The sequence below is a fragment of the Cetorhinus maximus genome, chromosome 4 (assembly GCF_964194155.1).
Source record: "Cetorhinus maximus chromosome 4, sCetMax3.hap1.1, whole genome shotgun sequence".
Classification (NCBI taxonomy): domain Eukaryota; kingdom Metazoa; phylum Chordata; class Chondrichthyes; order Lamniformes; family Cetorhinidae; genus Cetorhinus; species Cetorhinus maximus.
In genome coordinates, this window is record NC_135882.1 from 178,476,084 (window position 1) to 178,537,396 (window position 61,313).

At 45.3% G+C, this 61,313-nt stretch overlaps 1 protein-coding gene across 5 annotated transcripts; it reads right to left on the reverse strand.

The window, feature by feature from the left end:
- Positions 1–1,222: 1,222 nt before the first annotated feature.
- Positions 1,223–60,579, reverse strand: fastk (Fas-activated serine/threonine kinase). Of its 5 annotated transcripts, none has more exons than XM_078541217.1 (12): positions 59,916–60,579; positions 51,104–51,574; positions 49,848–49,996; positions 36,434–36,650; positions 35,303–35,462; positions 28,489–28,580; positions 11,970–12,693; positions 8,019–8,133; positions 3,021–4,368; positions 2,411–2,596; positions 2,318–2,379; positions 1,223–2,084 (listed from the first exon to the last, which is right to left on the reverse strand). In XM_078541217.1, the coding sequence occupies exons 1-9, from the start codon at positions 60,538–60,540 to the stop codon at positions 4,282–4,284; spliced, it is 2,640 nt and encodes an 879-aa protein (XP_078397343.1). In that variant the 5' UTR covers positions 60,541–60,579; the 3' UTR covers positions 1,223–2,084; positions 2,318–2,379; positions 2,411–2,596; positions 3,021–4,281. The 5 variants fall into 5 exon arrangements, with proteins under 5 accessions (XP_078397343.1, XP_078397340.1, XP_078397344.1 ...); XM_078541214.1 differs by adding an exon at positions 2,172–2,202 and having other exon boundaries at positions 2,287–2,596; XM_078541218.1 differs by lacking the exon at positions 2,318–2,379 and having other exon boundaries at positions 2,535–2,596.
- Positions 60,580–61,313: the final 734 nt, after the last annotated feature.

A 61,313-nucleotide genomic window follows, 5' to 3' on the forward strand; every position in this document is an offset into this window, starting at 1 on the left:
TTATTTTCCCATTCAACTTTAGCCAACTGTATCTTCATGCCCTTGTAATTGTTTTTATTTAAGTTTAAGGCAGTAGTTTCAGACCCAAATTTCCCACTCGCAAACTGAATGTGAAATTCTATTGTGTTATGATCATTCTTACCCAAAGGGTCCTTTATTATGAGATCATTTGAAATCCTGTCTCATTACACATCAACAGGTCTAGCATACCCTGTACCGTGGTTGGTTCCAGAACGTATTGTTCTAAGAAACCGTTCTAAATACTCTCTGAAGTTATCCTGCAAGCTACTTTTGCCAATGTGATTTATTAAATCTATATGAAGATTAAAATCTCCTATGAATATTGCAGTACTTATCTTATAAGCCCCCATTATTTCTTGAGCTGTTTATTGGTGAGCACTATTGATGACTTATGGGCTGCAGCAGTTCAAGAAGGCAGCTCATCACCACCTTCTTAAGGGCAATTAGGGATGGGTAATAAACGTTGGCCCAGCCAGCGAAGCTCACATCCCATGAACGAATAAAAAAAAATTTGGTTTCTTACTGATTGGGAGAGTGGTAATTGGTCACATTGAATTTGTCCTTTTTTCTGTGGATTGGATGTACCTGGGACAATCTTCCACCACATCAGGTAAATGCAAGAGATTTGATTGACAAGTGAGTCAAAGGGTATAGAGGACAGGCAAGAAGGTGGAGTTGAGAGCACAATCAGATCCGCCAAGATCATCTTGAATGGTGGCGCAGGCTCAAAGGGCTGAATGGTCTCCCCCTGCTCTTAATTCGTATGTTTGTGTGTAAGAGGTCGTGAGCACATTTGCTTCTGGGCAAGTTGTGGAATTGAACTGAATCAATCTGGCAATTTGTGGCAGACACCAGGTAAACAAATCACCACAAAAACTGTCAGATTCTCATAAAAACCAAACCAGGTCATTAATGTCCTTCAGGGAAGGGATCCTGCCACTCCCACCTGGTCTGGACCACATGGATCTCCAGTCCCTCTGTTGTTCATGCCCCCAGGGGAAGTGGGGATGGGAAATAAGCTCTGCCTGGCCTGTGTCACAGAGCAAAGGGTGGGAAGAGAATCTGAAGGCATCCACAGTTTGACTTGGGTACAACAGGTCTTTACAAAGCCAGTGAGAGCCGGACAATGTCCTAATTTCCAGCACTTCCAAAACTCAACTAATGTTCAGTATCTCAAATGATTTCACAAGACAAGGCAGTCTGAGGATCTCGTTTGTGTTTATTCCGGGTCTTTTATAATCCCAACAGGTCACACTGGATCGTTCCTTAGTTGTGGTTGATACAAACAACTTAAAACTAGAAAGAGGTCAGCCCACCAATGTTTCCGCTTGAGATAAACACGTCAGAAACCTTAACTCTGACCTCACAACACTCCAAACACACAGCTTACATTAAAAAATATTTGACCTCAAACACACATCATATCGATACCGATGGACTTGCTTTGTAGTTACCATTTTTTTTTGTTCTATTCACATTTCATTCACTTTTTAAACCCACCCCAAATCCACAACCAGAAGATCCTGTTAAAACCCCAAAACCCACCACCCAAAAATTCAAATTTAAAACACTGCATTTAGCTGAGCATCTTCCCCATCTCTCACCAAACTACCCCATAGACCCCATTCCCCTCGAACCCACCCACCCCCATCCCAGCTGGAATTAAAGTATACTCGCATTCAGCACACCAGTGACTACCTACATCCCACGCACTAACATACGATAACCATTTAACTACTGTAGTCCAAACTCACCCAGCAAGATTAAACCCAGATCATCGTTAGCATGGTTGGGTTTATATTTTGCGGAAGTAGCACTATGTCATGTATCAACTAACAGGAGGAAAGCAGCTCCATAGTAATTGGCTACTATGCAGAATGGAGCCAGACTTGATCATAATCCTCTACCCCTCCCACAGGGCAGTCTCCAGTCAACACCACAGCTAGTAACCCAAATTCCGCCTAACAACCACATCCGCCAATCCCCTCTCCCCTTGCAACTACCACCACCAACGTCCTCTCCCCTAGAAATCACTGCCACCAACCAGCCTTCACATAGCAATCCTCCACCAACACCCTCTCCACTAGCAACCACCTCCAACACCCTCTCCACTGGCAACCACCTCCAACACCCTCTCCACTGGCAACCACCTCCACCAACACCCTCTCCCCTAGCAACCACCTCCAACACCCTCTCCCCTAACAACCACCTCCAACACCCTCTTCCCTAGCAACCACCTCCGCCAACACCCTCTCCACTAGCAACCACCTCCAACACCCTCTCCACTAGCAACCACCTCCGCCAACACCCTCTCCACTAGCAACCACCTCTGCCAACACCCTCTCCCCTAGCAACCACCTCCACCAACACCCTCTCCACTAGCAACCACCTCCGCCAACACCCTCTCCCCTAGCAACCACCTCCACCAACACCCTCTCCACTAGCAACCACCTCCGCCAACACCCTCTCCACTAGCAACCACCTCCGCCATCATCCTCTCCCCTAGTAACCACCTCCGCCAACACCCTCTCCCCTAGCAACCACCTCCACCAACACCCTCTCCCCTAGCAACCACCTCCGCCAACACCCTCTCCCCTCGCAACTACCACCATCCTCTCCCCTAGAAATCACTTCCACCAACCAGCCTTCAACTAGCAGTCCTCCACCAACACCCTCTCCACTAGCAACCATTGCCATCAACCCCATCCTCCTGAACAATCACTTCTACCAATCCCCCTCCCCTAGCAACCACCTCCGCCAACACCCTCTTCCCCCAGCAACCATCTCCACCAATCCCCTTTTCCCAGCAACCACTTCCACCAACCTCCCCTACCCTAGCAACCACCTCCCCCAATCCCCTCTCCCCAGCAACCACCTCCACCAACGCCCTCTCCCCTAGCAACCATCTCCACCAACACCCTCTCCCCTAGCAACCACCTCCGCCAACACCCTCTCCCCGAGCAACCATCTCCGCCAACACCCTCTCCCCTAGCAATCACCTCTGCCAACACCCTCTCTCCTAGCAACCACACCACCAATCCTCTCTCCCCTAGCAACCACCTCTGCCAACACCTTCTCCCCTAGCAACCACCTCCATGCTCTGCCCTAGCAACCACCATCTCCACCAATATCCACCCTGGCCAGCACTCCCACACTGAGTAGACCAGGATATGAAAAGTGCTCCCTGATTTCAGTCCAAGTTCTCCAACAATCAAATGAAATTGACCTCATTTGTAGTTCAAGGATCTGGTGTTGGTTGAAGTGGAATAAAGGTCAGGCTCATAATAAAAAGCGAAACACAGTATTTTGTGCTCCAGGTTAATGCCTCCACAAATTGCCTGGGTGAGTGCAGCTCCAACAACACTCAAAAGGTTTGACACAGCCCAGGACAAACTAGCCTACGCCACTGGCACCCCATCCATCTCTGACCCACAGTGACAGCAGTGTGTACCATCTACAAGAAACGCTGCTGCAACTCACCACGGCTGTTTTGACAGCACCTGCCACACCTGCGACCTCTACCACCCAGAAGAACGTGGCCAGCAGATGCATCGGAAGAGCACCACCTTCAAGTTCTGTCAACGTTCTTACAACGGCTCAAAGGGTTCACACAACTGGTTCAGAAAGATCCCCTTCAGGCAGTGTGCCAATGAGAGGGTGTTGGAGTAATTCAGCACACTGCAGAATTTGGGATCTTACCCCAAGGTTTACCAACTTCTGCCTTCTCTCCTCCTCAGTCGGGGGATTGGGATTGAAGATGGGAGGCAACTCCGTGTTGGGGGCCACTTGGGACCTGATTTCCACTGTTTGAACCGTACAACATCTCTCTTGCTATTGAAAAAGGTTGCAAGGCGATGACAGGTAACAATAGGATGGAAGACAATCACAAGTCAGGAGAGGGCCAGTGAACACTCAATTTTTAAAAAAAAAACCTCTTTCATGAAACCTCCACAAATTCTCAACTAACAAAAACTTCACTCACACTCCGAGATTCTTTGTTTAAAAGCCTGTCATCTCCGAGGATGGTACAAAACATCTGGCAGTAGTTAGCATGTGAACACACAAAAGCAAAAAAAAAGGGAAAGATTCTTGCCCCACTCTGAAAAACAGAGGAGAAATAAAAAGATTGAGTAGCCCCAGGATTTCGATCAGTATCGGTGCTACAATCTCCAGGAGTTCGGACTGCTGAGAGGGAGGTGACATCACTTTCTCCAAAATATAAACAGGAGCAGGGTACAAAAAAAGGCTAGTCTTTCATCGTCATAACTGCACATCCAGGAGTCTTTTCCGTAAATAATGTTTAACTTCCTCGATCCCGTTTAGCTTTTCCAGCTCGTGGTAAGGCAGCTGTAGGGGAGAGCAAAGGACAAAGGAACACAGATTAGGTGGAACCATTGTGCTGTTGGCATTCAGTACATGCAAGACGATGTCTTCAGCCCAAGGGGTTTTATGACACACACACCCCCTCCCTGCACCCAGGCTAAGGTCAGCTAGCACAACACTGATTCTCGATCAGATGCCTAATGACCCCAGAGCAGGTGATGGGAGGAAATTAAAACTCTTCTTGGAATGTGGGTGATGCTTTTCAGGCAGTGGATTCACTGAATCCTTGTCTCAGATGAGTGGTCACTTCAGAGGACATTAAAAGACAACGACACAGTGAGACCAGAGTTACGTATAGGCTCAGACTGGCTGACAGTGTCAGGTTCCCTTCCCTAAAGGACATGAGTGGCCCAGTTGGGTTGCTATGACAATCCAGCAGTTTTCATGGTAATTTCTTTCCCCCAGACTGATTCAATTTCACAATGCCCTAGCGGGATTTGAACTCTCAACCCCTGGCTTTGTCGTCCAGGGTCAGAACCACTGGGCTACTTTACTGCTTCTGTCGCCACGTCCTACAGAGGCAATCTTGAATTCCTGACACAAGTCGCATCATGCCAGTACTGTCGACACACCTTAAACCAACGTGACTGGACTGTACCAGGGTACGGTAGTGAACTGACGTCAGTAGGCAGGTAATGCTAGACTAACAATCCTGAGGACACGCGTTCAGATCTCACTGTGGCAGTTTGAGAATTTGAATTTATTCAAAAATGTGGAAATAAAAACTAGTATAGGTAAAACTGATCTTGAAGCTGTAGGGTTGCTGTAAAACCCAACAGGTTCAGGAAACAAACACTGCACTAAAGGAATACAACAGAGATGACGTGATTCATAGAACAATCGAACGGCGACATGGAAAAACCTTTTCATGCAATGAGTACTTAGCATGTGAAGTGCACTCTCTGCTTGGTTGGTGGATACAGGTTCAATAGTAAATTTCAAAAGGCAACTGGAAATATAATTGAAGGAGGTTAAAAACTGCAGGGAAGCAGGACTAACCCATTGCTCTTTGAAAGAGCCAGTACAGAATGGCCTCCTGTGCTGAACTGTTCATTGATCCTATTATATTATTCCAAGAATTTGCTTGAAAAGCAAAGAGAAGACGTGGTTTATCTAAAGAGCCATGTATTCTTGACGTAGTTGAAATGAAAAGCCTGTTGGACACGAGGAAAAACCTTTGGCAACTTCAGAACAACGTCTTAGATGAGTTCAGAGGTTAAATTGTTTTGTAGCACATACAGTAAAAGGGACTGAAGTTCAATCCATGTCCTGCTGGATCCTAACCAGGTTGGAATGAAGTCAGCCTGACTCAGCTGGTAGCACTCTGAACTCTGAACTATAAGCTCTTATGTTCAAAGAAGCAATATGAACATACATACATACAAACTTACGTACAAATGAATTAGGAGCAAGAGTAGGCCATTCGTACGAACGTATATACGAAATAGGAGCAGGGGTAAGTCATTCGGGTCCCCGAGCCTCCGCCATTCAATAAGATCATGGCTGATCTGTTTCTATTTCTAACTCCCCATTCCCCCGATGACCTTTGATTCTGTGCCTAATAAGAATCTATCTACCTCTGTCTTAAAAATACTCAATGACCCCGTCTCCACCATCTTCTGAGGCAGAGAGTTCCAAAGTCGCACAACCCTCAGAGAAAAAATGTCTCCTCATCTCTGTCCTAAAAGGGTGACCCCTAATTTTGGACTCATCCACAAGAGGAAACATCCTTTCCACGTCCACCTTGTCAAGGCCGTCCAGGATCTTGTATACTTAAGAACATAAGAACCAGGAGCAGGAGTAGGCAATTCAACCCCTCGAGCCTGCCCCGCCATTCAATACAATCATGGCTGATCTCATTTTGGCCTCAACTCCAATTTCCCGCCCTCTCCCCATAACCTTTCAACCCATTACCAATTAAAAATCTGTCTGTCTCCTCCTTAAATTTATTCAGCGTCCCGGCATCCACTGCACTCTGAGGTAGTGAATTCCACAGATTCACGACCCTTTGAGAAAAGTAATTCCTCCTCATCTCTGATTTAAATCTACCACCCCTTAGCCTAAAACTATGGCCTCTCGTTCTAGAATGACCCACAAGGGGAAACATCCGCTCCACGTCTACTTTGTCTATCCCTTTAGCATCTTATATACCTCAATTAGATCTCCTCTCATCCTTCTACACTCTAGCGAGTATAGGCCTAAGCTGCTCAATCTCTCCTCATAAGACAAGCCCCGCATCTCTGGAATCAATCTAGTGAACCTCCTCTGAACCACCTCCAATACAACTATATCCTTCCTCAAGTAAGGGGACCAAAACTGTGCACAGTACTCCAGGTGCGGTCTCACCAATGCCTTATACAGCTGCAACAACACTTCCCTATTTTTATACTCTATTCCTTTAGCAATAAATGCCAAAATTCCATTTGCCTTCCTTATTACCTGGTGTACCTGCATACTAGCTTTCAGCGATTCATGCATGAGGCATTATGAAGTTTCTCTCCATTTAAATAATAAGTTGCCTTTTTATTCTTCCGACCAAAATGGATAACCTCACACTTATCCACGTTAAACTCCATCTGCCAATTTTGGCCCATTCACCTAACCTGTCCATATCCATTTGTAAATTTCTTATTTCTTCATTGCAACTTACTTTCCCACCTATTTTGGTGTCATCTGCAAATTTAGCTATAGTACCTTCTATCCCTGAATCCAAGTCATTAATATCGAAGGTAATTAGTTGGGGCCCAAGGACCAAGGCACTCCACTAGTTACAGCTTGCCATCCAGAAAAAGACCCATTTATCCCGACTCCCTGCTTTCTGTTGGTTAGCCAATCCTCTATTCAAGCTAATATATTAGCCCTAACTCCGTGGGATCTTATCTTGTGTATTAAGAAGGACGTGAGAGTCCTTGAGAGGGTGCAGAGGAGATTTACCAGAATGGTTTCAGGGATGAGGGGATTTTAGCTGCAAGGTTAGGTTGGGGAAGCTGGGGTTGTTCACCTTGGAGTGAAGGAGATTGAGGGGAGATTTGATAGAGGGGGACAAGATTATGACAGGGTTAGATAAGGCTGACAAAGAAAATTTGTTCCCATTGGCCGATGGTACAAGGGATTGGGGGACATGGATTTAAAATTCTGGGAAAGATCCAGCAGGGATGTGAGCAAGAACTTACTTACGCTGCGGGTGGTAATGACCTGGAACTTGCTGTCTATGGAGTTGATGGAAACAGTAAAAATTAAAGATTTCAAAAGGAAATTGGACAGGTATTTGAGGGAAATAAACTTAAAGGGCTATGCGGAGAGATTGAGGCAGTGGGATTAGTTTGGGGATTAACACAGGTCTATGGGGTAAAAGTGAGGCAATGGGATTAATTTGGGATTGATACAGGTCTACGGGGAAAGAGTGGGGCAGTGGGATTAGTTTGGAATTGATACAGGGTTATGGGGAGAGAGCAGGGCAGTGCAATAATACAGGGCTATATGGAGAGTGGGGCAGTGAGATTAGTTTGGGATTGTTTGAGCAAAGAGCTGGCACAGACATGAGAGGCAGAATGGCCTCCTCCTGTGATTTAATCCTCTAGAGTTCAATGATTTCATGAAGTGAAGCATTGTACCTGCAGAATGGTGTATCCTAGTAGTCGCAGGTGTCGATCCCGCATCGCTCGAGACCCCACCAACACATCCGAATTGTGGCAGTAATGCCATTTGTCATTCACCGACATCACAATCCTGTGGGAGTTGGGAAGAAGGGTGTGTTACAGATGAATCTCAACAGTCAGACTGGGCAAGTAGTTCAGATCTAACACCACACTTGTGCAGGATTTACAGACCAAAGCCATCACAAGTCTCACAGCTTCTAACATTCAACACTTTGCTCAACATCTGTTGTTGGGAAAATGTTAAAGTCTATTATAAAGGATGTAATAGCAGAGCATTTAGAAATGCATAATCTAATCAAGCAGAGTTAGCATGGCCTCATGAAGGGAAATCATGCCTGACAAACTTATTAGAATTCTTTGAGGAGGTAACAAGCAGGATAGAGAAAGGGGAACCAGTAGATGTCATATATTTGGATTTCCAAAAGGTGTACGATAAGGTACCGCACATAAGGCTACTTAATAAGATAAGAGCCCATGGTGTTGGGGGTAGTATATTAGAAGGAAAGAGGATTGGCTAACTAATAGAAGACAGAGTTGGCAACCTGTAACTAGTGGAGTGCCACAGGGGTCAGTGCTGGGGCCACAATTATTTACAATATATATTAATGACTTAGATGAGGGAAGTGAATGTACTATTGCCAAGTATGCAGATGACACAAAAATTGGTGGGAAGGCAAGTGGTGAGGATGACACAACGAGTCTACAGAGGGATATAGACAGGTTACCCAGGGGACCTGGGTTCAAATCCTGCCGTGGCAGATGGTGGTATTTAAATTCAATTAAAATCTGGAATTAAAAAATCTAATGATGACCATGAAACCATTGTCGATTATTCTAAAAACCCATCTGGTTCACTAATGTCCTTTAGAGAAGGAAATCTGCCGTCCTTACCTGGTCTGTCCTACATGTAACGCCAGACCCTCAGCAATGTGGTTGACTCTTAAATGTCCTCTGAACTAGGGATGGGTAATAAATGGTGGCCTTGTCAGCGATGCCCACATCCCATGAATGAATATAAAAATGAAAGCTACAGCACAGAGGGATTTGGGGGTCCTTGTGCATGAATCCCAAAAAACTAACATACAAGTACAACAGGTAATAAGAAGGCAAATGGAACATTGGCCTTTATTTCAAAGGGAATGGAGTATAAAAATAGGGAAGTCTTGCTAAAACTATACAAGGCACCAGTTGGACCATACCGAGAATACTGTGAACAGATTCTAATAGAACAGATAAGGGAGAACCAGTGGATGTGGTTTATTTGGATTTCAAGAAGGCCTTTGATAAGGTCCCACAAATAATGGCTAGTGGGCAAAATTAAAGCACATGGGATGGGAGGAAATATTCTAGCATGGATAGAGAAGTGGTTGACAGACCGGAAACAGTGTGGGGGAATAAATGAATATTGAGTTCAACAATTTTAGATCATGAACTCACTCCTCCATCCCCACCCCCTTTCCGATCCCCCCCCTTTTTTCCAATAATTTATATAGATTTTTCTTTTCCCACTTATTTCCATTATTTTTAAATGTATTTCCATCCATTGTTTTATCTCTACCTTTTAGCCTTTTTCGATTCCTTCCCCCACCCCACCCCCACTAGGGCTATCTGTACCTTGCTTGTCCTGCTTTCTACCCTTAATTAGCACATTCCTTAGATAATATCACCACCTTCAACACCTCTTTGTCCTTTTGTCTATGACATCTTTTGGTTATCTCCACCTATCACTGGCCCTCTATCCAGCTCTACCTGTCCCCCCCACCCCCCCTTAAACCAGTTTATATTTCACCTCTTTTCTATTTTTACTTAGTTCTGTTGAAGAGTCATACGGACTCGAAACGTTAACTGTGTTCCCCTCCGCAGATGCTGCCAGACTTGCTGAGTTTTTCCAGGTATTTTTATTTTTGTTTTGGATTTCCAGCATCCAGTTTTTTGCTTTTATCTGTGGGAATAAATGGATCTTTTTCTGGGTAGCAGGCGGTGACTAGTAATGTACCGCAGGGATCAGTGCTTGGGTCCCAACTATTCACAATATATATAAATGACTTGGATGAGGAAACCAAATGCAATGTTTCCAAATTTGCTGATGACACAAAATGGGGCGAGGTTGTGAGGAGGATGCAAGGAGGCTTCAGGGCGATTTAGACAAATTGTGTGCGTGGGCAAACACATGGCAAATGCAGTATAAGTGGATAAATGTGAAGTTATACGCTCCAGTGTGAAAAACAGAAAGGCAGAGTATTATTTAAATGGTGATATATTGGGAAATGTGGATGTACAATGGGATCTGGGTGTCCTTGTACACCAGTCAATGGAAGTAAACGGGCAGGTGCAACAAGCAATTAGGAAGGTAAATGGTATGTTGGCCTTCATTGCAAGAGGATTTGAGTTCAGAAGTAGGGATGTCTTACTGCAGTTATACAGGGCCTTGGTGAGACCACACCTGGAGTATTGTGTGCAGTTTTGGTCTCCCTACCTAAGAAAGGACATACTTGCCATAGTGGGAGTGCAGTGAAGGTTCACTGGGCTGATACCAGGGAAGGTAGGACTGTCGTATGGTTCAACTGGTCCTGTATTCACTAGAGTTTAGAAGAATGAGAGGGGATCCGATAGAAACATATAAAATTCTAACAGGGCTAGACAGACTGGATGCAGGGAGGATGTTTTCTCTGGCTGGGGTGTCGCGAACCAGGGGCCACAGTCTCAGGATACAGGGCAGGCCATTTAGGACTGAGATAAGGAAAAATTTCTTCACTCAGAGGGTGGTCAACCTGTGGAATTCTCTACCACAGAAAGCTGTGGAGGCTGGGTCACTGAGTATACTCAAGAAAGAAATTGATAAATTTTTGGACATTAGGGGCATCAATGAGTATGGAGAGAAAACAGGAATATGGCATTGAGATAGAGGTTCAGCCATGATCATACTGAATGACGGAGCAGGTTCGAAGGGCCAAATGGCCTACTCCTGCTCCTACTTTTTATGTAATCTAAGGAAAGATATACTGGCATTGGAGACAGTCCAGAGAAGGCTCACACAGTTGATCCTAGGTATGGAGGGATTTTCTTATGAGGAGAGGTTGAGTAGGTTGGGCCTGTACTCATTGTTCAGAAGAATGAGAGGCAACCTTATTGAAAGATATAAGATTCTTAGGGGGCTTGACAGGGTAGATGCTGAGAGGTTGTTTCCCCTTGTGGGAGAGTCTAGGACCAGAGGGCACAATCTCAGAGTGAGGGGTCACCTATTTAAAACAGAGATTAGGAGGAATTTCTTCTCCCAGAGGGTTGTGAATCTGTGGAATTCTTTACCGCAGAGAGCTGTAGAGGCTGGGTCTTTAAGTATATTCAAGGCTGAGATAGACAGATTTTTAATCAGTGAGGGGAATCAAGGGTAAAAGCAAAACAATGTGGATGCTGGAAATCTGAAACAAAAACAGGAAATACTGGAAAAACTCTGCAGGTCTGGCAGCGTCTGTGGAGAGAAAGACAGAGTTAACGTTTCGAGTCCATATGACTTCTTCAGAGCTCTGAAGAAGTCATACGGACTCGAAACGTTAACAGGGAATCAAGGGTGATGGGGAAAAGGCAGGAAAATGGAGTTGAAGATTATCAGATCAGCCATGATCTCATTGAATGGCCAAGCAGATTTGATGGGCCGAATGGCCTACTCCTGCTCCTACGTCTTATGGTCTCACTGTTTGGATATTGAAATTGCAAGGTTGTAAAAAAAGGTTGCTCTTTGCTCCCTATAGCACACAATGTTATTCACCCTATCATTCTCTGGAGGACAGAAAACAACCACAGACAGTTGTTAAACAGTTGTTTAAACAGCTGGGCAAGGTAAGGATCAAATTCAGGCCAAGTTCATGCCTATCGAGTAACCAGCCAGGTGAATCCCCTTGTGTTTACCTGTTTACTTGCTCCGTGTCCGGATGTCTCTCTTTCTCGATCAGCGACGATCGGTTGGAGATCTGCAGAGGTGGTGGCACCGGGGTGACCATGTCCATCTGCCCAACGCTGCCCTGGGTCTCAGTGTAGTGGGGGCTGTCATAAAAACCCGGAGCAGATTGTTCAGGTCTGAAGAGATTGTGCTCTTGGTTCTGGGGGGCTGCCTCCGTTTCCTCGTCTAGGATCTTTCCGATGGGGAATTGAAAGAGGGAACTGGAGCCCATGACCGGTGAGCAGCTCGTGTTGTTGGGGACCTGGTTCAAACAGTCAGACGGACTGCTAAGCGTGGAGCTCTCCTGACTCTCCAGCGACTGCTCCTTGGTGAGGCTGGCGTAGTAGTTCGAAGGAGGATAATAAGTGTTGTACTCGATGGTTGAACTGGTCAAGATAGAGGCTGTGCTAGATCGCCCACTGCTGCCTGGGGGCTGGATGCGTGTGAGGTAATCCACATCAGCTGTGAGATCGCCATCTCTCTTCTCTTTCACTGCCACCTCTTCAAGCCCAAAGGGTGAGAATTTCTGGAAATCAGAGGTGAGGGAGGGGATGTCAGGTTGGACATGGAGGGAAGCAGAGTTCTCTGTGGGTTTTGAATTGGAGCCAGAGGGGCACAGAGGAGTGCCAGCACTGTGAATGGTCCCGTTAATATGAAGAACAGTGCCAGAACCATTTATCCACAGTAAGAAATCTGCAACAAAGCAACAAAGAACAAGTAAACATCGCTCATTCGGGTCGACACCATTATCCCCACCATGAACACTGAACTAGTGAGGTACAGAAGAGGAAGGGAATGGCACAATATATTATCGAATATCTAACTTTCAGTCCCAATACAGGTGGCCTCTCCTTTTCTACAAACATGATTCATGCTGTGTGGATCAGTGTGCTGATACATGTTAAGGGTACAGTGCATGGGGAGATGGTGATGTGGTGATAATGTCACTGGACTAGTAATTCAAAGGCCCAGGCTATTGATCTGGGGACATGTGTTCAAATCTCACCATGATGGAATTTAAATTTAATTAATAAAATCTGGAATATAAAGCTAGTCTCAATTGTTGTAAAAACCCATTTGATTCACTAATGCCCTTTAGGGAAGGAAATCTGCCGTCCTTACCTGGCCTGGCCTACATGTGACTCCAGACCCACAGCAATGTGATCGACTCTTAACTGCCCTCTGAAATGGCCAAGCAACAAATGCTGGCTTTGCCAGCGACGCCCACATCCCATGAAAGAATTTAAAAAAGAGCAGTTTTGCTTCTAGACCGAGAACCCAAGAGTCATGAGTTCAAATCTATTAAGAAAATCTTAACAATACACTTAGAAAATCAGAGTATGATCAAAGTCAATGTGGTTTTAAGAGAGAGAACTTCTGCTTGATTTCTAAAAGGCATTCGATAATGTGCCACACAAAAGATAGGGCTTGTGGAGTTGGGGGGTGAGTTATTATCATGGGTAGAGGATTGGCTAAAAGGCAGAAAGCGGAGAGTAGGGATAAATAGGGCATTTACAAGTTGGCAGGCTGCGACTAGTGTGCCAGTGCTGGGGCCTCAGCTATTCACAATCTATTTTAGTAACTCAGATGGAGGGACAGAGAATAATGTATCAAAGTTCCTTGACGATGCAAAGCTAGGTGGGTTTGTAAGCTGTGAGGAAGACACAGGGAGGCTTCAAAGAGATTGTCCCAGCCAGAAGACAGAAAGGAAAATATATATATCTACGTCAACCTAGCTACTTTATAAAATTATTTTTATTTTTAAAATGGACAAGACTTTACCCCGACTAGCCATGACTCATACCAGAGGGATTTCTAACCTTCAGAAACCAGCAGGGACCTTGTTATCTTTAAAGAGCTGCTAATGGCCTCTGTGACTGCCGACAATCAACTTCCAAAGAAATACACCAACAACCTTTCACATTTCTAAGGCAGAGCTCCAGCCAACGGAGGCGGTATGTCTGCCAAGGACAAAAGGCCCCGACTCCTCTATTAAACACCTCAAGATCCCAGACCTGGGAAAATAAATCCTTTGTCCAACACCTAGGAGAAGTGGTAGGTATGTCACATGACCTCGCCAAGCTGCTAGAACCTGTAATATTGCCATGTGGAACTGAACCATTACCATCACGCCTGGCCTTCATCTACCCTGGGTATTACTGGAACATCAGACCTCCTGTATCTGTGCTTATAAGACTCATTCATCTCTATGTGCCTTCTTCCATCATGGAAATCCTAGCTTCTGAAAGATGAATCACCTGCAACAATTTCAGCCTGCTAACCTCTGAAGGAATATGCCATTGGACTTTTGATTCTGGACTCATGGTTTCACATGAAACCATAACTCTTATTTTTATCATGGTCTTGCCCTGTACCCCTTATCCTTCTTGTATGAGTGCAAAAAGGGGCGGACGTTGCAAAACCCCTTCCTACATTTTGTGTGTCTGCAAAATAAACCAACCATCTTGTTTTACCTTATCTCAAGTTTACTGTGGGGTTATTTATAGATGATTGGATCACTCCAAACTGAAGGGTTGGGGAAAACACTTACAAACTTATAAAGGGGGGAAATCAGGAATCTAAAACACCTTTCTGTTTATGGATGGGTAATGAGAGGAGAAATCAGGGCTGTTTAAATTAATCCCCCTCCTGTTCGTAACAAGATATAAACAGGTTAACTGAGTGGACAACAAGGTGGCAGATGGAGTATAATGTGGAGAAGTGTGAGGTTATTCACTTTAGTCGTAAGAATAGAAACGCAGAATTTTTTTTATTTTTTTCAAAGGCTTAGAATTTGTAAATGTTGTTCAGAGACTTGGGTGTACTTGTAGAAGGAACACAAAAAGTTAGCATGCAGTGCAACAAGCAATGAGAAAGGCAAATGGCATATTAGTCTTTATTGCAAAGGGATTGGAGTAAAAGAATAAAGAAATCTTGCTACAATTGTATGGGACTTTGATGAGACCAAACCTGGAATATTGTGTGTAATTTTGGTCTCCATATTTAAGGAGGGATATACTTGCATTGGAGGCGGTACAGTATAGCTTGACCAGATTGGTCTGGGATAAGGGGGTTGTTCTATGATGAACTCCCTCCCTAACAGCACTGTGGGTGTACCTACACCACATGGGCTGCAGCGGTTCAAGAAGACAGCTCACCACCACCTTCTCAAGGGCAACTAGGGATGGGCAATAAAGGTTGGCCCAGCCAGCGACACCCACAGCCCGTGAATGAATAAAAAAAAAGGTTGAGTAAATTGGGCTTATATTCTCTGGAGTTTAGAATAATGAGAGGTGATCTCATTGAAACATTCAGGGTTATGAAGCGGGTTGGACAGGGTAGACACTGAGACATTGGACTGGATTTTAAACTTCCCTGCCGGCTGTTTAAAGGCGGAGACACTCAATATCCAGCATGTGGCCTTGCCACTGCCATTCACCCACCCCAACCCACCCTGTCGGAAATTTTACAGAGGATGCTAAAGGCAGCCCACCCATCCTTGGGCCTATTAATGGTCACTTAAGGGCCTCAAATCACCCCTGCTGCTATTTTACCTGCGGCAAAGGGAGGTCCATGCTAAATGGGTAGCCTGGCAGCTGTGTGGGCTGGTGTTGGGCAAGGGTACCTTCTTTGGGGACCCCTGTACCCATGTGAGGAAACCTTCCCACGCCCTAGGTCAGAGCCCCCCCAGCTTAAACCCAGCTTCCTGCCCCCTCGCCAGGGCCTGACAGTCTGACCCTGGTAAAACTCCACCCCCGCTTACCGATGATCACCACTGGGGGCTGCCTGTAGGCCCAGCAGTGACCACCGCAGCCGCCTGGCACTGCTGGGACTTCAGAGCTACCAGCCATCCAATTGACTGGCAGCTCTGTGAGGCAGGACTTTCTGTCCCTGAGGGGCAGAACTTCCATCTCCTGCCGATTAACTACCAATTAGCTGTTGAATGACAGCAGGGCAGCTGTTCTTTCTCTGGGTGGGCTCCTCACTGGGAGCTTCTGGGGGGGAGGGGGGGGGAGGGGGCAGCAATCAAGGTGCCCCAAAAAATCCAGCTCATTGCTTCCCTTGGCTGGGGAATCTAGAACAAGGGAGCGCAGTCTCAGGATAAGGGGCTGATCACTTAGGACTGAGCTGAGGAGAAATTACTTCACTCAGAGTTATGAATCTACTCCAGAGGATTGTGGACACTCAATTGTTATATACATTTAAGGCTGGGAAAGACAGATATTTGCTCTCTCAGGGAATCAAGGGATGAGAAGAGTGGGCAGGAAAGGAGTGGAAGCCCAAGATCAGCTGTGAACACATTGAATGGTGGAGGTGGCTCGATGGGCCATAGTCTGCTCCTGTTCCTAATTTTTATGTTATTAAATCCCACCCAGGTGCGAGGGTGCGGAGGAGATTTACCAGAATGGCTCCAGGGATGAGGGATTTTAGCTACGAGGTTAGGTTGGGGAGGCTGGAGTTGTTCACCTTGGAGCAAAGGAGTTTGAGGGGAGATTTGATAGAGGGGGACAAGATTATGACAGGTTTAGATAAGGTAGACAAAGAAAAGCTGTTCCCGTTGACTGATGGCACAAGGACCGGGGGGGGGACACCGATTTAAGGTTTTGGACAAGAAATGCAGAGGGAATGGGAGGAAGAACTTTTTCATGCTGCGGGTGGTAATGGGCTGGAACACGCTGCCCAGGAGGGTGGCGGAAGCAGAAACAATCAATGGATTCAAAGGAAATTGGATAGGCACTTGAAGGAAATAAAGTTGCAGAGCTACGGGGAGTGAGGGGGGCGGAAAGGGACTGACTGGATTGCTCCATAGAAGAGCTGATATGTCGGCAAATTTCAGAGAAGTGTAAAAATAATAGGGTAGTAATAGTGGGGGATTTCAACTTCCCCAACATTAACTGGGTTAGTCATAGTGTGATAGGTTTAGAGGGAGCGGAATTCTTAAAACGCATCCAGGAGAGCTTTTTAAGCCAGTACGTAGAAGGTCCTACAAGAGAGGGGGCGGTCCTGGACTTAATTTTAGGGAATGAAGCCGGGCAAGTGGTAGACGTATCAGTGGGGGAGCATTTTGCAGATACTGATCATAACTCCGTTAGATTCAAGGTTGTTATGGAAAAGGACAAGGATGGGCCAGAAATCAGAGTTCTAAATTGGGGGAAGGCCGATTTTAATAAGATCAGATATGATTTGGCCAGTGGACTGGGAGCAGCTACTTTTAGGTAAATCTGTGTCAGAGCAGTGGGACTCATTCAAGAAGGAAATAGGGAGAGTACAGGGCCAACATATTCCAGTAAAGACAAAGGGTGGGACCAACAAATCCAGGGAACCCTGGATGTCGAGGGATATACAAGATTGGATAAAGAGAAAAAGGGAGGCTTATGGCAGATACCGAGGGCTCAAAACAGCGGAAGCCCTAGAGGAGTATAGAATGTGTAGAGGGGAAACTTAAAAAAGGAAATTAGGAGAGCAAAAGGGGGGCATGAAAAAACATTGGCAGGTAAAATAAAGGAAAATTCAATGTTATTTTACGAGTACATTAAGAGTAAGAGGATAACTAGGGAAAGAGTAGGGCCTATTATGGACCATAGTGGTAATTTGTGTGTGGAGCCGGAAGACGTAGGTAGGGTTCTAAATGAATACTTTGTGTTGGTGTTCACAAGTGAGAGGGACGACATGGGTATGGAAATCAGGCAGAAGGACTGTGATATAATTAAAGAAATTAGCATAGAAAGGGAGGAGGTTCTAAGTGGTCTGGCAGGCTTAAAAGTAGATAAATCTCCAGGCCCGGATGAAATGTATCCCAGGCTGTTGAGTGAGGCAAGGGAGGAGATAGCAGGGGAGCTGGCAATAATTTTCAATACCTCCCTGGCCACAGGAGAGGTGCCAGAAGACTGGAGGACAACCAATGTGGTACCATTATTCAAGAAGGGAGGGAGGGATAAACCAGGGAACTACAGGCCAGTCAGTCTAACCTCAGTGGTGGGGAAACTATTGGAAGCGATTCTGAGGGAAAGAATTAATCTACACTTGGAGAGGCAGGGATTAATCAAGGACAGTCAGCATGGTTTTGTTAAGGGGAGGTTATGTCTGACCAATTTGATTGAATTTTTCGAAGAGGTGACCAGGTGTGTACATGAGGGCAATGCATTTGACAGAGTTTACTTGGACTTCAGCAAGGCTTTTGATAAGGTCCCGCATGGGAGACTGATAACGAAGTTAAGAGCCCATGGGATCCAAGGCAATTTGGCAAACTGGATCCAGAATTGGCTGAGTGGCAGGAAGCAGAGGGTGATGGTCGAGGGGTGTTTTTTTGACAGGATGCCTGTGTCCAGTGAAGTTCCACAGGTGTCCCTTGCTGTTTGTGGTATGCATAAACGATTTAGACTTGAATGTAGGAGGGTTGATTAGTAAGTTCGCAGATGACATGAAAATTGGTGGGGTGGTAAATAATGAGCAGGATAGCCTTAGATTACAGGAGGATATAGGCGGGCTGATCAGTGGCAAATGGAATTTAATCCGGATAAGTGTGAGGTGATGCACTTGGGCAGGACAAACAAGGCGCGGGAATACACGATGAATGGTAGGACCCTGGGGAGTACCGAAGATCAGAGGGACCTTGGTGTGCATGTCCACCGGTCCCTTAAAGTAGTGGGACAGGTAGTTAAGGTGGTTAAGAAGGCATATGGGATACTTGCCCTTATTAGCCGAGGCATAGAATATAAGAGCACGGAGGTTATGCTGGAACTGTACAAAACGCTGGTTAGGCCACTGCTAGAGTATTGCGTGCAGTTCTGGAATCCACATTATAGGAAGGATGTGATTGCACTCGAGAGAGTGCAGAGGAGATTTACCAGGATGTTGCCTGGGCTGGAGAGTTTTAGTTATGAGGAGATTGGATAGACTGGGGTTATTTTCCCTGGAGCAGAGGAGATTCAGGGGGGACATGATTGAGGTGCATAAAATTATGAGGGGCATAGATAGGGTAGACCGGAAATAACCAGGGGGCATAGATTTAAGGTAAGGGGCAGGAGGTTCAGAGGGGATGTGAGGAAGAATTTTTTCACCCAGAGGGTGGTGGGAATCTGGAACTCACTGCCTGAAAGGGTGGTAGAGGCAGATACCCTCATAACATTTAGGAAGTATTTGGATATGCAGTTGCAATGCCATGGCATAGAAGGCTATGGGCCTTGGAATGGGAAATGGGATTAGAATAGTTAGGTACTTGTTTGACCGGCACAGACTCGATGGGCCAAAGGGCCTTTTTCTATGCAGTAGACCTCTATGACCCTAGTGCCATAAATGACTCTGGCATGTTGTGAAATTGAACAAATCAGGTAATTTGTGGTCTGACACCAGGAACAATCACCATGGAAACTGTCAGCTTGACACAAAAACCCAACAAGGTCACTGATGTTCCCGAGATGCTTTTGTGGGACAACAAATGTGACTTTGCAAGTGTCACATGCATTCCAAGAACAAATTAGCAAACAAATTAGGTTCACTCTAATTCTTATTTTCCTCCTCTGTTTGCCTAAATCTTGCTGGGGGCACAGTCCAAGGTCATTGGCTTGATTTTAGATATCCAAGTACCCACATAGGAGCCTAGGCTTTGAGTGGCCTTGAACTGTTTTGACCAGGATCTTTCTCCGACAGGATTTCCGCCTGTCTCTTCTGCCCTGCTCACCTTCATTGCTTTCCATTTCTCTACCAGCTTATATTTCACCTCTCTCCTAACTATACTCAGTTCTGCCGAAGGGTCGTGAGGACTCGAAACGTCAACTGATTTCTTCTCCACCGATGCTGCCAGACCTGCTGAGTTTTTCCAGGTAATTCTGTTTTTGTTTTGGATTTCCAGCATCCGCAGTAGCTTTTAGCTTTTTGTTTTTATCTCTGTGTTTAATTGACTGCCACCTCTCTTCAAGAAATGCCCTCTCTGAAGAAGTACTGTTCTGTTCTCCGACAGGATTTCCACCTGTCTCTTCTGCCCTGCTCACCTTCATTGCTTTCCATTTCTCTACCAGCTTATATTTCACCTCTCTCCTAACTATACTCAGTTCTGCCGAAGGGTCGTGAGGACTCGAAACGTCAACTGATTTCTTCTCCACCGATGCTGCCAGACCTGCTGAGTTTTTCCAGTCACATAAGGTCACTGTCTAGTGGGAGTCACTTGATGGTGCTCCCAAACTCAACAGGCCCTCAACTTCCTTCTATGTACAACCAGAGATTAAACCAAGAATCAACACCACCGGATACCTCAGGACTGGGCCTTGTGCAGCCTTCATGCGCAAGGCCATGGAGGGAGCAGTCAACCTTTTTTCAGATGCTTCTGCTGAACTGGAGGAATGCATTGGAATTTATGCTTTCAGTCTGAGCTGGGAGTCTCTCTGTGACCACCCTCAGTCATGCCTACGGTAGGCAGGAGCAGCATAACTTTGAAGGGCAGGACAGAGCTCCCATTGGCTCACGCTGTGGACCCAGCAGACAACCAGTCAGCACTGAATGTAGCAAGGATTGACAGAGCCCTTAAAAGGGCAGCCTACACAGAGGGAGTGCTGCACTGCCAGAGGCGCCATCTTTCTGATCAGAGTTAAACTGAGGTCCTCTCTCCTCGTTCAGATGAATGTATCAGGTCCTTTTGAAATATTTGAAAAAGTGTATGAAAATTTCTCCCAGTGTCCTGGTCAATGTTTATCCCTCAAACAGTATCATCAGAACAAAGATGAATTGGTTGCTCATCTCAGTGTTATTTGTAAATTAGCTGGCATAGAAAAAGCAAGCCAAGCACTAGATTTTATTTCCAGGTGGATAGAATTGGACACTCGGGAGTTTATTCTAAACCTGTACTGAAACTTAGACCACATTTAGAGTACCCCACGTGCAGTTCCAGTCACCATATTATAAAAAGGATATCGAGGCACTGGAGAGGGTGCAGAGAAGATTTACAAGGTTGATAGAAATGTGTGGGTTTACTTATCAGGGAAAGATGAACAGGCTGGGTCTCTTTCCTCTTGAAAAAAAGTTGAATTGAGGCCTTGAAAATTACGAAAGGTTTTGGAAGAATGAAAAGAGAGAGAATCACAGAATAACAGTATTGTTACAGGAGGGGGGCATTCGGCCTGTCGTGTCTGCGCTGTCTCTCCAAATTAGCAATTCACCACCTCCCCGTAATTCTGCTCTTTCTTCCTTTTCACATAATAATCCAATTCCCTCTTGAATGCTTTGATTGAATCTCCGTCCACCATAATCTTAGGCAGCGCATTCCAAACCCTAACCACTCGCTGTGAAAATTTCTCATATTCTCATTGCTTCTTTTGTCAATTACCTTAAATCTAGTTGCTTGGAAGTACAGAATTTGAGTATTGCTGAATAAAGAGACTTGCTGTCTTGCACTCACCAGGACAGATGCAAGAATGCCAAATTTCAAGGGAACAATTATCCATACAACATGAGAAAAGAGGTGCTGATTGGTTGGTAAGTCGGCTCTGCTTGAGCGAGATGTTGCCATGACAAATGCACCAAGGAGCTACTGGCTCCCATGCTTTTGTTTATTCAAAAAAAAAATGCAATGCCTGGACATTTTCCTTTTGCCTGCAGAGAACAAGCCTCTGATAATGAACAGATGCAGCTTTGAGCAAGTTTAAGTGAGCCACATTGCGAGCCCGACTGATAATCTTCAGTTGGTTGTTAGTGTAATGCTTAGCACACTTGGGATTGTTCAGCAAGTGCTGTCCAATCACAGAATCACATCTAACGTTAGACATTATGTTCTGAATTTTGCTGTGTACGGTCAGTACTCTGCCTGTTGCAAACAGCCAAAGGTACGTGCTGTTTGATACGATCCACTAGTCATTGGGATGTACAGTCCATATACCTGGCATCGCACCAGCACTAAATTCATAGACCACATTAATCATTTGTGCAGTAGGCAGATGTCTTTTTGGCTTCTTCTTGATGGCAGCAACCTGTTAGGAGAAACCACCACTCATGTTGCCACTGCACAGTAGCAGCGTGAAACAACTAGCTTTACCTGTTGCTCAAATGTTTGAGATACTTTACCCTTCCAGGGTAATTTGGGGTAGACTGGGCGCTTTTCAGGACCGAAAGTGGCTTAGGCCCATTTGTCAATATGTACGATAAACAGCGAACAATGATCTGGTCTGAATCACAGAATTTTAATGGCACAGGAGGCGGCCTTTCGGCCCATCACGTCTACACATCAATGTCTCCAAATGAGCATTATGACCTAGTGCCATTGCCCTGCCTTTTCCCCGTACCCTTGCACATTGTTTCTATTAAATAATCATCTAATACCCTCTTGAATGCCTCGATTGAACCTGCCTCCACCACACTTCCAGGCAGCGCATTCCAGACCCAAACCACTCGTCGTGTGAAAAAGTTTTTTCTCACGTCACACTTGCTTCTTTTGCAAGCAGTAGAGGCAGGCTTCTAATTATGATCCAAAATTCATTTTACAATGGATGATCTTGTGTAAAATTACTTTTACAGGAAAGAAGAAAAACATGCAGAAATTGCCAATAAGTGTTTTGTGGCATAGCAATGTATTCCACTTAATTACTGCATCACACAGAGTACCATGCCAATAAAGGTAATTGTTTCCCTTTGAGTTTGACAGTTCCAGTGTCAAGGGAAGGCATATGTCCTACTACAGGATAAGTTATTCTGAACTAACCAGCCTCACCCCTTTAGGTCCCTTGTACAATGTACATTGTATTGATCAAGGTGAAAGACACAATCTGTTCTAAAATTAGTGAGGCCCTGAACCACGTTCCAGGAAATACAGCAGGTCACCGTATGTTCTCTCCCAAAGGGGAAATACACCATCACCACTTGGTACTCTCTCCACCAGGCCATGTCATGGACATGAGCCCACAGTTAACTGTCTTGAGGCGCCAAATGCTGCAATGCCAGGATACTCCACAGCCAGACTGTCTGACAAAATCCATTCCCACTCCTGCTATTTTCTTATCCAAATTAAACCAGAAATTGCACTTAGTGTAGCCATTATCCTTTGACGTGCCCTATTTCAGCATCAAGCTTACAGTGAACAAATGGCTCAGATTCTATTTACAAGGTTGCCAATAAAGCCAATCGTATAGCATGTGGAACTGTAGGAATCCCAACGCATAGACTGACCAGTGAAGATAGGCTTGTGATAAACAGTATAGAGAACCCATTAGCAGATTTGTCAACCAGCATGTCGAGGAAAGGGAGTTCATTACTAGGCTGCTCCATTTCAAAAGGTGAATTTGAGTACAGGATGGAGCGCATGCATTAAGGTTTGTAAGGAAAGTCTTACATTCAGCTGAGGATTCAAATATAGCAAATGCATCATCCAGGTATCAGAAATATTCATGGGGTAGGAAGTTAGGTGTCATTCCGTCAAAAACACATTTCTCGTGGAAACCGACAGAAATGTTTGGGACAGCTGGACCTAGAGGGGATCCCTTGGCAACACCATCTAGTGTCATTAAAGCTGAATTCAACAGCACAAGTTGCTAAGTTCACAAGTTCAATGAATGCAGATTCAGAACATGGTGGCACATCTAGATCGCCATGATATAGTGACACTGCACAAATGTCCATTGCTTCCTTGAGTGGCACATTAGCGAATAGGCTTACAATATTGAATGATGATGATGCGACGGATTCCCATCTAGGCCCAGCTCTTGCTAATATTTTAGTCGGTTTCCGTGAGAAACACGTTTTTGATGGAATGACCCCCAACCTCCTACCCGTCGTATATTTCTATTACGTAGACGATAACATTTGTGATCTGCAGCTGCACGTAAGCATTTCCTCGCACACATTAATGAACTCCATCATGCACTCAAATTCACCTCCGAAATGGATCAGTCTAAAGAGTTCCCTTTCCTCGACGTACCAGCTGAGAAATCTCTAATCAGTTCTCTACTACTACTGCTGCATGCCCACCTTCATTAGTCAATATACACATTGGTATTCATACAGCTCCATACACCACAAAATTGGCCTTATTGGCAATCTCATAAATAGGGCCTGAGCCACTAGCTCACCATGCAAGCTTGATGCTAAAATAGCTCACGTCAAAGCTATCCTGATCAGATCATTGCTCACTGCATAACATATAAACTCACAAATGGGCTTAAAGCCTTCACTTTCAGTTTACAAAGGGTAAGCTTTCTCAACAATTTCAGCAACAGCAGAAGTTAGCTGTTTCAAGCTGCCACAATGCAGCGGCAACACGAGTGGTGTTTTCCACTAACAGGATGCTTCCATCAAGCCAAAAAGATGTTCTGCCTATCACACAAATGAGTAATGTGGTACATGAATTTTAGTGCTGGTGTGATGCCAGGTACGTAAGCTGTATACCCCAAAGACTGGTAGATCATATCGAATAGCACATCTCTTCGGCTGTTCGCAATAGGCAGAGTATTGACTGTACTCAACCAATCCGTGCTTGCAAAACTCAGAACATAATGTCCAACATTAGAGTGATTCCGCGATTGGACAGCACTTACTGAACAATCCCCACTGTGCAAAGCACTACACTAACAGCCAATTGAAGATTTTCAGTCGGACTTGCAATGTAGTTCACTTACACTTGCTAGAAGTTACATATATTGATATGCAGGGACCTGTTCTCTGCAGGCAAAAGGAATATGTCCAGACATTGCACCTTCTTTGAATAAACAAACATGGGGGACAATAGCTCTCTGGTGCATTCACCATGGCAACATCTCGACCAATCAGAGCCGACTAGACAATGAATCTTGTAAACTGTTGTTTCCTTTGAAATTTAGTATTCTTGTGTCGTGTCCCAATGAGTGACAGATGAAAGGCTTCAATAGCATACGTCTTTTTTCAGCAATACCTTAAATCAAAAGTTTCAGCAATATCTGGTTCTTTGCTACATAAATGTAGCTGGATACTATAATGGAAAGGATCCGATTAAACTACCTTGCCCAACATCTAGTACAGCATGGGCAGAAATTTATTTACAATATATATTAATGACTTGGATGAGGGAAGTGAATGTACTATCGTCAAGTTTGCAGATGACACAGAAATAGGTGGGAAGGCAAGTGGTGAGGGTGACACAAAGAGTCTACAGAGGGATATAGACAGGTTAAGTGAGTGGGCAAAAACTTGGCAGATGGAATATAGTATGGGAAAATGTGAGGTTATGCACTTTGGCAGGAAGAATAGAGGAGCTGAATATTATTTAAATGGAGAAAGACTGCAGAAAGCTGCAGCACAGAGGGATTTGGGGGTCCTCGTGCATGAATCCCAAAAAGCTAACATACAAGTTCAGCAGGTAATAGGGAAGGCAAATGGAATGTTGGCCTTTATTTCAAAGGGAATGGAGTATAAATATAGAGAAGTCTTGCTAAAACTATACAAGGCACTAGTTAGGCCACACCTAGAATACTGAGAGACATTTTGGTCATTTTATCGAACGAAAAATATACTGGCATGGGAGGCAGTCCAGAGAAGGTTCACTATACTGATCCCAGGTAAGGAGGGATTTTCTTATGAGGAGAGGTTGAGTAGGTTGGGCCTGTACTCATTGGAGTTTAGAAGAATGAGAGGCAACCTTATTGAAAGATATAAGATTCTTAGGGGGCTTGACAGAGTAGATGCTGAGAGGTTGTTTCCCCTTGTGGGAGAGTCTAGGACCAGAGGGCATAATCTGAGAGTAAGGGGGCGTCCACTTAAGACAGAGATGAGGAGGAATTTCTTCTCTCAGAGGGTAGTCAATCTGTGGAATTCTTTACCGCATAGGGCTGTAGAGGCTGGGTCGTTAAGTATATTCAAGGATGAAATATACAGATTTTTAATCAGTAAGAGAATCAAAGGTTATGGAGAAATGGCAGGAAAGTGGAGTTGAAGATTATCAGATCAGCCATGATCTCATTGAATGGCAGAGCAGACTCGATGGGCCAAATGGCCTGCTTCTGTTCCTACATCTTATGGTCTTAAATTTCCTTCAACTAAATGTTGGGAAGACTGAACGGCAGTCGAGTTCGGACATAAGGGCGTGGATGAGTATTTCAGCAGCAGATAAGCAGAGACAGGAGCAGTCTCAGGCGATGTTACAGAGGGAGAATTAGGAAATCTCGTGATAGCACGAATGTATGGTCAGAAGCCAGCGTATTTGTAGTGAGTCACCTATCTAAATTCCTTTTCTGTGTCACCTTAAAGAAAAATCCAAAAACAGTCAGAAAGTCATCAGTAATAGGCAGAGAAACCAGGATACAGGCTGGAAAAACATCCATTTCTCTAGCACCTTTCACAACCTCACTACAGCCCAATGTGTTTCAGAGACAATAAAGCATTTTTGAAATGCAATCACAGCTATAATGTAGGGAAGTATGACAGGTAATTTTCTCACAGCAAGCTCCCACAAACAGTAATGTAAAAATGACCAGATTATATATATTTTAAATGGTGTTGCTTGAGAGATGCACTTTGGTCATGCCAACTCTTCTGGTCTGCATCAAATAGTGCCACAGGAACCATGTCCACCAAAGAGTGAAGACGGAGAATTAGCTAATGTCTTATCTGAAGGATGGCAGCTCTGATAGTGCAGGAGACTCTCAGCACTGGCCCTCCAACAGTGCAGCACTTGCTCAGTACTAGCCCTCCAACAGTGTGGCACTCCCTCAGTACTGACCCTCCGACAGTGCAGCGTTCGCTCAGTACTGAACCACTGACAGCGGGTCTGAATAGTACTGAAGTACTGTGCTCCAGAATTTGCCGCGCCCTTAGCCAAGCTGTTCCAGTACAGCTACAACACTGGCATCTACCCGGCTATATGAAAAATTGCCCAGTTATGTCCTGTACACAAAAAGCAGGACAAATCCAACCCGGCCAATTACCGCCCATCAGTCTACTCTCGATCATCAGTAAAGTAATGGAAGGTGTCATCAACAGTGCTATCAAATGGCACTTGCTTAGCAATAACCTGCTCACTGACGCCCAGTTTGGGTTCCGCCAGGGCCACTCAGCTCCTGACCACATTACAGTCTTGGTTCAAACATGGACAAAAGAGTTGAACTCCCGAGTTGAGGTGAAGAGTGACTGCCCTTGACATCAAGGTCACATTTGACCGAGTGTGGCATCAAGGAGCCCTTGCAAAACTGGAATCAATGGGAATCAGGGGGAAACCTCTCTACTGGTTGGAGTCATGCCTAGCACAAAGGAAGAGGTTTGTGGTTGTTGGAGGTCAGTAATTTCAGCTCCAGGACATAAATACAGGAGTTCCTCAGGGTAGTGTCCTTAGCCCAACCATCTTCAGCTGCTTCATCAATGACCTTCCTTCCATCATAAGGTCAGAAGTGGGGATGTTCGCTGATGATTGCACAATGTTCAGCACCATTCGCGACTCCTCAGATACTGAAGCAGTCCATGTCCAAATGCAGCAAGACCTGGACAATATTCAGGCTTGGGCTGACAAGTGGCAAGTAACATTCACGCCACACAAGTGCAAATCAATGACCACCTCCAACAAGAGAGAATCTAACCATCGCCCCTTGACGTTCAATGGCATTACCATCACTGAATCCCCCACTATCAACATCCTGGGGGCTACCATGGACCAGAAACTGAACTGGATTAGCCATATAAATACTGTGGTTACAAAAGCAGGTCAGAGGCTAGGAATCCTGCAACAAGTAACCTACCTCCTGACTCCCCAAAGCCTGTCCACCATCTACAAGGCATAAGTCAGGAGTGTAATGGAATACTCCCCACTTGCCTGGATGAGTGCAGCTCCCACAACACTCAAGAAGCTTGACACCATCCAGGACAATGCAACCCGCTTGATTGGCACCACATCCACAAACATTCACTCCCTCCACCACCGACACACAGTAGCAGCAGTGTGTACCATCTACAAGATGCATTGTAGGAATTAACTATTCCTTAGACAGCACCTTCTAAACCCACGACCACTACCATCTAGAAGGACAAGGGCAGCAGATAGATGGGAACACCAACACCTGGAAGTTCCCCTTCAAGCCTCTCATCATCCTGACTTGGAAATATATCGCCGTTCCTTCACTGTCGCTGGGTCAAAACCCTGGAACTCCCTCCCTAACAGCACTGTGGATGTACCTACACCACATGGACTGCAGCGGTTCAAGAAGGCAGTTCACCACCACCTTCTCAAGGGCAACTAGGGATAGGCAATAAATGCTGGCCCAGCCAGCGAAGCCCGTAAATGAATAATTAAAAAAAGCGGGACCCTCCCTCGGTACCAGGTCTGGCTGATGAACCTCAGTGTTTGAGAGGAGGATTTTCAACCACAACCTTGACTGAGAGCATCCCAAAGCTGATGTCAGAGTGTCCGTATCTTTATTGAGCATTAACTTCGAGAACACACCACATTACACCCTGCACTTGAGTAGCAGAATTAACAGCCTTTTCATTTGAGTTCTGTAGAGCAACGTGACAGGAAGCCAGCTCATTGTGTTTGAAATGGGCTTTTACCTGTGTAATACCCTGGGGGGAGGATCTCATCCTGCTTGTAACATTGATCCCCAATCAGCTGTCTCAAAGCTTCAGCCACCAGCCCTTTGTAACTGGAAAACACAATAAGTGAGTTAAGCGAAAGTCATATTTCAGTGAAACATAAAAGCAACAATAACAGCTTGCATTTATATTGCAACTTTTACACAGGAAAACATCACCAGGCTCTTCACAGGGGTGCAGGAAGTAAAAACTGATGCCACAGTTTGGTCAAAATGTTAGTAGGTGACTAGGGATCAAAGAGATTGATTTAAGGAAAGACTAAGAAGAAGAGTTGAGAAGTAGAGGGGTTCAGCGAGTGAATTCCAGTGCCTGGGTTCGGGGCGGGGAGGGGGGGGGGGTGAAGAGACAGCCTCACGTAGTAGGGCAGATAGAAGGGGAATGCACAGTGGGCAGGTGCAGAGGGATGATGAACTGGAGCTAGGAGAGGTTACAGAAATAGGAAACAAAAGCAGAAATGAAAAGTGAAGAATCTGCAGAACGATGGAGAGAGAGAGCAGGAATTGGGTCTAAGTGGACAACTCTTTCAAAGAGGTGGTACAGGCACAATGGGCCAAATGGCTTCCTTTGTGCGCTGGAGTCTATGAGTAAGGAATCCATTGATATTAAGGTTAAAATCCTGCAGAACTTCACTGATACTTGCAGCCTTCAGACAGGTCATGCACAGCCTGATTTCAAGGAATAGGCAACAAATGCTGGCCTTGCCAGTGATGCCCACAGCCCATGAAAGAATAAAAACAAGCACCACTGCTGCTGAGCCCTGAAGGAGATATCAGTCAGTCTGGGCCTATGACAGGTACTGAGAGAACCAACAAGAGGGAAAATCCTACTTGACCTCAACTTACAGGGGCTCTGTCTAAGGATAAGTGTTCAATCATTCAGCTCTGGGATGAGGAGAAATTTCTTTATTCAAAGTGAATCCTTGGGATTCCCAACCCCAGAGGCTTATGGATGCACCGGAATTGAATACATTTAAGGCCAAGACAGACTCACTTCTGGCCACTCAGGAATCAAGGGATATAGGGAGCAGGCAGCAAAATAGAGTTCAGGCAGAAGACATGACCATACTGAATGACGGAGCAGGCTTGAGTGTCTATATGATCTACTCCTCCTCCTCCTCCTATTTCTTACGTTCTCAGAAGGTCAGAAGTAGGGGTGTTCCCCGATAATTGCAAAACATTCAGAACCATTCACAACTGCTCAGATACTGAAGCTGTCTGTGCCCGCATGCAGCAAGTCCTGGACAAGATTTAAGCTTGGGCTGATAAGTGGCAAGTAACATTCGAACCACACAAGTACCAGGCAACGACCATCTCCAACAGGAGCCTTGGTGAATTCTTGCAATGCATCCAGTGTGTACCATCTACAAGATGCATTGCAGGAATTCATCAAGGCTCCTTCGACAGCACCTTCCAAACCCATGATCACTACCATCTAGAAAGACAAGGGCAGCAGATAGATGGGAACATCACCACCTGGAAGTTCCTCTCCGAGTCATTCACCATCCTAACTTGGAAATATATCGCTGTTCCTTCACTGGCACTGGGTCAAAATCCTGGAACTCCCGTCCTAACAGCACTGTGGGACTGCATGGGAATACCCTCCACCTTCCTGGATCAGTTCAGCTCCCATAGCACTCAAGAAGCTTGACACCAATCAGGACAAAGCAACCTACTTGATTGGCACCACATCTACAAATATTTACTCCCTCCACCACCGATGCACAGTAGCAGCAGTGTGTACCATCTACAAGATGCACTGCAGGAATTCACCAAGTCTCCTTAGACAGCACCTTCCAAATATGTGACCACTACCATCTAGAAGGACAAGGGCAGCAGATAGATGGGAACATCACCACCTGGAAGCTCCCCTCCAAATCACACACCATCCCAGCTTGGAAATATATCGCCGTTCCTTCACTGTCGCTGGGTCAAAATCCTGGAACTCCCTTCCTAACAGCACTGTGGGTGTACCTACACCACATGGACTGCAGCGGTTCAAGGAGGCAGCTCACCACCACCTTCTCAAGGGCAACTAGGGATGGGCAATAAATGTTGGCCCAGCCAGCGACACTCACATTCCAAAGATTTAATAAAATAAAAAACTCCTCATTGAACCAGAGTTAATCCCCTGGCCTGATGATAATAGTAGAGTGGGGGATATGTTGGGCCATGAGATTGCAGAGTCTGGTTGAATACAATTCAGCTGTTAATGATGGCCCACAGCGCCTAACTGACACCAAGTTTTCAGCTGGTGGTTCTGTCTGGATGAGGACGGTGCTCTCAGTGTGAAGATGGAACTGGGTCTCCATAAGGGCTGTCTACCCTCTAAGCCTGTTATGGTCTCGTACGCTTCCATTAAATCTCCTTTGTTCCAAGAACAATCCCAGCTTCTCCAGCCTAACCTTGTAGCTAAAGTCCCTCATCTCTGGAACCATTCTGGTAAATCTCCTATGCACCCTCGCAAGTGTGGTGATCAGGACTGGACACAATACTCTAGTTGTGACCTAACCAGAGCTTTACATAACTTCCCTGCTTTTGTATCCAATGCTTCCAATGCTCTGAGGTGCCTGCTGCACGTTGTCCAAGTCTGAAGCACTTAGGAGCGGGGAGGGGGGGAATCACTGCTGCCCATAAACCATGACCTCAGCCTTGGGTTTGACATCCTGGTCCTCAGATACTCTTTTCCTCAGTCAGCCAAAAGCTGAGCTGGTACACTGGAGGCAAAGATGAGTTCTGTGGTTTGGAGGCTCCCATGATAAGGAAAATAGTCCACATTTACCAGGATCACGTCTGATCTTAAATCAACAGAACCACAGGTGCTGCCTTCGCAAGATTCGCCAAATACAATGGCATGAAAGGTAGTCCAACAGCAGCATCATCTTCCAAGCAAACATGCCCATCATTGAGGCGCTAATCATTTAATCACAAAACCAATTCCAGTGGGTGTGAGATGATTTTTTTCTTCATTCTTTCATGGGATGTGGGTATCACTAAGGGTAAGACCAGCATTTGTTGCCCATCCCTAATTTCCCTTGAACTGACCTTCCAAGGTCACTTCAGAAGGAAGATAAGAATCAACCACATTGCTGTGGGTCTTGAGTCACATGTAGGCCAGACCAGGTGAGGACAGCAGATTTCCTTCCCTAAAAGACATTAGTGAACCAGATGGGTTTTTACGACAATCAACAATAGTTTCATGGTCTTCATCACTGGGGCTAGCTTTATATTCCAGATTTATTAACCAAATTCAAATTCCACCAGTTACCGTAGGGGATTTGAGCTCATGTCCCCAGAGCATGAGCCTGGGTCTCTGTATTACTGATTCAGCAACATTACCCCTACGCCACCATTTCCCCATTTTTAAAAAATATAGTTTTGGGATTATGGTGGTTTCTGTAAAGGAAGCTGTGTGTGTGTGTGTGTGTGTGTGTGTGTGCATGATTCATTTAACTATGGAAGTTAAACAGAGACAGCTTGGTCTGTGAGAATGGAGAGATAAGAGGGTAAAGATATGATGTTCTTGCATTTGCAATGAGGAGTTACGGTGTGTTTGAGTTACAAGTAAATAGGTTGGATTTTAAATTTGCATTATAAATGGGGACTTGGTTTCTTAGCTGTTGAATTTCAAAGGCAAGTTTAGAAGTGACAAGGAACTTTCACAACTTACAAACGTTTCATAAGAAAACAGGGGAAGGTATATTAAATTTTATTGACTTGAAAGTAGAGGCAATAGGAAAATATAGCAGATTTTTATATTAGGAGAAGTTGAGTTCAAAGAGGTGTGAAGACAATGGAATCTGGATTGAAAGGGAAAAAAGATATTTAAGGAAAGATGTGTAGCTGAGTGTGTGGCTTTGTGGAGACCAAATCTGTGGGCTGAGGTGTGAAAGTTTGGAATTTGAGCAGTAACCCAGTTTCAAGCCAGAAAAGTCTTTGTTTTCAGAACGTAGTTTGTTTCTAAACTTTCTTTTTGGATTTACACATCTGAGTGGAAGTGTTTGATGAGTTGTGTAGTACACCTTAATTAAAGTGACAACAAATCTGCTTTAGGTAATATTACTGGATTTTTATGGTTAAAAATCTATAAGGAAGTTGTTGCCAAGTAGATAGTTTACTTGTGTATTTTGATCAAGTGGGTTTTTTTGGGGGTTGTTCTGCAAGACTGTTTTAACTATGGAACTTTAATCTTATATACTCAAGTGTTTTTTTCTTTTTTAATAGATTGTTTAATTTTTAAAATCCTGAAGGTGTTAATGGGGTTCTATGCTTTTGGGATCAGTAGCTCTTCCTCCTCATTTTCAAAATACACAAAAAAGGTTAATGATCAGTAAGACAGGTTTCCCTCTGGGATCTGGCTTGCTCAGCTATAACATCTACTTTGGTTCTAACAGGTGGGACATGTCGTTTGTATGCCTGACACAAGTCAACTGCTTTAGTCGTTTGGTAGTACAGAACTCGAGTATTGTTGAAAAAGGGACGTGCTGTCTAAGCCTTTTGTCTTGTAATCATCAGGAGTGATTCACCAACACTGCATGTAAGAATTTCCTGACACACCTTAATGGGCTCCATCCTGCGCTCAAATTCACCTTTGAAATGGAGCAGTCAAGTGAGCTCCCTTTCCTCGACATGCTAGTTGAGAACTCTTCCAATGGGTTGTCTGCCGCAAGTCTCCCTTCACTGGTTGGGATTCCTACAGATCCAGGCGCCAGAAGGTTGGCCTTATTGGCAACATTGTAAATGGGGCCTGAGCTATTTGCTCACTGTCCAAGCTTGATGCTGAGATAGGGCACATCAAAGCTATCCTGTGGGGTAATGGCTACCCTGATCAGATCACTGCCGACTGTATATCACACAAACTCATGAATGGACCGAAGGCCACCAGTTGCGATCCCGAAAAGTGCCAGTCTACCTCAGGTTACCCTGGAAGGGCAAGGTGTCTCAAAAATTTGAGCAACAGGTGAAGCTAGCCATTTCAAGCTGCTACTATGCAGTAACAACACGAGTGGTATTTTCCACCTGCAGGGTGCTACCGTCAAGCCAAAAAGACATTCTGCCTACCACTCAAATGAGTAATGTAGTACATGAATTTCAATGCCGGTGTGATGCCAGGTATGTAAGCCATATGTCCCAATGACTGGCGAAATGCATCAAACAGCATGTGCCTGCAGATGTTTGCAACAGGCAATGTATTGACTGTACCCAACCAGCCAGTGCTTGCAAAACTCAAAACATTGTGTCCAACATTAGATATGATTCCACTGGACAATGCTTGTTAAACAATCCTGAATGTGCTAAGAATTACACTGAAAATCAATTGAAGATTATCAGTCAGGCTCACTTACTCATGCTTGAAGCCACATATATCACACACAAGGTCCTGTCCTTTGGAGACAGAAGGAGCATGCCTGCGCATTGCACCTTTTTCAACTAACCAAAAGCTTGGGGGACAGCCATTCCCTGGATCATTCTCCATGGCAATACCTTGACCAATTAGAGTCGACTTGCCTGGTTTGAATTTGAACAAAAGCTTGGCAGTTAACTGTTCCCTGCTGCATTCTCCAAGGCAACACCTCTACCAATCAGAGTCTGCTTACCAACCAATCAGCACTCTCTTCTCATGCAGTATAAATTGTTGTTCCCTTTACTGTTCGTAATCTTGCGATCTGTCCTGATGAGTGCAAGACAAAAAGCTTAGACAGCATGTCTCTTTTTTTCAGTAATATTCAACTACTTTACTTGGAATTTGCAGCAGGAGACTCCCAGGATGACAGCGGGAAAGCTTTAGCGATGGCCTTAAAGCATCCCTGAAGAGGTCAAACATTCCTACTGACTCATGGGAGTCCCTGACTTGTGACCATTAAAAATGGAGAAGGCTCATCCAAGAAAGCACCGAACACATTGAAAGAATTCGTTGGAAATAAGCAGAGGCAAAGGCAAAGTGGAGGGGTTGGAGGAAGCGCACAAACTTCCAAACAACCCATCTACCCAACCCTTCAAGTACCACCTCTCCCACATGTGCCAGGGTCTGCATTTCGTGCATTGGGCTTACCAGTCATCTTGAACCCATTGAACCAGAGTGCAGGCAAGTATTCCTCGATCCCAAGGGAAAGCTTAAAAAGGAGAAGACTCTCTACCTCTACTTAAAAAACCCAAGGTCCCATATGCTTGGCCTTCTCAATAATGCCTCCCGTCTTCAAAAACCTATGTGCGTGAAACCAACCCCACCCAGGGTCCCTCTGTCCCCGCACACTCTTTAGAACCATACCATTAAATCTATGTTGCATCTTCCCATCCCTTCTGCCGAATGCATCACTTCACATTTCTCTGTATTAAATTCCATCTGCCACTTGTCTACCCATTCTGCTAGCCAATCTATATCCTGTTGCAGTTGACTGATATCACCATCATTGTTTGCTACTCTTCCAAGTTTGGTATCATTGGCAAATTTTGAAATTTTACTTTGTATTCCAATATCCAAGTCATCTTTATATCAAAAAGCAACGATCCTAGCGCTAACCCTTGGAGAACGCCATTGTCTACCACCCTATTCCTTGAGTCATAATTTTGTTAATCAGCCTATCATGTGGTATTTTCTCAAACGCTTCCTTAAAATCCATAAACACAACATCCGACAAGTATGTTGTTTTCCTCATGTTGGTTTTCTGAGAGAGAGAGAGTGCAGAAATGCCTAAGTATGGTAGTATAATGATTCGTTAATAATTAAAGTTCTGGAAAGTATCATGTTCCCAGTGGAGTTCAGAGCGAGCACTGACCTGTACTTCCTGTTGACTTCATCTGCAGTCAGCACACGGTCAAACATCATCACTTTATACCTGTCCTCCAGCCGAGGACCCTTGTAGTCACGGTGTTCCAGTTCAACCGCAGCATCAAGTAATGACAGGTATCGGCGAACAATCAACCCATACGGACTGTCTGAAAAAACAAAGAGAATGCTACAAACAACTGGAGTTCCACTCGGGACCCTCGAGTGAGTGGGTTATACAGTTACGCTCAGGACCCCAGAATGAGGGGGTTACAGTTACTCTCAGGACTCCAGAGTGAGGGGGTTAGACAGTTACTCTCAGGACTCCAGAGTGAGGGGGTTATACAGTTACGCTCAGGACCCCAGAATGAGGGGGTTACAGTTACTCTCAGGGCCCCAGAGTGAGGGGGTTAGACAGTTACTCGCAGGACCCCAGAGTGAGGGGGTTAGACAGTTACTCTCAGGACCCCAGAGTGAGGGGGTTACAGTTACTCTCAGGGCCCCAGAGTGAGGGAGTTACACAGTTACTCTCAGGACTCCAGAGTGAGGGGGTTAGACAGTTACTCTCAGGACGCCAGAGTGAGGGGGTTAGACAGTTACTCTCAGGACTCCAGAGTGAGGGGGTTAGACAGTTACTCTCAGGACCCCAGAGTGATCCAGAGGAGATGGGGGAAGAAATTCAAAGTTCCCCAATCTGGGGATCACGAATCAATGAATTCAAGTTCACAGCAGAATGATGATGCCCGGACTCCAGGGGAGCTGAATTAGTGCAAGGAGAAAGAAGTTTCTTTCATTCTTTCACAGGTGTGGGTGTTGCTGGCTTGGTCACAATTTGTTGCCCACCATAATTCCCCTTGAGAAGGTGGTGGTGAGTCCATGACAGAATAGACAAGGACTCTTAAGTGGGGTGGTACTGACGAGGGATGAGGTGCAATCAGTCATGGAGTCTAAATGGAGTGAGATTGTTGAGTTAACTGGTTTTTGGCTGTTGGCATGGTGTTGAGTAACCACACCTCAGTGCTTTGAGAGCATGCAATTTTCCAAAATCCGCCCTATAGTTTGTTAACTGCCCCTTTCCCACTACCACCCTGAGTATGACCTCATCCCCATGATCCTACAGGGGTTACAAAGGGTCTCATACTCATCACATTGTTGATGAAAGCGGTGGAGAAGACTCGGTCGAGTATAGCCCCTGGGAAGTGTCCCAGTTGGAACATGGACATGAAGATATTGACTGTGGCCAGGGGTGAGTTCATGGCTTTGATCTCCAGCACTGATTCCAGCTTTTCAAAGAACTTGGCTTCATTGGAAGGTTTGTAGTCCATGCGACTGAACGGGAAGACGAGCTTCTGAATTACCTGCAACATGAAACAGCCCCAAGTTAATTGTCATAGTCACTGTCATACATGGTTTCAAACTTGCAACAACCATAAGAAATGCCCAGGCATCACTGCCATCAGTCCACAGCTGGGAGCAGTATGTGTTATATCTTACAGACATAATGTCCCAGGTTCAATGCCCACATCAGGCTGTTAAATGACAACATCAGAGTCAGTCCCTGTGTATAATTGCACTCCCAGGAACTCCTTATAAATATAGAAACATAGAAAATAGAAGGAGTAGGTCATTCGGCCCTTCGAGCCTGCTCCGCCATTCAATATGATCATGGCTGATCCTCTATCTTAACGCCATACTCCCACGTTCTCCCCATACCCCTTGATGCCTTTAGAGTCCATCTATATTCTTCTTAAATATATTCAGTGATCTGGCTTCCACAACTTTCTGTGGTAGAGAATGCCACAGGTTCACCACCCTCTGAGTGAAGAAGTTTCTCCTCATCTCAGTCCTAAATGGCCTACCCTGTGTCCTGAGACTGTGACCCTTTGTTCTAGACTCCCCAGCCAGAGAAAACATCATTCCTGCATCCAGTCAGTCCATCGCAGTCAGAATTTTATACGTTTCAATGAGGTCCTCATTCTTCTGAACTCTAATGAATACACTCCTGGGGATCCCCTGTAAATTGTCACACACTACCAGAGACCCCCTGTAAATCTTCACAGACTCCCAGAGACCCCCTTGTTATAACCGATGCTGTTGGTACAGCTGAGTTATTTAAAAATCCCAGAGGGAAACTTTAAACAACTGTCATAACCTATAATTTTAGGTGTTATGTTTGAGATACAACTCTAAATTCAGGACTCAGACCATCAATTCTCGAGGTTTTACATTGAACTAAATGAAACATTTTATTAATTTACACAGGTTAAAATACATGACTACAAATTACTACTATCATAACTTTTAACAAATTTCCAAACTAATTTCCATTAAAATGCAAATACATATCAAGAAAGATATGTAAGAAAGGCACGGCAATAATCATAGGTTATTTTAATATGCATATAGACCGGACTAATCAAATTGGCAAGGGTAGCCTTGAGGGAGAGTTCATAGAGTGTATTAGAGATTGTTTCTTGGAGCAATATGTTGTGGAACCAACCAGGAAGCAGGCTATTCTGGATTTGGTTTTGTATAATGAGATGGGATTAATTAATGATCTCATAGTAAAGGATCCTCTATGGAAGAATGATCATAGCATGATAGAATTTCAAATTCAGTTTGAGAGCGTGAAGCTTGAGTCCTACACTAGTGTTCTGGAGTTAAACAAAGGTCACTACATGGGTATGAGGGCAGATTTGGCCCGAAAGGACTGGGCAGGAAAACTACAAGGTAGGACAGTTGATGAACAGTGGCAGATATTTAAGGAGATATTCAATTCCTCCCAAGTAAAATATATTCCAATGAGGAAGATGGTAAGAGGGGGAAAGAGCATCCATGGCTAAGCAAGGAAGTTAAAGATAACTTAAAGGCAAATACTAAGGCATACCAAATTGCAAAGGTCAGTGGCAGGCTGGAAGATTGGGAAACTTTTAAAGATCAACAAAGGGTTACTAAAATAATAATAAAAAGAGCAAAGGTAAATTATGAAAGAAAACTAGCACAAAATGTAAAAACTGATAGCAAAAGCTTCTACAAGTATATAAAAGGAAAGAGAGTAGCTAAAGTGAATGTTGGTCCTTTGGAGGATGAAACTGGGGAGTTAATAATGGGGAACGCAGAAATGGCAGAGACGCTTAATCAATACTTTGCCTCAGTTTTCACAGTGGAGGACACTAGTACCACCCCAATAGTAGCAGGTAGTGCGAGGATGTAGAGAAGGAGGAACTCAGAACAATCACCATCACTAGAGAAAAAGTACTGAGCAAACTAATGGCATTAACGGGTGACAAGTCCCCAGGACCTGATGGCCTACATCCCAGGGTCTTAAAGGAAGTGGCAGTGGAGATAGTAGATGCATTGGCTAAAATATTCCAAAATTCCCTGGATTCTGGAAAGGTTCCAGTGGATTGGAAAAATGCTAATATATTCAGAAAGGTGGGGGGAGGGGGAGAAGGCAGAGACAGAAAGTAGGAAACTATAGACCAGTTAGTTTAACGTCTGTCGTTGGGAAATTGTTGGAATCCATTATTAAAGAAGTAGTAATGGGGCATTTGGAAAATCAAAATATAATCCAACAGAGTCAGCATGGTTTTATGAAGAGTAAATCATGTTTGACTAATTTGCTAGAGTTCTTTGAAGATGTGACAAGCAAAGTGGATAATGGGGATCCTGTAGATGTAGTATATCTGGACTTCCAGAAGACCTTTGATTAGGTGCTGCACAAAAGATTAATACACAAGATAAGATCACATGGAGTTAGGGGTAATATATTAGCTTGGATAGAGGATTGGCTAACCAACAGAAAGCAGAGAGTCGGGATAAGTGGGTCTTTTTCTGGATGGCAAGCTGTAACTAGTGGGGTGCCACAGGGTTCGGTCCTTGGGCCACAACTATTTACAATCTATATAATGACTTGGATTCAGGGATAGAAGGTACTATAGCTAAATTTGCAGATGACACCAAAATAGGTGGGAAAGTAAGTTGCAATGAGGAAATAAGAAATTTACAAATGGATAAGGACAGGTTAGGTGAATGGGCCAAAATTTGGCAGATGGAGTTTAACGTGGATAAGTGTGAGGTTAACCATTTTGGTCATAAGAATAAAGGGCGACTTATTATTTAAATGGAGAGAAACTTCACAGTGCTTCAGTGCAGAGGGATCTGGGAGTCCTCATGTATGAATCGCTGAAAGCAGGTAAGGCAGGTCATAAGGAAGGCAAATGGAATTTTGGCATTTATTGCTAAAGGAATAGAGTATAAAAATAGGGAAGTGTTGTTGCATCTGTACAAGGCATTGGTGAGACCGCACCTGGAGTACTGTGCACAGTTTTGGTCCCCTTACTTGAGGAAGGATATAGTTGTATTGGAGGCGGTTCAGAGGAGGTTCACTAGATTGATTCCAGAGATGCGGGGCTTGTCTTATGAGGAGAGATTGAGCAGTTTAGGCCTATACTCGCTAGAGTTTAGAAGGATGAGAAGAGATCTAATTGAGGTATATAAGATGCTAAAGGGGATGGACAAAGTAGACGTGGAGCGGATGTTTCCCCTCGTGGGGCATTCTAGAACGAGAGGTCATAGTTTTAGGCTAAGGGGTGGTAGATTTAAATCAGAGATGAGGAGGAATCACTTTTCTCAAAGGGTCGTGAATCTGTGGAATTCACTACCTCAGAGCGCAGTGGATGCCGGGACACCGAATAAATTTAAGGAGGAGATAGACAGAGTTTTAATTAGTAACGGGTTGAAAGGTTATGGGGAGAGGGCGGGAAATTGGAGTTGAGGCTGAAATGAGATCAGCCATGATCGTATTGAATGGCGGGGCAGGCTCGAGGGGCTGAATTATCTACTCCTGCTCCTGGTTTTTATGTTCTTATATCAAAACTAGTACGCATCAAAGCGCCCAGAGTAGATGGCTTTAATCTAATTAAGACACACCCACAGGCTAAACCTCTATTTCACACTCCTTGAAACTCCCTGCAAATCTTCTCTCACTCCCTGAAACCCCCTGTAAATATTAACCCTACTAAGGACCTCCTTTATATAATTCCAGTGTATATTTACACAAACCCCGAGACCCCCTTTAAATAGACACATGCTGTCGCCGGATCCCTCCGTGGGATCACCCTCCCTATCTCCGGATCCCTCCGTGGGATCACCCTCCCTATCTCCGGATCCCTCCGTGGGATCACCCTCCCTATCTCCGGATCCCTCCGTGGGATCACCCTCCCTATCTCCGGATCCCTCCGTGGGGTCACCCTCCCTATCTCTCGATCCCTCCGTGGGGTCTCCCTCCCTATCTCCGGATCACTCCATGGAGTCACCCTCCCTAACTCCGGATCCCTCCGTGGGGTCACCCTCCCTATCTCCGAATCCCTCCGTGGAGTCACCCTCCCTATCTCCGGATCCCTCCGTGGGGTCACCCTCCCTATCTCCGGATCCCTCCGTGGAGTCACCCTCCCTATCTCCGGATCCCTCCGTGGGGTCACCCTCCCTATCTCCGGATCCCTCCGTGGAGTCACCCTCCCTATCTCCGGATCCCTCCGTGGGGTCACCCTCCCTATCTCCGGATCCCTCCATGGAGTCACCCTCCCTATCTCCGGATCCCTCCGTGGGGTCACCCTCCCTATCTCCGGATCACTCCATGGAGTCACCCTCCCTATCTCCGGATCCCTCCATGGAGTCACCCTCCCTATCTCCGGATCCCTCCGTGGGGTCACCCTCCCTATCTCCTGATCCCCCCATGGGGTCACCCTCCCTATCTCCGGATCCCTCTGTGGGGTCACCCTCCCTATCTCCGGATCCCTCCATGGAGTCACCCTCCCTATCTCCGGATCCCTCCGTGGGGTCACCCTCCCTATCTCCTGATCCCCCCATGGGGTCACCCTCCCTATCTCCGGATCCCTCTGTGGGGTCACCCTCCCTATCTCCGGATCCCTCCGTGGGGTCACCCTCCCTATCTCCTGATCCCCCCATGGGGTCACCCTCCCTATCTCCGGATCCCTCTGTGGGGTCACCCTCCCTATCTCCGGATCCCTCCGTGGGGTCACCCTCCCTATCTCCGGATCCCTCCGTGGGGTCACCCTCCCTATCTCCTGATCCCCCCATGGGGTCACCCTCCCTATCTCCGGATCCCTCTGTGGGGTCACCCTCCCTATCTCCGGATCCCTCTGTGGGGTCACCCTCCCTATCTCCGGATCCCTCCGTGGGGTCACCCTCCCTATCTCCTGATCCCCCCATGGGGTCACCCTCCCTATCTCCGGATCCCTCTGTGGGGTCACCCTCCCTATCTCCGGATCCCTCCGTGGGGTCACCCTCCTGTACTCTTCAATAGTGTTTCCAGTTGATCTATCCTTGGTCACCTATTTCCACTTTACGCGCTGCCTCTCAGTGACGTCATCTAAAAATGTAGCTTCAGTTTCCACACGAGGTGATGACACTCAGCTCGACCTCACCACCATCTCCCTCAAACTTTCCATTATCTCTCAAGTGTCAGGCTACTTGTTAAGCAACCAGCACTGGATGTGCAGAAACCTCCTCCAATTAGATATTGGGAAGACCAAAGCCATTGTCTTCAGGTCTGCTACAAACTCCATTCCCTAGGCAGTGACTCTATCCCTCTCTTTGGCAACTGAGGCTGAATCAGACTGTTCCCAACCTTGGTGTCCTATTAGGCTGTGAGATGAGCTTCTCACCATATCCTCTCTCCATCACTAAGGTCACCTATTTCCTCTGTAACACCTCCTGACTCTATCCCTACCTCAGATGATCTGCTGCTGAAACTCACGTCTAAGCTGCTAGACTGAACAATTCCAACACACTCTTGGGCAAACTCCCATATTCTATCTACTGGAAACTTGAGGCCATCCAAAACCCTGGTGTCTGTAGCCTAACTTGCACCAAGTCCCCGTGCTCAGCCCTGTGCTCACTGACCTACACCGGCTCCTGGTTATGCAACATATTGATTTTAAAATTCTTATCCTTGTGTTCAAATTCTTCCATGGTCTTGCCCTCCCCACCTCTGTAATATCCTCCAGCCTCAGAACCCTCCATGATATCTCCACTCCTCTAACTCTGGCTTCTTGAGCATCCCTGATTTTAATCGCTTCAGCATTGCCGGCAGCACCTTCAGCTGTCAAGGCCCTGCAGTCTGGATAGCTTTCTCCCGAAACCACTTCAATTCTCTCTCCTCGAAGACGTTCCTTACTCTTTTTGACCAAGCTTTAGACATCTGAACATTGCTTTATACAAACAGGTGCCAAACTTTGCATAATAAGGCTTCTATAAAGTGCCTTGGGATAATATTTTGTTAAAGGTACTACATGAATGCAAGTTATTGTTTCATTTTTCTCCAAATCCCTTCAATCAATATTGACCACAACCCGCCAAACTGCAAAGCTCCAGAGGGTGTATTCTGTTATATTAAAGAAGCGGGGGGGGGCGATGGTATTGTCGCTGGACTAGTAATCTAGAGACCCAGGGTAATGCCCTGAGGACCTGGGTCCAAATCCCACCACGGCAATAAGAACAATAAAAATCTGGGATTAAAAGTCTAATGACCATGAAACTATTGTCAATTGTAAAAACCCATCTGGTTCACTAATGTCCTTTAGGGAAGGAAACCTGCCGTCCTTACCTGGTCCGGCCTACATGTGACTCCAGACCCACAGCAATGTGGTTGACTCCTAAATGGCCTAGCAAGCCATTCAGCTGGATCAAACCACTACAATGTCTCAAAAAAAGGGTGAAACTAGACAGGCCACCCGGCATCGATCGGGGCATCGGAGAAGAGAACGGCAAACTCAGCCCTGTTGACCCTGGGGGCTTGTGCCGAAATGGGGAGAGCTGTCTCACAGGCTAGTCAAGCAACATAGTCATTCGCACAGAACCATGCCTTACAGATAATGTCCCAGACACCACCATCACCATCCCTGGGTAAGTCCTGTCCCACTGGCAGGACAGGCCCAGCAGAGGGGGCGGTACAGTGGTATACAGTCGGGAGGGTGTTCTCAACATTCACAGAATCACAGAGTGCAGAAGAGGCACTTCGGCCCATCGAGTCTGCGCCGACACGAGAGAGATACCTGACCTACCTACCTAATCCCATTTACCAGCACTTGGCCCATAGCCTTGAATGTTATGACGTGCCAAGTGCTCATCCGGGTACTTTTTAATGGATGTGAGGCAACCCGCCTTCACCACCCTCCCAGGCAGCGCATTCCAAACCGTCACCACCCTCTGGGTAAAAAAGTTTTTCCTCACATCCCCCCTAAACTTCCTGCCCCTCACCTTGAACTTATGTTCCTGCGTGACTGACCCTTCAACTAAGGGCAACAGCTGCTCCCTAACCACCCTCCTCATAATCTTGCACACCTCATCGCCCCTCAGACTTCTCTGCTCCAACGAAAACAATCCAAGTCTATCCAACCTCTCTTCATAGTTTAAATGTTTCATCCCAGGCAACATCCTGGTGAATCTCCTCTGCACCCCCTCCAGTGCAATCACATCCTTGCTATAATGTGGCGACCAAAACTGCACACAGTACTCCAGCTGTGGCCTCACTAAGGTTCTATACAAATCCAACATGACCTCCCTACTTTTGTAATCTATGCCTCAACTGATAAAGGCAAGTGTCCCGTATGCCTTTTTCACCACCCCACTAACATGCCCCTCTGCCTTCAGAGATCGAGGGACACACACGCCAAGGTCACTTTGCTCCTCAGAACTTCCTAGTGCCATGCCGTTCATTGAATACTTCCTTGTCAAATTACTCCTTCCAAAGTGTATCACCTCACACTTTTCAGGGTTAAATTCCATCTGCTACTTATCTGCCCATTTGACCATCCCATCTATATCTTCCTGTAGCCCAAGACACTCAACTTCACTGTTAACCACCCGGCCAATCTTTGTCTCATCTGCAAACTTACTCATCCTACCCCCCACATAGTCAACTATGTCATTTATATAAATGACAAATAATAGGGGACCCAGCACAGATCCCTGTGGTACGCCACTGGACACTGGCTTCCAGTCACTAAAGCATCCTTCTGTCATCATCCTCTGTCTCCTACAATTAAGCCAATTTTGAATCCACCTTATCAAATTACCCTGTACCCCATGTGCATTTGCCTTCTTTATAAGTCTCCCATGTGGGACCATGTCAAAGGCTTTGCTGAAATCCATATAAACTACATCAACTGCACTACCCTCATCTACACACCTGGTCACCTCCTCAAAAAATTCAATCAAATTTGTTAGGCATGACCTCCCTCTGACAAAGCCATGCTGACTATCCCTGATCAAACCTTGCCTCTCCAAGTGGAGATAGATACTCTCCTTCAGAATTTTCTCCAATAGTTTCCCTACCACTGACGTGAGACTCACTGGCCTGTAGTTCCCTGGCTTATATCTACAACCCTTCTTAAATAGTGGAACTACATTAGCTGTTCTCCAGTCCTCTGGTACCTCCCCCGTGGCCAGAGAGGAATTAAAAATTTGGGTCAGAGCCCCTGCGATCTCCTCCCTCGTCTCCCTCAGCAGTCTGGGACACAAATCATCTGGACCTGGAGATTTATCCACTTTTAAGCCTGCCAACACCTCCAATACCTTGTCACTCCCTATATCAATTTGCTTAAGAACCTCGCATTCTCTCTCCCCGAGTTCAATGCCTTCATTCTCATTCTCTTGGATGAAGATGGATGTGAAGTATTCATTCAACTCTCCAACGATGTCCTCTGGCTCCACCCATAGATTACCCCCTTTGGTCCCTTGTGGGCCCTACTCTTTCCCTGGTTATCCTCTTCCCATTGATATACTTATAGAATATCTTGGGATTTTCCCTACTTTTACCAGCCAGAGCTTTCTCATATCCCCTCTTTGCTCTCCTAATTGCTTTCTTAAGCTCCACCCTGCACTTTCTGTATTCCACTAATGCCTCCGCTGATTTGCTTCTCTTGTACCTGCTAAAAGCCTCTCTTTTCCTTCTCATCGTATCCTGAATATCTCTGGTCATCCATGGTTCTCTGGGCTTGTTACTCCTTCCTATCACCCTAGAGGGAACATGTTGAACCTGTACCCTCCCCATTTCCTTTTTGAACACCCCCCACTGCTCCTCTGTAGATTTCCCCACAAGTAGCTGTTCCCAGTCTACCTTGGCCAGATCCTGCCTTATTTTACTAAAATCCACTCTCCCCCAATCCAAAACATTTTTTTTGCAATTTGTCTCTTTATTTGTCCATAACAAACTTAAACTGTACCATATTTTGGTCGCTATCACACCACCACCTCAGCCACCTGTCCGGCTTCATTCCCCAGAATTAGGTCCAGCAATGCGCCGTCCTTTGTTGGACCCTCTACATATTGACCTAAAAAATTTTCCTGCACACATTTCAAGAAATCCACTCCATCCAAGCCCTTAACACTATGTCTATCCTAATTAATGTTGGGAAAGTTGAAATCACCTAATATAATTACCCTATTGTTATTGTTTTTACACACCTCCACAAATTGTGCACATATTTGCTCCTTAATTTCCCGCTGACTATATGGGGGTCTATAATAAACACCTAACAATGTGGCTGCCCCTTTTTTATTCCTAAGCTCTACCCACAAAGCTTCATTCGATGCCCCCTCCAAGATATCATCTCTCCTTACTGCAGTAACTGACTCCTCAACTAACAATGCAACGCCCCCTCCTCTTTTACCCCCTCCCCTGTCTCGCCTGAAGATTCTATATCCCGGAATGTTGAGCTGCCAATCCTGCCCTTCCCTCAACCATGACTCAGTGATGGCTACTATATCACAATTCCACGTGTCAATCCTCACCCTTAACTCATCCGTTTGACCTGTAATATTTCTGGCATTAAAGTAGAGGCCATCCAGCCTTGCCTTACTCCCTTGAAACTTAATGCAGCTGTACTCCCTCTAACTTGATTGTTTTGCTGTATTAATGGTTCCCTATTCTGCTAACATTCTGTGTCCCCTCCCCCTGCCGAATTAGTTTAAACTTCTCCCAACAGCACTAACAAACCCGCCCACAAGGATGTTAGTTCAGCTCTGGTTCAGATGTAGACCGTCCCACTTGTATAGGTCCCACCTTCCCCAGAAACAGTCCCAGTGATCCAGGAATCTAAAACCCTCCCTCCTGCACCAACTCTTTAGCCACATATTTATCTGCGCTATTCTCCTATTTCTGAGCTCACTAGCACGTGGCACTGGGAGTAATCCAGAGATTACAACCCGAGAGGTCTTGCTTTTTAGTCTACTGCCTAACTCCCTGAATTCTTGATGCAAGACCTCATCCCTCTTTCTACTTATGTCATTGGTAGCAACATGTACCATGACCTCTGCCTTATTACCCTCCCCCTTCAGGATGCCCTACAGCCGTTCAGTGACATCCCGGGCCCTGGCACCAGGGAGGCAACACACCATCCTGGAGTCACGTTGATGGCCACAGTAGCGCCTATCTGTTCCCCTGACTATAGAATCCCCTATTACTATTGCTCTTCCTCCCTTCCTCCCCTCCTGTACAGACAGGCTGCTTGTGGTGCCCGGAGCTTGGCTCTGTCCGCACTCCCTGGAGGAACAACCGCCCTCATCAGCCTCCAAAACGGAATACCGATTTGCGAGCGGGACCCCAGGGGACTCCTGAACTACCTGCCTGTTTCCCTTGGACTGCATGGTGGTCACCCATTCCCTTCCTTCTTCAAGTCCCTTCAGCTGCGGTGTGACCACCTTTCTGAACGTGCTATCCACGATGCTCTCAGACTCGCGGATGCTCCATAGTGTCCCCAGCCGCCGTTCCAGCTCTGAAACCCGAGCTTCCAGGAGCTGCAGCTGGACACACTTCCTGCACACATGCTGGTCCTGGGCACTGGAAATGTCCCCGGCTTCCCACATGGAGCACGAGGAGCACACCACGGCTTTGAGCTCTCCTGCCATGGCTTATCCCTTTAAATTAAACCTTTTGAATCAATTACTCTAGGGGCCTTCTTTCCTGATCTTGGTTACTATAAAATATGCAAACATTGACTCCAGACCGGATGAAGTCTCATGGCATCAGGTCAAACATGGGCAAGCAAACCTCCTGCTAACCCTAACCCTCTCTCAGCTGATGAATCAGTGCTCCGCCATGTTGAACACCACTTGGAGGAAGCACTAAGGGTGGCAAGAGCCCAGAATGTACTCTGGGTGGGGACTTCAATGTCCATCACCAAGGGTAGCTTGGTAGCACCACTACTGACCAGGCTGGCTGAGTCCTAAAGGACATAGATGCTAGACTGGGTCTGCGGCAGGTGGTGAGGGAACCAACAAGAGGGAAAAACATACTTGACCTCATCCTCACCAACATGCCTGTCTCAGATGCAGCAGTCCATGACAGTATCGGTAGGAGTAACCATCGTGGAGACCAAGTCAGGCCTTCACATTGAGGATACCCTCCATCATGTTGTGTGGCACTACCACCGTGCTAAATGGGATAGATTTCAAACAGATCTAGCAACTCAAGACTGGGCATCCATGAGGTGCTGTGGGCCATCAGCAGCAGCAGAACTGTAGTCGAACATAATCTGTAACCTCATGGCCCGGCATCTCCCCTACTCTATCATTATCATCGAGCCAAGGGATCAACCCTGGTTCAATGAAGAGTGCAGGAGGGCAGCACCAGGCATACCTAAAAATGAGGTGTCAACCTGGTGAAGCTATAGCACAGGCTACTTGTGTACCAAACAGCATACGCAGCAACTGATAGACAGGGCTAAGCGATCCCACAACCAAGAAATCAGATCTATGCTCTGCAGTCTTGCCACATCCAGTCATAAAGGGGGTGGACAAGTAAACAATTCATCGGGGGAGGAGACTCCACAAATATTCCCATCCTCAATGATGGGGGAGTCCAGCACATCAGTGCAAAAGATAAGGCTGAAGCCGAGTGGATGACCCATCTCGTCCTCCTCCAGGTGATATCAAGAAATGGCTGAAGGCACTGGCTACTGCAAAGGCTATGGGCCTGGACAATATTCCAGCAATAGCACTGAAGACTTGTGCTCCAGACTTGTTGCGCCCCTAGCCAAGCTGTTTCAGTACAGCTACAACACTGGCATAACACATAACACCCAGTTATGTGGAAAATTGCCTAGTTATGTCCTACACAAAATACAGGACAAATCTAACCTGGTCAATTACCACCCCATCAATCTGCTCTCGATCATCAGTAAAGTAATGGAAGGGGTCATCAACAGTGCTATTAAGCGGCACTTGCTTAGCAATACTCTGCTCAGTGACGCCCAGTTTGGTTTCCGCCAGGGCCACTCAGCTCCTGACCACATTACAGCCTTGGTTCAAACATGGACAAAAGGGCCGAACTCCCAATGTGAGGTGAGAGTGACTGCCCTTGACATCAAGGCCGCATTTGACCGAGTGTGGCATCAAGGAGCCCTAGCAAAACTGGAGTCAATGGGAATCAGGGGGAAAATTCTCTGCTGGTTGGATTCATACCTAGCACAAAGGAAGATGGTTGTGGTTATTGGAGGTCAATTATCTCAGCTCCAAGACATCACTGTAGGAGTTCCTCAGGGTATTGTCCTCGGCCCAACCATCTTCAGCTGCTTCATCAATGACTTTCCTTCCATCATAAGGTCAGAAGTGGGGATGTTCACTGATGATTGCACAATATTCAGCACCATTCGCGACTCCTCAAATGCTGAAGCAGTCCATGTTCAAATGCAGCAACACCTAGACAATATTCAGGCTTGGGCTAACAAGTGGCAAGTGACATGTGCGCCACACAAGTGTCAGGCAATGACCATCTCCAACAAGAGAGAATCTAACTATTGCCCCTTGATGCTCAATGGCATTACCATCACTGAATCCCCCACTATCAACATCCTGGGGGTTTACCATTGACCAGAAACTGAACTGGAATAGCCATATAAATACTGTTGTTACAAGAGCAGGTCAGAGGCTAGGAATCCTGTGGCAAGTAACTCACCTCCTGATTCCCCAAAGTCTGTCCACTATCTACAAGCCACATGTCAGGAGTGTGATGAATACTGCCCACTGGCCTGGATGAGTGCAGCTCCCACAACACTCAAGAAGCTTGACACCGTCCAGGACAAAGCGGTCTGTTTGATTGGCACCACATCCACAAACATTCACTCCCTTCATCACTGAAACGCAGTAGCAGCAGTGTGTACCATTTACAAGATGTATTGTAGGAATTAACTATCCCTTAGACAGCACCTTCCAAACCCATGACCACTGCCATCTAGAAGGACAAGGGCAGCAGATAGATGGGAACACCAACACCTGGAAGTTCCCCTCCAAGTCACTGACCACCCTGACTTGGAAATATATCGCCGTTCCTTCACTGTCACTGGGCCAAAATCCTGGAACTCCCTTCCTAACAGCACTGTGGGTGTACCTACATCACATGGACTGCAGCTGTTCAAGAAGGCAGCTCACCACCACCTTCTCAAGGGCAATTAGGGATGGGCAATAAATGCTGTCCCAGCCAGCGAAGCCCACATCCCATGAGTGAATAAAAAAAAGCTGCAAGCAATTACCTTACTGTCCAAGTATTCACCCTTTTTGATGAGGAACTCTGCAATTGTGTCCAGAAGCTTGGTCTCACGCAGTCGATGACGAGCAATATACTTTGCAATGAGTGCCATGGTGTAGGGGGTGATGCTGTCCACTTTCTTTGGGAGTTCCTCTAAAGTAGAAAGAAAGATCTGCACATAAGAGGCTGGAAATCCTTGTTTGCTCAATGGCTTGGGGTGAGGCATAGCAGCTTCAGCAGCCTTGGGATAGGCAGTGGGATAAACAGGCTCCCACACCTGATCTCATGCTGCGACCTCTGCTGAGAAGGTTATGAGCATTGAAGTCATGAAAAGACATAACCAAGGCCAGCTGCAAAGCCCTTTAGAACTGGCTAGCCTTCTGATGCTCTCTGCCTTGGGTCAGGCATGGAGTGAGCTCACAGAGGGCGACCAATAATAGTAGAACTGAACCCCTGACACAGGGATGGAAAGGCAGAAAAGCCTGATAGATTTGTTACTGATGTGGTTCAAGTGATCGGGTAAAATCAGAATATCAGCAAGGGCAAGAAAAGGGCAGAAACAGTGATGGATATGTGGAATGGTCACTGGGTTGGTAGGGGGGGCACTCACTCTACAGTGTAATTTAAGGGGCAGTTCGATGCAGTCATACAAGATCATGGGTCACTAATGGAAGGTCAACAAGGTGGGCCTCAGTGCTGAATTAAATGCTATGTGTATTTTACCAGTTACAGTGCAGCACTGGCTTAAGAGATTTCCATTTTTTTTTACCAGTTATGATACAATTAAGCTGTTTGGTCGAAAGAACTTGAGTCTTGCTGAAAAAAAGACATTTTGTCAGAGCTTTTCATCTTGTACTCATCAGGACAATTGCAAGAATACCGATGTATTGGTATTGGGGAAGCAACAACTTTATACTGTATAAGAGAGTGCTGATTGGTTGGCAAGTGGACTCTGATTGGTAAAGGCATTGCCATGGAGAATGCACCAGTTAATGGTGACAGACAGTTCACTGCCAAGCATTGTTTGAAATTTAAACCAGGCAGCTTGACTCTGATTGGTCAAGGCATTGCCATGAGGATGAACCAGCGAATGGCTATCACTTATTTTGTTTAGTAACCGTTCAGTTGTTGCTTCCCCTGATATTGGTATTCCAGCCATTGTCCTGATGAGTGCAAAGTGAAAAGCTTTGACAAAATGTCTTTTTCCAGCAATACTCAAGTTACGATACACTGATGAGCTGAAGCCTATCAGCACCCTACCTGCCAAGATGCTGATGAACTTTTCCTGCCTGTTCTCATAGAAGAGTTGAGAGCTGAAGATCAGCTCCAGTGACTTATTACTGGTCTCCCGGCAACATGTGGCCAACATCTCATCCAGCAGAGTCATCTCATGGTCCCTCACGTTGGTGACGTGCCCCAGTGTGTGCTTCACTAATCGCAGGATCTTCCGGTTGTTGAGAAGCTGATCACTGCTGTAACCGTCAGATTGCAGCACTTGTGCCTTCAGTTTATAGTAGGACAGCAAAAGGAAGAGAGTCTGGGGGTGACGCTCCTTCTCAATGTTCTTCTCGAGGCCAGCGAGACAGCTTTCAACCAATGGGTGCTCGGTGGACGGGTGTAGCTTCATGATGCTGCTAAAAACCATGGAGATGTCTTTCTGATTGAACTGAGAGAGGCGGATTCGGGATTCCTCCTCCAGGACCTGGACAATCTTGGAATCACTGGGAAGACCTGGCAGCCCAAAGAGAAGGAAAATTTGATTGACATAGAACAAGGGCCAAAAACAAATTATTCTCTGGCTACTTTCAGGTTTTAAAGCAGGGGCGGGGAACCCTTTTCTTATCACGGGCCATTCACACAAAGAGAAAATCAGTCCTGGGCCCCACACACACACATAAAAATCAACATAATTTAATTTTTTTTTTAAAAAGAGAGAAATACAGAAATGTTTAACTCACCTGCTGTTTTAATGCAATGGCTGAATTTGAATATTATCTTGTTAAATATTAGCATTGTAATTTAGTTGACGCTTTTATCCAAAGCAAAGTCATAGCGATGATAATAAATGCTATTTGGAAGGCACTGCTGTCGTAGGTCTACATTTTTGGAAATCTTGCTGCAGGCTGGATGAAATTGAGCAACGGGCCGGATCCAGCCCACGTGCCTCAGATTCCCCACCCCTGCTCTGAAGTGATGATAAAGTGAAGGTCTGGTGGTCAGCAGGGTTAGTCTCAGATTGCTTTTACAACAACCAACACAAATAGAGGGCCTGGAGTTTGTAAACCCTGCTATGAAGTCACACCCAAGGCTGAAGAATAGCCATACAAGTGAGGCTGCAAGATTGGAGTGTCACGCAATCCCCCTCATCTCTCATCATAACTCAAGCCCCTCATCCCCGATGCCTATCTCACTCAATTTGCTCTCATTCCAAGGCTTCACAGATGCTATCGTTTGCAATTTCATTCAAGTTCTTTGAGGACGTAACAAGCAGGATGAATAAAAGGGAACCAGTAGATGTAGCGTGTTACAAGATGAAAGCTCATTATGTTGGTGTTATTAATTAGCATGAATAGAGGTCTGGCTACCTACAGGAAACAGTCAGGACAAATGGATCATTTTCAGGTTGACAAACTGTAACTAGTGGAGTGCTGCAAGGATCAGTGCTGGGGCTTTGAATATTTAGACCTGGGAGCTTTCCGCATCTAGTGATACATGAGGCAGACAAAGCATGTGCTCGTGTCTGTTTCTGTGGCTAGTTTTTCCTGGAGCAGGTTGCCAGCCTGTCATCAACTATTTATGATCTGTATTAATGACTCAACAAGCTTGACACCATCCAGGACAAAGCAGCCCCCTTGATTGGCCCTATCCACAAATATTCACTCCCTCCACCACCGACGCACAGTAGTAGCAGTGTGTGTACCATCTACAAGATGTACTGCAGCAACTCACCCAGGCTCGTCCTTCCAAACCCATCTCTTCTACCACCTAGAAGGACAAGGGCAGCAGATACATGGGAACACCACCACCTGCAAGCTCCCCTACAAGCCAACACCATATCACCCTTCCTTCACTGTTGGTGGGTCAAAACCCTGAAACTCCCTTCCGAAGAGCACTGTGGGTGTACCTACACAACATGAACTGCAGCTGTTCAAGAAGGCAGCAGCTCACTACCACCTCCTCAAGGGTAGTTAGGGTTGGGCAATAAATGCTGGCCGAACCAACGACACCCACATTCTATGAAGAATATTAGAAAAAAAAAATGAGTTGGATGAAGGGACAAACTGTATTGTAGCCAAATTTTCTGATGATGCAAAAATAGGTAGGAAAGCAAGTTACAGTGAGGGAAGCCAAGAACCTGCAAAGGGATATAGATACGTTAAGTTAATGGACAAAAATTTGTCAGGTGGAGTATAATGTTGTCCACTTTGGTAGGAAGAATAGAGAAGCAGAATATCATTTAAATAGAGAGACAGACTGCAAAATGCTATAGTACAGAGGGATCTAGGAGTCCTACATGAATCACAGAAAGTTAGCATGTAGGTAAAGCAAATAACTAGGAAGGCAACATTCGTTGGCCTTTATTGCATGGGAATGGAGTATAAAAGTAAGGAAGTCTTGCTACAACTGTAAGGATTAATGGCCTTTTGTACACTGTGTACACTTTTGATCTCCTAATTTGAGAAGGGACACACTTGCATTGGAAGCAGTTCAAAGGCAGCACACGGCTGATTTCTGGGGTGAAGGGGTTGTCTTATAAGGAAGAAGGTTGAGCAAGTTGTGCCTCTACCCATTGGAGTTCAGAGGGAGGAGAGGTGATTTTGTTCAAACATAAAAGATTCTCAGGGGGCTTGACAGGGTGGATGCTGAAAGGATGTTTCCCTTTGTGGGGGAATCTGGAACTAGAGGACACAGTTTTAGAATAAGGGGCCTCCCATTTAAGGTGGAGATAAGGAGGAATTTCTTCTCTCGGAGGGTTGTGTACCTCTGTAATCTTCTACCCCAGTGAGCAGTGGAATCTGGGTCATTGAATATATTCAAGGCTGAGTTAGACAGGTTTTTGATCTACGAGGGGTTTGAGGGTTATAGGGGATGGGCAGGAAAGTGGGGTTGAGGCCACGATCAGATCAGCATGACCTGACTGAATGGACGGAGCAGGATCAAGAGCCCGAATGGTTGACTCTTGCTCCTATTTGTTGTGTGCCCCCAAAAAACAAGTTCCGGAACCTCAATTGATTGTATGTGATGCACCTTCAGATACTGCTGAGACAGGAAGTATTATATAAAATTTATGTTATTTGATGTAACTTCTTTATCTTTTGGGATGTGGGTGTCGCTGTCAAGGTCAGCATTTGTTGCCTATCCCTAATTGCCCTTGAACTGAGTGGCTTTCTCGGCCATTTCAGAGGCAGTTAAGAGTCAACCACATTGCTGTGGGTCTGGAGTCACATGTAGGCCAGACCAGGTGAGGACGGCAGATTTCCTTCCCTAAAGGACATTAGCGAACCAGATGGGTTTTTACAACAATCGTTGATAGTTTCATGGCCACCAATACTGAGACTAGCTTTCAATTCCAGATTCTATTAATTGAATTAAAACTCCACCAGCTGCTGTGGTGGTGGGATTTGAACCCATGTTCCAAGGACATTAGTGTCATGAAAGTATAATAATTTTCATAATATTTTTCTGGTCTATTGTGATGTAGGTTTATGGGGGTAAGTATGGTTAGATCTGTCTATATGTGATTTAATTACATTTGTAGTCAAGCAAACTGCAAGCTTTAACTCATCAAAAGAACAAAGAACAAAGAAAAGTACAGTACAGGAACAGGCCCTTTGGCCCTCCAAGCCTGCGCCCATCATGTTGCCCGTCAACTAAAACATTTTGCACTTCCGGGTCCGTATCCCTCTATTCCCATCCTATTCATGTATTTGTCAAGCTGCCTCTTAAACACCACTATCGTACCTGCTTCCACCACCTCCTCTGGCAGCGAATTCCAGACACTCACTACCCTCTGTGTAAAAAACTTGCCCTGCACATCTCCTCCATAGTTTTCTCCTCTCACCTTAAATCTATGTCCCCTAGTAATTGACTCTTCTACCCTGGGAAAAAGCTTCTGACTATCTACTCTGTTCATGCCACTCATAATTTTGTAAACTTCTATCAAGTCGCCCCTCAATCTCCGTCGCTCTAGTGAGAACAATCCGAGTTTCTCCAACCTCTCCTCATAGCTAATAACCTCCAGACCAGACAGCATCCTGGCAAACCTCCTTTGCACCCTCTCCAATGCCTCCATATCCTTCTGGTAATGTGGCGACCAGAATTGCACGCAATATTCCAAGTGTGGCCTAACCAAGGTTCTATACAGCTGCAGCATGACTTCCCAGCTTTTATACTCAATACCCTTGCCAATGAAGGCAAGCATGCCATATGCCTTCCTGACTACCTTATCCACCTGCGTTGCCACTTTCAGTGACCTGTGGACCTGTACACCCAGATCCCTCTGCCCATCAAAAGAAGCTTGGTGCTTGACATGCTAATGAGTAAACATGGATGCTGGCTTAGCATGTAAGGTATGAAGGGAATTTGCATTTTTAGATAAAAGAAGGGGGTTTTGGATTTCAAAGGGATCTCAGTCTGTTTTGAACTAGCCAGATAAGCAAGGCTAAGGAATGTGTTTATTTTTCCCCAAAGGTGACTGACAATATATAGTGACATGGAAGTTTTTATATTATGAGGGAGATACAGTTTCAAAGATGTTTGGAACAATAGAATTTACATATTAAAAGAAAGAAACATACATAAAGGAGAATGAAAGGCTATGTGTCAGGAGAAGGCCAGGTAAGATCCTACAGGAGTGTGTGAAATAGCCTTAATGAAGCCTCCAGCATTTGTGCATAAGTCTGCTGTCTTATGAAGCTGAAGTTGGGGAAAAGCCATTTGGAATTCCATTGTCCAGGGTAGTGTGTTAACTTGCTGCATCTGTTTAAAATCTAAAATCTATTTTTGGACCGTTGCCTTAAAGGGAGTGTAACTGAGGGTCAGGTTCATTAGAAATTTTAGAAGTTATTATTGCAGTAATTGTAGTTTATGTATGTGCTTGAAATCTTTTATTTTGTTAATAAATATTTTAATTTAATTTTTAAAATCTCTAAAGGTCTTGGTGAACTTGTTACTTCTGAATTCAGTGCACACATCTTGTAATAAATACAAATTGCAAAACCGTTGTGCTAGTGCGACCAAGTTTCCCTCATGGATTTGGTCCGCATAGCACAAATCATCTGCCACATCATAACAATTAGCCTGGGTCTTTGGATTGTAAGTCTAGTGACATTATCACTATGCCATCATCTCTCCCATCCAGACTTATATATCTATAGGTCTTCTTTATTATTCATTCATGGGGTGCTAGCATTTATTGCCCATCCCTAATTGCCCTTGAGAAGGTGATGGTGAAATGCCTTCTTGAAATGCTGCAGTCCATTATATAGGCTACATGCTTTAAACTAGAAGAGGCAGTGGGTTCAAGTGAAGGGAAATTTAGAAATCTGAAGAGGAAAGTCAGGCAACAGAGCAGTGTAGCGATTTTGGTAAAGACAAACAGAATGGTACAGGAAGGGGTACGAACGATTGTAATACATCAGCAAATAAGGTCCTTACAAATAGTAGTAAAAAAATTAAATTAAAGATTCTTTATCTGTTTGCTCAAAGTGTTCTCAATAAGACAGATGAACTAGTGGCACAATTAAAGATAAATGGTTTAGACCTAATCACCATTACAGAGGCATGGTTTACAAGGTGACCAAGGTTGAGAAATTAATATTCCAGGACATAAGGCAATTCGAAAAGACAAACAATAGAAAAGGAGGGGCAGACCTGAAAGTAAAGAATGATATAAGGACATTACTGAGAAAAGATCTTGACACAGAAGGTCAGGAAATAGAATCAGTGTGGGTGGAGGTTAGGAATAGCAAGGGTTAGAAAAGGCTGGTGGGAGTAGTTTATAGGCCTCCTAACAGTAGTTATGCTGTTGGACAGAGCTTTAAGGAAGAAATTATTGCAGCCTGTAATAAAGGCAATGTAATAATTTTGGCAGACTTTAATCTTCATATAGACTCCGCCGATCAAATTGGCAAAAGTGGCCTGGAAGATGGGTTTATAGAATACTTTTGTGACCGTATCCTGGAATAATACACTAGCTATTTTATATCTCGCATTGCAAATGAGAAAAGTTAATCAGTAATGTCATAGTAAAAGATTAGTTTGAAAGCGACATACCCTAGTCCCAAACAAGAATCTTAAACAAAGCCAACAGGTATGAGGGGTGAATTGGCTATGGTTGACTGGGTAACTAGACTAAAAGGTATGGTAGTAAATAAACAGTGGGAACCATTTAAAGAAACAATTCAAAATGTTCAACAAAAATACGTTCAATTAAAAAAACAAAACTTCAGCAAGTGGCTTACTAAGGAGGTTAAAGACAGTATTAGATTAAAAGAGGCTTATAATGTTGCAAAGAATAATATTAAGCCTGGGGATTGGGAGTGTTTTAGAAAACAGCAAAGGGCTACCAAAAATTTGACAGAAGGGGAAAAATAGAAAGTCAAGTAGTCAGGAATGCAAAAACAGATTGTAAGAGCTTTTATAAGCATATAAAAAGGAACAGAGTAGTTAAACATTGGTCCCCAAGAAGCAGAAACAGGAGAAATTATTACGGGGAATCAGAAAATGACAGAGGCATTGAACAAACATTTTGTGTTACGGTAGGAGACACAAGTTACACACTAGAAATAGAGGGTAATCAAGGGGCTAAAAGGATTGCGGAATTTAAAGTAATTAATATCAGCAGAGAAAAAGTACTGGAGAAAATTAAGGAACTAAAATCTGACAAATTCCCAGGACCTAATGGCTTACATGTCCTAGAGTTCTAAAAGACAGAAATGCAGAGATAGTAGATACACTGGACATGATTTTCCAAAATTCCCTAGATTCTGGAATGGACCCAACAGATTGGAAGTTAGCAAATGCTACACCACTATTCAAAAAAGGAGGGAGAGAGAAAACAGTGAACTACAGGTCAGTTAGCCTAATATCTGTTGTTGGGGAAAATGCTGGAATTTATTAAGAAAGTCTTAACAATGCACTTAGAAAAGCATAGTATGATTAGAACAAGTCAACATGGTTTTACTAAAGAGAAATCCTATTTGACAAATTTATTAGCTTTTTTAAGGATGTAATGAGTAGGATAGGTAAAGGGGAACCAGTAGATGGATTTCTAAAAGGTATTTAATAAAGGGCCAGACAAAAGGTTAATACACAAGATAAGGGCTGATGGAGTTGGGGGTTGTGATTAGTGGGAGTGCCACAAGGATCACTGCTGGGGCCTCAGCTATCAATAATCTATATTAATAACTTAGATGAACAAACCGAGAGTAATGTATTTAACTTTGCTGACAATACAAAGCTGGGTGAGAATGTAATAAAAACAAAATACTGCGGAAGCTAGAAATCAGAAACAAAAATAGAAAATGCTGGAAAAACTCAGCTGGTCTGGCAGCATCTGTGGAGAGAGAACTGAGGAACAGTTCCGAAGAAGAGTCTTATTGAACTCGAAACATCATCTCTGTTTTTCTCTCCACAGATGCTGCCAGACCTGCTGAGCTTTTCCAGCACTTTTTGTATTTATTATAGTTGAGAATTTAAGTTGTGAAGACACGAAGAGGCTCTAAAGAGATATAAACAGGTTAAGTTAGTTGGCAACAAGGTGGCAGATGGAGTATCATGCAGGTAAGTGTGAGGTTATTCATATGGGTTGCAAGAATAGAAGGGCAAAATATTTTTCAAAGCTGTGGAACTTGTAAATGTTGATGTTCTGAGGGACTTGGGTGTACTTGTACAGGAACACAAAAAGTTAGCATGCAGGCACAGCAAGCAATTAGGAAGGCAGATGGTATTTTGGCCTTTATTGCAAGGGGGATGGGGTACAAGAATAAGGAGGTCTTGCTACAATTGTACAAGGTCTTAGTGAAACCACACCTGGAATACTGTGTGCAGTTTTGGTCTCCATACGTAAGGAAGGATTATACTTGCATTGGAGGCAGTACAGCAAAGGTTCACTAGATCGGTTCCTGAAATGAGATGGTTGTCCTACGATGAGAAGCTAAGTAAATTGGTCCAATACTCTTTGGAATTCAGAAGAATGAGAGGTGATTTCATTGAAACATCCAAGATTCCGAAAGGGTAGATACAGAGATTGTTTCCCTTGGCTGGGGAATCGAGAACATGGGGGCACAAGTCTCAGGATAAGAGGTCGATCATTTAAGACTGAGGTAAGGAGAAATTTCTTCACTCAAAGGGTTGTGAGTTTTTGGAATTCTCCACCCAAGAGGATTGTGGATGCTCCATTGTGAATACAGTTAAGGCCGGGAGAGACAAAAATCTGTCTCTAAGGGAATTAAGGGATATGAGGTGCGGGCAGGAAAGTGGAATTAAGGCCGATGATCAGGCATGGTTGTACTGAATGGTGGAGCAAGCCCCAGGCACAGTATGGTCTACTCCTGCTCCTTTTTCTTATGGTCTTATATTCTTATAGCAGAGGAGGCCATTCAAACCATTGTTTCTGTACCAGCTCTGTACTACGCCAGTCCGAAACTAATGTGACTGCCACAGTCTCTCCCCACAGGCCTGCACTTCCCGCTTTGAAAACCATCCAGTTTCCCCAGATCTCTGCCTCAACCATTGTGGCAAAGCATTCCATGCTCTAACAGCTGAGTAAAGGAATTTCTCCTAACCTCTCTTCTCCCTCAGTGGGGATTTTAAATTGTGAACCCCAGCCAGGGGAAATGTTCCCTGTTCACAGTACTCATGTCTGAATATAAGTCCCTCACAGTTCCTCTTTAGGGCTGGAGTCTTTGCATACACTATCTACAAAACGTTTCACAGAAATGGCAGCTTTACGCAGGACAGTCCCCATGTGACTGAGGACAGAAACATATCAAATTCCACCCAGCATGCAGCTTTCAATTACCCTGAATGGGGATTGGATGGAAAAGACAGAATTGAGGCTGTTTCTTACCCAAGGCGGCGACAGCGTACAGACAATTCACGATGCTGAAGTTGTCGAACTTGGAGCAGTCACTCACAATAGAGTCGCAGAGCGTCTGGAAGTCCTCTAGCTCCAACATCTGGCTGTGGTACGTCTCGCCAGTGGATCCTCCAGGCAGCTGCTGCAGGATCTGGCCAATTTTCTGCAAGGCAATGGGGTAATGATTGTAGGAGATTTTGCCAGGATTCTGTGTCACCCAGCGCAACACCTCCCCCACGGTCCTCGATCGGTCAATCAGCCTCTTCATGGTGAAGAAAGTGTCATAGCTCATCTTCTCGTGGATGAAGTTCCAGGTCTTCTTCTTGGTGCGATGGTGATGGTGGTGGTGGTGGTGATGATGATGAGGCTTATGCCCATTCTGTCTCCCCTGGTACAGATGAGGGAAGTGCTCCGGATACGCGGCCCAGATGTGCGGCTTGCAGGCGTGGTAGCGAGCCGTGTACATGGCACCCGGGCTCCTCGACAGGCAGACGGCAGCTGGGCGGCAGGTCTGGTGGAGGAAGCGGAGAATGCAGTTCAGGCTGAGACGGGTCAGCAGAACGGTCTCACTCCCCGGCAGCAGAGAACTGAAGCAGCGCAGAGGCAGCCTTTGCATCTTAGGTACTGCTCACCTCGAGGGAGTGTGGAGAACAGCAGAAACCTGGAAAAGAACAAAGTAATCCAGACTGCTCATAACAGTAAAGTGTAACATTTCATATCATAACATTTCTCTGGCCCTTTGTTCCAGGAGCTACCATTATGAGTTACAAGAACAAAAGAATTCCTCTTTCGGCCTGTGGATTCTCACTCCTCAGTGTACAGACCCCTTGTAACCGACGAAAGCAGAGGGTGTGCAGACGAAGTGGCTTCCCCCCCAAACTGAACTACCACAAAAGAGAGAGATCAAAACACGTTATGCATGCAGTGCTGCCAACAGACTCATCTCACACCTGGGGCTGTCCAGGTCCATTTCAAAAGGGGATCATTGAGGGGACAATGGAATTCTGGCCAGAAGCACAGAAATTGTTTGTTAGCTGCAATTAACCATTAATGGGCCATGTCACATGACCCAAGCCTCTGGCCTTTTGGACAGTTTTAACATTACTCCTTTGGTCTCACAGACAGGCTGCTGTTTTAACATCAACTGGGAAGGGCTTAGCCCTGCTAAGCAAGCAGTTGGTCACCATCTCTCAACCAAATGAAGCCTGCTTGATTTTCAAAGGTCTTCGATCAACGCCTGCCAAGCAGCCAAAGCACAGAAAGACCATTGCGTTGCAGTGCTATTCGTTTCAAACATTTTCACGTGGTTGTCTTCAACCAGAAACTCATCCAATTTGAACTCTGCTATGAAGGAAACACTCTGGACTGTGACTTCTCGGGCTCTGGAAA

Coding starts and splice junctions, on each gene's coding strand:
- fastk (XM_078541218.1), bottom strand. CDS start 60,540: ATGCAAAGGCTGCCTCTGCGCTGCTTCAGTTCTCTGCTGCCGGGGAGT. Junction 49,997..51,103: donor GTTCATCAGCATCTTGGCAG/GTAGGGTGCTGA, acceptor TTTCTACTTTAG/AGGAACTCCCAAAGAAAGTG. Junction 28,581..35,302: donor GAAGTCAACAGGAAGTACAG/GTCAGTGCTCGC, acceptor TGTGTTTTCCAG/TTACAAAGGGCTGGTGGCTG.